Source organism: Perca fluviatilis, chromosome 24, assembly GCF_010015445.1.
Source record: "Perca fluviatilis chromosome 24, GENO_Pfluv_1.0, whole genome shotgun sequence".
Classification (NCBI taxonomy): Eukaryota; Metazoa; Chordata; class Actinopteri; order Perciformes; family Percidae; genus Perca; species Perca fluviatilis.
The window spans coordinates 1783479-1845978 of NC_053135.1; the positions used below are offsets into that span (position 1 = coordinate 1783479).

Consider the following 62500-nt stretch of genomic DNA (forward strand, 5'->3'; position numbering starts at 1 on the left):
TGTGTGTGTGTGTGTGTGTGTGTAGTGTGTAGTGAGTGTGTGTGTATGTGTGTGTGTGTGTGTGTGTGTGTTTGTGTGTTTGTGTGTGTGTGTGTGTGTATGTGTGTGAGTGTGTAAGTTTGTGTGTGTGTGTGTGTGTGTGTGTGTTTGTGTGTGTGTGTGTGTGTGTGTGTGTGTGTGTGTGTGTGTGTGTGTGTGTGTGTTATCTGATATAGTAGCATCATTATTAAATTGACAGTTTCATAACCGGTTAAAAACTTCGCTTTAAATAGTAGCCCACTTCCGTGTTTTCGTACGGTTGGTTTTCACACCTGATGCGACCTGATGGGAGTGAGCATGAACTGTAGCCTAGTCCAGATGGTACCACATGTTCACACTTCTCAAACAAACTGGACTTTGAGCCCACATCGTCACCCAGGTCCCTGATATGAAAGCATTACAGTTTCTTACGATCACTTTGCTGATATCATTCATATCTTTAAATAAATCTTGCACTTGCACAATCATTGATTCAAAAGACAAATTGATTGTGAAATACCATTGAAACATTACTTTAGATCACCCACACACAAGCTACCCATAGTTTCACTGGGTCATCGTTCGTACAATCATTAAATATTGTAGTACAAAATAGGTGATACTGTACCTGTTTCATTATGGTACTAGATGTAAATACATCCCTGTGAAAGTACTGCAGTAGTAGAGAGAAAACTACAGACAGTGAATTCCATTGACCATAACCTGAAATATATTGATGAAAAACAATACAGTATCACAACATAGGTTTACTTAAATCAAAGCAAAATAATTAGCTACAAAATAGAAAAGACAGTACTGTAAAACATCAAATGCAGTGTTCCTCAACTTGCTTGTACTGTAAAAAGCAAAACAAAGAAGTGATTACTGCACTTCTACATCTTCATCAACTCTGTCTTGTGGATTTGGCTACAGGTTCTCATCTACATCGCAATTAGCCAAACATCTTGGAAAAAACCTTCGGGCATGGCGAACAATGTGTGTACAAGTATATATGTATATGTATATATACTAGGGGTGGGGAAAAAATCCATACAGTATAGTATCGCACTATTTTTCGTGGGCAATACTGTATGGAGTTATATTCCTATCTTTAATCAAGAGCGCATTCTTTCAATTTGAGAGCATTTCTCACTGATATTACGTTCAGATTTTGTAATAATTTCCCTCAAAACCTTGCTCTCACACTCAAATAGTCACTGCTCGCTTGGATTTTCTCTGCTTGTGCTCAAGGTTTGTGCTCGCGCTTGGATTTTCTCTGCTTGTGCTCAAAGTTTGTGCTCGTTCGCTGGGATTTGCTCTGCTTGCACTCAAACTTTCTGCTTGGACTCAGATATGTTGTTGTTTGGACAGATTTCCTGCTCTCAGCTTTGAACCTTCTCCTCGCACTCAGGCTGATTCTGCTCAGTTGCAAAGTTTCTGCTCTCGGATTCTCCTGCACGCTTGGATTTTTTGTGTGTTATAACCCTATCAAAAGTCAACAACCAATAGAATGCCAGCTGTACTGTTGACCAATGAAATGATCCCAACCCCGTTGAGGGTGCGTTCACTTTACTTTAGAACGTCTGTTGAGGGCGGCTGCTCTGTAACCTGACTGTTTATATATCCCGCGCCCGTTTATAGCTTTATTATAAGTATATGTCAACAATGTGCACAGAATGGTCGACGCACTTTCACCTGCACCCGTCAGGAAACGGAGAAAGCTTTGAAGTGGGACGATGAAGTTATGTCCACAACTACGAGGGTGAGTAACATAACTTAAGCACCTAGCTAGCTAGCTAGCATATGGGCTAGCATATAGCCTAGCTTGATGTCCAGAAACAAATATATGTTCTTTATTGTATAGCTAGCTAGATTGAACGACATATGACGGACAGTGTGTGTATATGTGATGACCCTACTTTGTATTTTTTCCTCGTTTGGTTAACCATGTTCCTGGGATTTGGCTAATTTCATGTTAGAGCCAGTAGTAAAACATAAACTGTAATATAACTGAAAGAACACAAGAAACTGGATTGTTTGTGTCAGTTTTGGCATCACTGTTGTTTGTTGTTCATCAGAATTTAGTCTTCATTCCTTCATATAACATTAGTTTGAAAATAGATTCATAGCAATCTGTATAAAACGTAATGTTAAGTTCAATTTTATCACTATAATAAAAACGGATCTAGAAATGATATGGTTTCTTATTTGCTCCTTAAATAGTAGTTATTTGTTTAATTGATACAAAGCAAACTGAACTGAAAAAACAAGTATTTTGTTTTACTTTCTTTTCATCCAGGTGGGGCTGAGGGGTTTGACCCCTGGTGATCTGTGTGTGTCATATCACCAACCCATGATAGCTAGAATTCACCCTGCTACTCCAGATCTACCTGCTGTAATGCGGCTGGCTACAGACTACAACCATCTGCTCCAGATCTACCTGCTGTATGTCTGGCTACAGACTACAACCATCTGCTCCAGATCTACCTGCTGTATGTCTGGCTACAGACTACAACCATCTGCTCCAGATCTACCTGCTGTATGTCTGGCTACAGACTACAACCATCTGCTCCAGATCTACCTACTGTATGACTGGCTACAGACTACAACCATCTGCTCCTGATCTACCTACTGTATGACTGGCTACAGACTACAACCATCTGCTCCAGATCTACCTACTGTATGGCTGGCTACAGACTACAACCATCTGCTCCAGATCTACCTACTGTATGACTGGCTACAGACTACAACCATCTGCTCCAGATCTACCTACTGTATGGCTGGCTACAGACTACAACCATCTGCTCCAGATCTACCTGCTGTATGTCTGGCTACAGACTACAACCATCTGCTCCAGATCTACCTACTGTATGGCTGGCTACAGACTACAACCATCTGCTCCAGATCTACCTGCTGTATGGCTGGCTACAGACTACAACCATCTGCTCCAGATCTACCTGCTGTATGGCTGGCTACAGACTACAACCATCTGCTCCAGATCTACCTGCTGTACGGCTTGCTACAGACTACAACCATCTGCTCCAGATCTACCTACTGTATGGCTGGCTACAGACTACAACCATCTACTCCAGATCTACCTGCTGTACGGCTTGCTACAGACTACAACCATCTGCTCCAGATCTACCTGCTGTATGGCTGGCTACAGACTACAACCATCTGCTCCAGATCTACCTGCTGCGGGCTTGCTACAGACTACAACCATCTGCTCCTGATCTACCTGCTGTATGGCTGGCTACAGACTACAACCATCTGCTCCAGATCTACCTGCGTGCGCTGGCTACAGACTACAACCATCTGCTCCAGATCTACCTACTGTATGACTGGCTACAGACTACAACCATCTGCAAGTTTTGTTTGTAGTGAACATCATCAACAGCTGCACTTAAAGTCTCTTGGGTTCATATGGGACTTGGTTGTTTGCCGCTACTGCATCAAACACTGTATTATTTTTTGTGTTATATTAGTACAGACAAGTAAGTATCATTACTTAATCACAGTATATATTATTCTGGTGTACACTGTTGACTTGACTCCATGCTATTGACTATACTTTGCGCCACCTCAAAACTTTACCTTAATTGCTCTTGTATAGTTAATTTATCTTCTACTAGTTGTACATACCTCCTATTTAATTGAATTATTCTTAATTTGTGTTGCCATACCTGAATCATCCCTCTTGTGAACACTAGGCCTATCTTATCTTTATTCATAACCCTGCTCACAAACTCACCTGAACCTGGGTCATCTGTTTGCCAATATCAATGTTCCTGCTACAGTAAATCCTATAGGCACATTGTACTGCTTCACCATAGTATGAACCATACACTTTTAAGGTTTTGTGTCAAATATTGTGCAATTTGTTATGAATTACTCATTGTTTTGACAAGGTAAATTAAAGCTATTTACCAAGTGTCAGCTCTGGTAAATTTAATTGTACTGTTTTTTTTTTTATAAATGTTATGGAACATGAAAAACAATTTGCCTTGATCAGGGTTTTAATTTGTTGCAAATGCGAACATGGTTTTAATAATCTGTATCTTATTGCTCTGAAAAATACAATGATTTAAGAAATAGCAGTGATACTTATCAACATTTATTGAATTGATTGAATATATGGACAGACATTACAGGCACCTATTCATGTCAACAGAGAAAACAATAATTTGTTCTCTCTTTTTATCACTTTGGTATACGCTGATGGTGCAGAAAAGGGTGAAGTCCTTGTAGATCTCTGGCACTTTGAGGACAGACCGATCCAGGAACTCTCCACTGTTGTCTTTGTATAGTATGCTCCTATTAAAGACAGATTCATAGACATTAACACGTTATTATATTAGGTGTACATAGCTTGCTTTAACATCATTACTATCTTACCTTACCTTCTCTGATTTGGTTTTGTGGACATCAGTAATTTTCTCTCCCAGGCCTGGTTGTGCACCCTGTGAATTTAAGCAAGAAACATAAGTGTATGTAACATGATTTTACTATTATATTATTATTATTTTTACAATTGCATTATTATCAGACTTGCCAACCTTCTTGGTTTGTGCTACTGCTGCCTGTCCTCTGCACACAGGTGAGTGATGTGCTGACTGGCACAGGTCCATGCACATACTCGTGCAGCTGTGATGCAGCTCAACGGGTACTTAAGTCACACCTGGAAGAAGAGAAACAAACCAACAAAATACTTGTTCTTTCTGCTCAGTTTGCTTTGTATTAATTAAAAAATTACATTTAAGTTGCAAATAAAGCATATCATCTCTAGATCTGTTTTATTAGTGGTGAAATTGTACTTAACAGACTGGGTCCGTGTACTTTTTGTTCATTTGATTTTCATTTCATAAACAGGTATTAAAAACAAATGGTTATTTGATTTTCGTTTTTAAATCATGGGGATCAGACCTCCGGTGCTGGGTCTAATATTCTAATATTAGCTGCTGCAGCTAGCTAGCAGCAGCTACCAGCCCTGTGAGCTTGGTCCCCGCGGTTCGCTCCCCGGTGCTGACTGACTCTGGTCCGTCTGCAGAGCTGCGTTACCCGCTCTAGCTGACCTGGGAATCTACCGGCGGTGATTTATTCATATTTTATTTACTTTGCAGTGATATGCTATGCACTGATGTCAGGCAGGCTTGCTGCTGCTTTTAGTCTGAGCCTGTGAGATAACTAAACTTCCTTTGAATATAACGTGCATATAAATAGACGGAATAAATAAAGGTCCCCGGAAATAAATATAAGTAAAACATATGTATTTAGGCTATTGAACTATAATGACTAATGCCTATATAGGTATTGCCTCATTTATGTATTTCATGTTCCATTTCATAGCCATATTTATTATGTAAAGGGGCAAAAATGGACGATCAGTCGCTCAGGAAGTTATAGACTACAGTTTCCCTCAACAGCAGCCGGGACATTCTAACGGCTTAACATGAAAAAGCTTAACGTGGTAACTTAATGTACCTAAACAATGATCAATCAGATATCAATCAGTTATCAGTCACATAACGTCCATAATAATTGGACTTTGGGTTAAATTTTTTGACAGTTTTCAGTGGTTATGAGGAGCAATATGAGAGAGAAATTTGGTAATCATTGATCATTGTTTAAGTACATTAAACCACCTCTATTTGTTTCTGGACATCAAGCTAGAGCCATATGCTAGCTAGCTAGCTAGCTAGGTGCTTAAGTTATGTTACTCACCCTCGTAGTTGTGGACATAACTTCATACGTCCCACTTCAAAGCTTTCTCCGTTTCCTGACCGGTTGCAGGTGAATGCGTCGACCATTCTGTGCACATTGTTGACATATACTTATAATAAAGCTATAACGGTAGCGGGGATATATAAACAGTCAGGTTACAGTGCAGCCGCCCTCAACAGACGTTCTAAAGTAAAGTGAACGCACCCTCAACGGGGTTGGGATCATTTCATTGGTCAACACTACAGCTGGCATTCTATTGGTTGTTGACTTTTGATAGGGTTATAACACACAAAAATCCAAGCCGCAGGAGAAATCCGAGAGCAGAAACTTTGCAAGTGAGCAGAATCAGCCTGAGCGAGGAGAAGGTTCAAAGCTGAGAGCAGGAAATCTGTCCAAACAACAACATATCTGAGTCCAAGCAGAAAGTTTGAGTGCAAGCAGAGCAAACCAAGCACGAGCACAAACTTTGAGCACAAGCAGAGAAAAATCCAAGCGCGAGCAGTGACTATTTGAGTGTGAGAGCAAGGTTTTGAGGGAAATTATTACAAAATCTGAACGTAATATCAGTGAGAAATGCTCTCAAATTGAAAGAATGCGCTCTTGATTAAAGATAGGAATATAACTCCATAATACTGTATCGATACACAGACGCGTAGTATCGATCTTTAATGATATATGTGTCTGTCTGCTTAACAATCCCATTTTGCAGCAATATAATTGAAGTGAGATGAACAAACGAGAAGAGAGAATGTATCTTTTTCGATAAAACAGATGTTGATAACATTTTCCTTTGGGGTCATCATTTGAAATTGGGAAAAAATTGAAGTTGGAAAAAGGTAATACATTGCAATATATCGCAGAGATATTGCAATATGTTTAAAATCGCAATAATATCGTTATCGTGACATAAGTATCGTGATGATATCGTATTGTGAGGCCTCTGGTGATTCCCACCCCAAATATATATATATTTATATATATATATATATATATACCATAGAAACAGTGTCTGATAAAACAGTAATACATTACAGTAAAGAATGATGATGAAATATTACATCCATAGATACTGTATTCTGATTGGTTCATGCTCCACACTAATTGGTGACAATGAATCTGGTTATCTTGAAACTTTCATGATCTAAACATAGAATATTGTTTGTCTGTTTCCATACAATTATGCATTAAGAGTAATGCAACAGTTACTTATCATTTTGAGTAGTTGTATGGATTGATAGATGATTGTAATGGAATGAATAGACAACCATCTGAAATGTAATGTGTGAAATGCTTTTTGAAGTAGTAGTACTTTGATGTTAAGTTGTGTCATATTGAACAGCTGATCTTTGTTAAATGAACAAATGATCTTAGGTTTATGTGTATTGTATCCAAGCAATTGAAAAAGTGTTAGTTTGGAAAAAAGTGCATTTTGATCATTGGTTTGGAGTTCTGTGTCTAGAGTTTTGAAAAATTACATCAAGGTTCTGAAATTAGTAGCAAAGTGATTGTAAAAACTGTATATTCCATTATATTTTAATATTTTGAATTGCCAACTGCCTCCTGAATTAATGTTTATCTTCGCATAAATAAAGATGTTTTCCACCATAAATGGGTGCAGACAAACGTATCAGAATGCAGGAAATTAAATATTTGGCTAGCTCAAAATCTCCTTAATAATTAATAATAATAAGTGTATGTATTGTGTGTGTTTGTTGTTGTGTGTCTGGGTTTGTGTGTGTGTGTATGTGTGTTTGTGTTGTTGTATGTGTGTCTGTGTGTTGTATGTGTGTGTGTGTGTATTTGTGTGTATGGTGTGTTTGTATGTACGTGTGTCTGTCTGTGTGTCTGTGTGTTGTGTGTTGTGTGTGTATGTGTGTGTCTGTGTGTGTTGTGTGTGTCGTGTGTCTGTGTGTTGTATGTGTATGTGTGTGTTGTGTGTGTATGTGTGTGTAATATGATGTGTATAGTGATATTATTGTGTATTGTGTGTTGTTGTTGTTGTGTGTGTGCGTGTATGTGTGTGTTGTGTGTTTGTATGTGTGTGTGTTAGTGTTTATTATTGTATTATGTGTGGTATTGTAGTGTGTGTGTTTTGTGATATGTGTGTGTGTGTGTGTTATTATTATTGTGTTGTGTGGTATTGTATGTGTGTGTGTTATTATTATTATTGTGTGTGTATGTCTGTATCTGTATTTGTGTGAGATGTGTGTGTGTTTTGTGTGTGTTGTGGTGTATTGTGTGTTTTTTTGTTATTTGTGTTGTGTGTGTGTTTGTGTGTTTTTTGTGGGGTTAAGTGTGTTGTTTTGTGTGTTGTATTGTGTTGTGTGGTTGTGCTGTGAGTGTGTGTGTCTGTGTCTGTATTCGTGTGTTTGTTTTGTTTGTGTGTGTGTGTGTGTGTTTGTGTGTGTTTGTTGTGTGTGTTGATTGTGTGTGTGTGTGTGTTGTGTGTGTTGTGTGTGTGTGTGTGCTGTATCTGTATTTGTGTGTGAGTGTGTGTGTGTCTGTATCTGTATTTGTGTGTGTTGTGTCTGTGAGTGTGTGTGTGTGTGTGCTGTATTTGTTGTGTGTGTGTCTGTATTTGTGTGTTTGTGTGTGTGTGTGTGTGTGTGTGTGTGTGTAAGGTGTGTTTGTGTGTGTGTGGGCTGTATCTGTATTTGTGTGTGTGTGTGTCTGTATCTGTATTTGTGTGTGTGTGGTTGTGCTGTGAGTGTGTGTGTGTGTGTGTGTCTGTATTTGTGTGTGTGTGTGTGTCTGTATTTGTGTGTGTGTGTGTGTGTGTAAGTGTGTTTGTGTGTGTTTATGTGTGTGTGTGGTGTGTGTATGTGTGTGTGTGTATGTGTGTGTGTGTGTGTGTCTGTATCTGTATTTGTGTGTGAGTGTGTGTGTGTCTGTATTGTATTTGTGTGTTTGTGTGTGTGTCTGTATTTGTGTGTGTGTGTGTTTGTGTGTGTGTCTGTATTTGTGTGTGTGTGTGTGTGTGTGTGTGTGTAGGTGTTTATGTGTGTGCATAAGTTAAAAAGTTAAAACTTGACTGAAGTTAAGTCTGAACACACTCAGGATGTTCCATCTCAGCCTGGTTGGACCTGATGGTACCAAATGTCCTGTTGTTTTAACCTTTTCTGCCCTTTGCTGTCAGGGCCTTCTCTTGTCTTGGAGGTAATAGGTTCCTCTATCAAATTTCATAGTCCAAGAAATGTTTTTTCGATTTAGAATAATTTCCTTCATACAGTGCAGCCTTCAAAAAATGGATACTTTTACTTCCAATATCACTTATTGTCTGTTCTGCTTATAAATCACAATCTAAATCTACACCTTTAGCCTAACATTAGAAAGCTGTTTAACTCAATACAGATGGTAATGTGTATCTTATGTACAGTGCCTTGCGAAAGTATTCGGCCCCTTGAACGTTTCGACCTTTTGCCACATTTGGTCCCAATTATGAAGTGAGGACGGAATTCATTGGCTATTTCAAACTTTTTAACAAATAAAAAACTGAAAAAGTGGGCGTTCAAAATTATTCAGCCCCCTTACTTTCAATGCAGCAAACTCTCTCCAGAGTTAGTGCAGTGGGATCTCTGAATGATCCAATGTTGACCTAAATGACTAATGATGATAAATAGAATCCAGCTGTGTGTAATCAAGTCTCCGTTATAAATGCACCTGCTCTGTGATAGTCTCAGAGGTCCGTTTAAAGCGCAGAGAGCATCATGAAGAACAAGGAACACACCAGGCAGGTCCGGAGATACTGTTGTGGGAAGTTTAAAGCCGGATTTGGATACAAAAGATTTCCCAAGCTTTAAACATCCCAAGGAGCACTGTGCAAGCGATAATATTGAAATGGAAGGAGTATCAGACCACTACAAATCTCGAAGACCCGGCCGTCCCTCTAAACTTTCAGCTCATACAATGAGAAGACTGATCAGAGATGCAGCCAAGAGGCCTATGATCACTCTGGATGAACTGCAGAGATCTACAGCTGAGGTGGGAGACTCTGTCCATAGGACAACAATCAGTCGTATACTGCACAAATCTGGCCTTTATGGAAGAGTGGCAAGAAGAAAGCCATTTCTTAAAGATATCCATAAAAGTGTTGTTTAAAGTTTGCCAAAAGCCACCTGGGAGACACACCAAACATGTGGAAAGAAGGTGCTGTGGTCAGATGAAACCAAAATCGAACTTTTTGGCAACAATGCAAAACGTTATGTTTTGCGTAAAAACAACACAGCTCATCACCTGAACACACCATCCCCACTGTCAAACATGGTGGTGGCAGCATCACGGTTTGGGCCTGCTTTTCTTCAGCAGGGACAGGGAAGATGGTTCAAATTGATGGGAAGATGGATGGAGCCAAATACAGGACCATTCTGGAAGAAAACCTGATGGAGTCTGCAAAAGACCTGAGACTGGGACGGAGATTTGTCTTCCAACAAGACAATGATCCAAAACATAAAGCAAAATCTACAATGGAATGGTTCACAAATAAACATATCCAGGTGTTAGAATGGCCAAGTCAAAGTCCAGACCTGAATCCAATCAAGAATCTGTGGAAAGAACTGAAAACTGCTGTTCACAAACGCTCTCCATCCAACCTCACTGAGCTCGAGCTGTTTTGCAAGGAGGAATGGGCAAAAATGTCAGTCACTCGATGTGCAAAACTGATAGAGACATACCCCAAGCGACTTACAGCTGTAATCGCAGCAAAAGGTGGCGCTACAAAGTATTAACTTAAGGGGGCTGAATAATTTTGCCGCCCAATATTTCAGTTTTTTATTTGTTTAAAAGGTTTGAAATATCCAATAAATTTCCCACTTGTTGATTCTTCACAAAAAATTACAGTTTTATATCTTTATGTTTGAGGCCTGAAATGTGGCAAAAGGTCGAAAAGTTCAAGGGGGCCGAATACTTTCGCAAGGCACTGTAAATAACGCTCTGTTGTAGGCAGGCTTGGATTATCCATGAGGGCACTTGGGCCAGTGCCCAGGAGCACCAATCATTCACAACCAGTGGTGGGCAACTGGTCAACATTAAACAAAGATAGGCCCTCTTGGTCTGATTATTCATAAAGGAGTTTGGGCCATGCTGCAAATTGCTTGAGTTTTCCGGGAGAAATAACAAACCGGGAGAGGTCTGGGAGATAGGGCTAAAAAATGGGAGTGTTGGCAGCTATGACCTAGGTGTTCATTGATTTCTTATTATAATAATGGCTTTTCAAAGTGGAGTTAAGTGAACACAATTCAGGACAGCACTTCCCAGCTTTAAGCACAAAACAAGTGCAGAAGGAATGACCTTTTGTCATTTCAATACAGTTGCATGTCACATTGAGTGTGTCAGAAAAGTTTCACATTATGCTTACCTCTATACTCAAATTGCCATTCCACTCAGCAATGTTTCCTCTATCGTTTGACCGAGCTGAACTGTATTTTAAGATTTGTGAATCATAAGCAGAATGTATTACTTATTCAGTATGTCTGGTGTACCGTATCTTTACTGTGTCAACAGCTTCTGCTACAGCTAAATTAGGTTTGCGGACATACTATTGTTTATAAAATACCTATGATTTGATTATGTTTCATTTAAAAAACCTGCACGCTTGGTCGGTTGATGTTACACAGTGACAGTGTTGTCTCATTGCTTGTTCTCCTCTCCTCTCACAGTTTCATGCTTAACATTTGTGTTGTCTTCCCGTCACTGTGTTAGTTTTTGCTTTTTCCAACGTTTTAAATTGTTAAATTTTTCTTCTACACATTTTCAGCGCTTACATATTTTTCTGATATAAAACTAAAATGGGTCAATTTGACCCGAATTCAACATAAGGGTTAAACCACAGCTGCCAATACTCACGTTTTTTACCGGTTCCTCCCGTGTTTTTAGCCCTCTCTCACGGACCTCTCCCGGTTTGTTATTTCTCCCGGAAAACTCCCGTAATTTGCAGCATGGCCCAAACTCCTTTATAAATAACAGGGGCGGATCTAGAAAAATATTTATGGGGTGGCGAGAGGGGGGCAGGAATTTTTGAGGGGTGGCAACATATGGCAGATATATATATACTGAATTTAATCACAGTTATCACAGTGTGATGAGAAATTGTATGTACACACTACAAAAGGACACAGGCTGCCATTTACACACTCACACAGACACACTTCATCTCATGCAATCAATGTCCTGCATTTGAGGCGATCATTCAATGTGATCTCACTTAACAGGAGATAGAAGTATGATAGAAGTATATTAGGAATAAGTGACCATACAATGTGATCTCACTTAACAGGAGATAGAAGTATGATAGAAGTATATTAGGAATAAGTGACCATACAATGTGATCTCACTTAACAGGAGATAGAAGTATGATAGAAGTATATTAGGAATAAGTGACCATACAATGTGATCTCACTTAACAGGAGATAGAAGTATGATGTAAGGGTCTTCATCACAGGACAGGCATTAAGGTAAGACCCAGGTGATGAGTGGCACATGTGTAAGAGGGGAAGCAAACAGTTTTTGACTGACTGCAGTCGGACATCGGAGATTCACGCTTGTAAATTGTCAATCTGGCTGTAACTTTTAATTCGTTGCTGCGAACTGGGGTGGCAGCAGGGGTGGCAAGGCTTTCTTTTAGGGTGGCATTTGCCCCGGTAGATCCGCCCCTGATAAATAATCAGACCAATATTTTTGTCTAATGTTGACCAGTTGCCAGATCTTGTATGGAACGCATCCTATTCACACAATACACACACATATACACTTTTCAATCCGTTTGTCACCTCAACCTGGCAACCTATAACTCTCAATCTGGCAACCTCTAACCCTCAACCTGGCAACTTATAAACCTCAACCTGGAAACCTCTAACCCTCAACCTGGCAACCTCTAACCCTCAACCTGGCAACCTCTAACCCTCAACCTGGCAACCTCTAACCCTCAACCTGGCAACCTCTAACCCAGTTGCCCAGTTGATCTCTGCGCAAGCTTTGCGGAAAGTTCAGACCCGAAAGCGAGTCGATAAAGATGTCAGGTGAAGGCGGTGTAACCGCAAATAAATGTAAATATAGCTGTACATTTCAACAGTGTTGGGCGCAACAATTTACACGCATCTTACCTATAGTCATCAAAACTATGAATGAACACATATGGAATTATGTACTTAACAAAAAAGTGTGAAATAACTGAAAACATGTCTTATATTTTAGATTCCTAGAAGTAGCCACCCTTTGCTTTTTTTGATAACTCTGCAAACCCTTGGTGTTCTCTCAATGAGCTTCATGAGGTAGTCACCTGAAATGGTTTTACCTTCACAGGTGTGCTTTGTCAGGGTTCATTAGTGGAAGTTTTTCCCTTATTAATAAAAAAGCAAAGGGTGGCTACTTTGAAGAATCTAAAATATAAGACATGTTTTCAGTTATTTCACACTTTTTTGTTAAGTACATAATTCCATATGTGTTCATTCATAGTTTTGATGCCTTCAGTGAGAATCTACAATGTAAATAGTCATGAAAATAAAAAGGAAACGCATTGAATGAGAAGGTGTGTCCAAACTTTTGTATGGTTTTATATGTATAAGAATTTAAAGAACTGAGAGATAAAATATGCAAATAAAGAGCAGTTAAAACAGTTAAACAGATAGATAAACAGAGAACATAGAGTTCGGCGACTCAGAGCCGTTGTTCCCCGTAGTTACAGAAGCTTATTTTTAGTATACTGTTTTTTATTTTAGTATAATCATGTTAATTAAAAAGCCATCAGTATAGCTAACAGGTGCGCACACCTCCCATACCTAACGCTGGCTCTCTTAAGGTTACACAAACAGAGAAGCATTTCTGTTGAACTAATTATTAACTTACATCATGATGACAAAGCAATGGCATCTCAGCTTTTTCTACTTCTTTTTAGTTTCTCACCCATATATAGACATTTACATTAGGTAACAAGTAATGTTTAACTAGTCCCAACACTCAAAATGTTAGAATATTAGAAAACACTTTAAAGTGCAACACCTGCTAGAAATTATATCATACTGGAAAAAAAAGCTTTGCAAAGAAGCATCCATAATATTCACAATATTCTATTAAACCGACATAATTTGTTTATACAAAGATTACTGAATTATTGTTGATTAGAATGAACTGCTCTCTGATTAGTGAGCTATATTCATAATAACATGTTCAAAATATAAACCATAGTAGTGGATTTGTGCATAGTACAACTGGAGGGAAATTGATTGTAGTTCTTATTTAGAATATGGTTGACAATATAGTTATACACAAAAATATTAAAGTGCCCATATTATGAAAAAAAAAACACTTTTTCTGGGATTTGGGGTGTTATTTTGTGTCTCTGGTGCTTCCACACACATACAAATTTAGAAAAAGTACATCCATGGTGTTCTGAGTGAGATATGGTTTCTGAATGTGTCCTGCCTTCAGTCTCCTGGTGAGCTGGTCAAAATCGGCACGACTTGTGACGTCACAAGCCAAAACGAGCTGGCTAACCGCAACCGTTAGCATGCTTATGCATGTTCTTATGTTTAGAAGAAGTCTCCCAGCTAATCCTGCCTTGTAACTGACTGAAGTTGGAGAAACAGCCTTTCTTTTACTGTCTATGGAGCTAGCTGACATCTGATCTACGATCTGAGCTACTGAGCATGTGCGAGTGCAATCAAAGATAGTACAGAAGAAAAGATGTCTCACTCTGTAGCTAAAACAGAGACCTGAACACAGGGTGAAAAGAGGAGCTGCAGCAATATGCAGTTCAACTAAAATATGGTGTTTTTTGAAAATTAAACCATGTAAACCTATTCTGGTACAACCTTAAAATACAATTATGAACCTGAAATTGAGCATAATATGGGCGCTTTAAAACACAAGTTTTAAAGCCACATTCATAATGTGCTTATCACATCACTGGTATGGAGATGAAAACAATACTTCGTTGTGGAATCTCATGTTTCCTACATAATTGTCAAATGTGCAGAGATGATCAAAATCAGAAAACACTTTGTCAGAAAACGATGGATTAGTTTAATACAGGAGTCTTCAACATTTTTTAAGCCAGGGACCCCTTAACCGAAAGAGAGACGGAGCAGGGACCCCTTTTTGCATATGGATATTAAGATATTAAAATAATAATTGTTGGCATGATTTTACAAATCATGTTTTTAATGTTAAACATACATGTGAACCCTTAAGGACTAACTATATCTGTGGATAGCTATAGTGGCTATACCTTAGGCCAGTAAGCCTATCATCAGTGGGGTTCTATATTTGCTGTTGGATTCATGTTAAGACTTTTTAATTTTTGATGAAAACTTTCAAAAGTTAACAATAATTTGGAGGCCACACCCTGCAGTGACTCTGAGGACCCCCTAGGGGTCCGGGACCCCCTGTTGCAGATCTCTGGTTTAATATTTGAGTCTGTATCGGAACCGAATGTCTCTGTCAGGTTGCATCGTTCCAAAGCCAAATCGACTGACGTCCATCTCTGGTATCTTCTCGTCAGGATTCTTCAGCTCAAACTCAAAATAAATCAACATGAGGGAAAACAAACTGCTTCAGCTCATTGGTGGCAAAGAAACGCCCAGGGCACATGGGAGACCCCAGCCCCCCAGGGCATGTTGTAAAACTTCACCTTCTTCCCTTGTTTGTAAAAACGTGTTTTCCTGCTCCTGTCTGGGTTGAGAAAGCGATCATATTTGAATGAATGTGGGTCAGGGTGGATGTTTGGGTCAACTTGAACTGCACTGTAAGGAAAGACTGCCATTCTGTCACCCTTGCGGATGAAGTATTCGCGCCCATCAGCCATCTTGAGGGTCATATCCTGAATCACTGCTCTGATGAGGACGGGTGCAGTAGTGAGTCGGAGGACCTCTTCCACAACACTGTCCAGGACTGGTGTTTTCATCAGCATTTCACGGGTCAGGTTGATTAAAGGGCCACCATGTTGGACTTCTTGCCCAAATTCCTTCAAAACCTTATTTACCTCTTCCTTTACTGCTGCCATGGCTTTGTGGGTTTTTCATAAGGGAAGAGGAGCAGCCAGAATGAAGAAGGCCCCGTGTTGCTCAGAGAGACCCAAAGAAGCGCAAACATGTACCGGTCTATCAATGATTCCCTTTACACCTATCTCCGCTTGGGCTCGCTGGATGTCCCCACACGCGCACTGATGTTGTCCTTGGTCTTCATCTTCTGAATTGACAGAGCGGTCCAGAAGAGTCCCGGAGCTCTGGCTTCCGACCTTTTGGTGGCAGGACCCCATAAGCAAACCTGGAATAGTCAGTATCATTTACGAAACTCGTGAAATAAGGCTTCTGATTCAGCTCTGTCTTTCTCCTCACTTCCTTCTGACTTGTGTGGCTCGTTGCCATATAGAGATAAGTAGCCGGCCCTGAAAACAATATTGTAGCAGTACATAAACAGTCCATCCTCCGTCCAGGTTCTTTGGTCTGCCGGTGAGCCAATGTTGTGCAACATCAGCTTCTGCAAATTACTCATCATGGATTGTGTCATTGGCTCCAGGCCATCCCGCCTTTCTTTTCTGTACATATCGAGAATGGTGAGTTCGTTTCTCTATAGCAGTGTAACCAAACACTCTGCGCACCAGCGCACAGCAAACTTCCGGAAGTCCATTTTCTCTCGATTCTCCTTAACAAATGATCCAAGCGATAGAGGGTCCTGAAGGAATGTAAAGTAATACCCTCCCAGCTGTACTGTGAACACATCACCGTGTTTTGCTTCATCCTCTCTAGGAACTTAAATGTGTTGCTGCGAAACTTTAAGACATGACCCAGCCAGGGAATGAGCCCCTTATCCAAAGGGGGTTCTCCTGGTCGCGCTGTCGAAACAGCCCGAGAAGCCACGGCCTCCAATCAGAGCGGCAAGAAAGCCAAGAAGAATCGGCAGCAGCAGTCCCATGGCTGGTTTCTCGTCAGCACCACAGGGTTTTAGAGTTCCAGTTCACATCGTGCTTAATATACAGACTTTCGCTCCTCCCTTTGCTTGGGGGATCAGTTTCAGCATTCCTCAAGCTGCTAAGTTTTGAGTTTAACCCGTACCTGCCAACATTTGGTTTTGTGCGGGTACGTGGCATGACCGGAGTGTTACTGTTCAGTGTAGCCTACTGTAAGTCTGTGCTACCAACATTGCCATCTTGAGTTCAGCTTGCTTCACGTTTTCTGCCTCTGTCTGTTCTTTCATGATGAAGGATGAAATCCCCGCCGGGTGCCCTTTGCGCCCGTACAGGCCAAAAGTTTGGACACACCTTCTCATTCAATGCGCGCTCTTTTATTTTCATGACTATTTACATTGTAGATTCTTACGAGGGCATCAAAACTATGAATGAATACATATGTAATTATGTACTTACAGTGTTGAATATAACGAAAACATGTCTTATATTTTAGATTCTTCCAAAGTAGCCACCCTTTGCTTTTTATTAATAAGGGAAAAAACTTCCACTAATGAACCCTGACAAAGCACACCTGTGAAGGTAAAACCATTTCAGGTGACTACCTCATGAAGCTCATTGAGAGAACACCAAGGGTTTGCAGAGTTATCAAAAAAGCAAAGGGTGGCTACTTTGAAGAATCTAAAATATAAGACATGTTTCAGTTATTTCACACTTTTTGTTAAGTACATAATTCCATATGTGTTCATTCATAGTTTTGATGACTATAGGTAAGATGCGGTAAATTGTTGCGCCCCAACACTGTTGAAATGTACAGCTATATTTACATTTATTTTGCGGTTACACCGCCTTCACCTGACATCTTTATCGACTCGCTTTGGTCTGAACTTTCCGCAATGCGGCAGAGATCAACTGGGCAACTGGGTTAGAGGTTGCCAGGTTGAGGGTTAGAGGTTGCCAGGTTGAGGGTTAGAGGTTGCCAGGTTGAGGGTTAGAGGTTTCCAGGTTGAGGGTTATAAGTTGCCAGGTTGAGGTGACAAACGGATTGAAAAGTGTATATGTGTGTGTATTGTGTAAATAGGATGCGTTTCATACAAGATCTGGCAACTGGTCAACATTAGACAAAAATATTGGTCTGATTATTTATCAGGGGCGGATCTACCGGGGCAAATGCCACCCTAAAAGAAGCCTTACCCCCCTGCTGCCACCCCAGTTCGCGCAACGAATTAAAAGTTACAGCCAGATTGACAATTTACAAGCGTGAATCTCCGATGTCCGACTGCAGTCAGTCAAAAACTGTTTGCTTCCCCTCTCACACATGTGCCACTCATCACCTGGGTCTTACCTTAATGCCTGTCCTGTGATGAAGACCCTTACATCATACTTCTATCTCCTGTTAAGTGAGATCACATTGTATGGTCACTTATTCCTAATATACTTCTATCATACTTCTATCTCCTGTTAAGTGAGATCACATTGTATGGTCACTGATTCCTAATATACTTCTATCAGACTTCTATCTCCTGTTAAGTGAGATCACATTGAATGATCGCCTCAAATGCAGGACATTGATTGCATGAGATGAAGTGTGTCTGTATGAGTGTGTAAATGGCAGCCTGTGTCCTTTTGTAGTGTGTACATACAATTTCTCATCACACTGTGATAACTGTGATTAAATTCAGTATATATATATCTGCCATATGTTGCCACCCCTCAAAAATTCCTGCCCCCCTCTCGCCACCCCATAAATATTTTTCTAGATCCGCCCCTGTTATTTATAAAGGAGTTTGGGCCATGCTGCAAATTACGGGAGTTTTCCGGGAGAAATAACAAACCGGGAGAGGTCCGTGAGAGAGGGCTAAAAACACGGGAGGAACCGGTAAAAAACGGGAGTATTGGCAGCTGTGGTTTAACCCTTATGTTGAATTCGGGTCAAATTGACCCATTTTAGTTTTATATCAGAAAAATATGTAAGCGCTGAAAATGTGTAGAAGAAAAATTTAACAATTTAAAACGTTGGAAAAAGCAAAAACTAACACAGTGACGGGAAGACAACACAAATGTTAAGCATGAAACTGTGAGAGGAGAGGAGAACAAGCAATGAGACAATACTGTCACTGTGTAACATCAACCGACCCAAGCGTGCAGATTTTTTAAATGAAACATAATCAAATCATAGGTATTTTATAAACAATAGTATGTCCGAAAACCTATTTTTTGTAGCAGAAGCTGTTGACACAGTAAAGATACGGTACACCAGACATACTGAATAAGTAATACATTCTGCTTATGATTCACAAATCTTAAAATACAGTTCAGCTCGGTCAAACGATAGAGGAAACATTGCTGAGTGGAATGGCAATTTGAGTATAGAGGTAAGCATAATGTGAAACTTTTCTGACACACTCAATGTGACATGCAACTGTATTGAAATGACAAAAGGTCATTCCTTCTGCACTTGTTTTGTGCTTAAAGCTGGGAAGTGCTGTCCTGAATTGTGTTCATTTAACTCCACTCTGAAAAGCCATTATTATAATAAGAAATCAATGAACACCTAGGTCATAGCTGCCAACACTCCCATTTTTTAGCCCTATCTCCCAGACCTCTCCCGGTTTGTTATTTCTCCGGGAAAACTCGCAAGCAATTTGCAGCATGGCCCAAACTCCTTTATGAATAATCAGACCAAGAGGGCCTATCTTTGTTTAATGTTGACCAGTTGCCCACCACTGGTTGTGAATGATTGGTGCTCCTGGGCCGGCCGCCCAAGTGCCCTCATGGATAATCAAGCCTGCCTGCCACCAACAGAGCGTTATTTACAGTGCCTTGCGAAAGTATTCGGCCCCTTGAACTTTTCGACCTTGCGCCTTACATTTCAGGCCTCAAACATAAAGATATAAAACTGTAATTTTTTGTGAAGAATCAACAACAAGTGGGACACAATCATGAAGTGGAACAAAATTTATTGGATATTTCAAACCTTTTAAACAAATAAAAAACTGAAATATTGGGCGTGCAAAATTATTCAGCCCCTTAAGTTAATACTTTGTGGCGCCACCTTTTCTGCGATTACAGCTGTAAGTCGGCTGGGGTATGTCTCTATCAGTTTTGCACATCGGAGTGACTGACATTTTTGCCCATTCCTCCTTGCAAAACAGCTCGAGCTCAGTGAGGTTGGATGGAGAGCGTTTGTGAACAGCAGTTTTCAGTTCTTTCCACAGATTCCTGATTGGATTCAGGTCTGGACTTTGACTTGGCCATTCTAACACCTGGATAGTTTTATTTGTGAACCATTCCATTGTAGATTTTGCTTTATGTTTTGGATCATTGTCTTGTTGGAAGACAAATCTCCGTCCCAGTCTCAGGTCTTTTGCGCAGACTCCATCAGGTTTTCTTCCAGAATGGTCCTGTATTTGGCTCCATCCATCTTCCCATCAATTTTAACCATCTTCCCTGTCCCTGCTGAAGAAAAGCAGGCCCAAACCATGATGCTGCCACCACCATGTTTGACAGTGGGGATGGTGTGTTCAGGGTGATGAGCTGTGTTGCTTTTACGCCAAACATAACGTTTTTGCATTGTGGCCAAAAGTTCGATTTTGGTTTCATCTGACCAGAGCACCTTCTTCCACATGTTTGGTGTGTCTCCCAGGTGGCTTTTGGCAAACTTTAAACGATACTTTAATGGATATCTTTAAGAAATGGCTTTCTTCTTGCCACTCTTCCATAAAGGCCAGATTTGTGCAGTATACGACTGATTGTTGTCCTATGGACAGAGTCTTCCGCCTCAGCTGTAGATCTCTGCAGTTCATCCAGAGTGATCATGGGCCTCTTGGCTGCATCTCTGATCACTCTTCTCATTGTATGAGCGCGAAAGTTTAGAGGGACGGCCGGGTCTTCGTAAGTTGCAGTGGTCTGATACTCCTTCCATTTCAATATTATCGCTGCAACGTGCTCCTTGGGATGTTTAAAACTTGGGAAATCTTTTGTATCCAAATCCGGCTTTAAACTTCTCCACAACAGTATCTCGGACCTGCCTGGTGTGTTCCTTGTTCTTCATGATGCTCTGCGCTTTACACGGACCTCTGAGACTATCACAGGGCAGGTGCATTTATGCGGAGACTTGATTACACACAGCTGGATTCTATTTATCATCATTAGTCATTTAGGTCAACATTGGATCATTCAGAGATCCTCACTGAACTTCTGGAGAGAGTTTGCTGCACTGAAAGTAAAGGGGCTGAATAATTTTGCGCCCACTTTTTCAGTTTTTTATTTGTTAAAAAGTTTGAAATAGCCAATGAATTTCGTTCCACTTCATAATTGGGACCCACTTGTTGTTGATTCTTCACAAAAATTACAGTTTTATATCTTTATGTTTGAGGCCTGAAATGTGGCAAAAGGTCAAAACGTTCAAGGGGGCCGAATTCTTCGCAAGGCACTGTATATATATATATATATATATAAATATATATATATATATATATATATACCTGCATGCATATAGTGCAGTATTGTCAATACTGTAAATAGTCTAAAAGATTGTACATGGGACCATAGAAACAGTGTCTGATAAACAGTAATACATTACAGTAAAGAATGATGATGAAATATTACATCCATAGATACTGTATTCTGATTGGTTCATGCTCCACACTATTGGTGACAATGAATCTCGTTATCTTGAAACTTTCATGATCTAAACATGGAATATTGTTTGTCTGTTTCCATACAATTATGCATTAAGAGTAATGCAACAGTTACTTATCATTTTGAGTAGTTGTATGGATTGATAGATAGATGATTGTAATGGAATGAATAGACAACCATCTGAAATGTAATGTGTGAAATGCTTTTTGAAGTAGTAGTACTTTGATGTTAAGTTGTGTCATATTGAACAGCTGATCTTTGTTAAATGAACAAATGATCTTAGGTTTATGTGTATGTATCCAAGCAATTGAAAAAGGCCATTTGATCATTGGTTTGGAGTTTTCTGTCTAGAGTTTTGAAAAATTACATCAAGGTTCTGAAATTAAAGTGATTGTAAAAACTGTATATTCCATTATATTTTAATATTTTGAATTGCCAACTGCCTCCTGAATTAATGTTTATCTTCATAAATAAAGATGTTTTCCACCATAAATGGGTGCAGACAAACGTATCAGAATGCAGGAAATTAAAAGTTTGACCTCAAAATCCTTTAATAATTAATAATAATAAGTGTGTGTGTGATGTGTGTGTGTGTGTGTGTGTGTGTTTGTGTGTATGTGCTGTGTCTGGGTTTGTGTGTGTGTGTATGTATGTGTGTGTGTGTTGGTGTGTATGTGTGTGTCTGTGTGTTGTATGTGTGTGTGTGTATTTGTGTGTCGTGTGTGTCTGTCTGTGTGTCTGTGTGTTGTGTATGTGTGTGTCTGTGTGTGTTGTGTGGTATGCGTGTGTTGTATGTGTGTGTGTGTATGTGTGTGTGTCTGTGTGTGTGTGTGTGTGTTGTGTGTGTTGTGTGTATTTGTGTGTTGTATGTGTGTGTTGTGTGTGTATGTGTGTGTCTGTGTGTGTTGTGTGTGTGTGTGTGTCTGTCTGTGTGTGTTGTGTGTGTATTTGTGTCACGTTGTGTTTATTGCGTATGTGTGTGTGTGTGTGTGTGTTTTTGTGTTGTGTGTATGTGTGTGTGTGTGTGTGTGTGTGTGTGTGTGTGTGTGTGTGTGTGTGTGTGTGTGTGTGAGTGTGTGTGTGTGTGTGTCTGTATCTGTATTGTGTGTGGTGTGTGTGTGTGGTCTGTATCTGTATTTGTGTGTGTGTGTGTCTGTGAGTGTGTGTGTGTGTGTGTCTATATTGTGTGTGTTGTGTGTGTCTGTGTGTGTGTTTGTTTTGTGTGTGTGTGTGTGTGTGTGTGTGTGTGTAAGTTGTTTGTGTGTGTGTAATGTGTGTATGTGTCTGTGTAAGTGTGTGTATGTGTGTGTGTGTATTGTGTGTGTGTGTGTGTCTGTATCTGTATTTGTGTGTGAGTGTGTGTGTCTGTGAGTGTGTGTGTGTGTGTGTGTGTCTGTATTTGTGTGTGTGTGTGTGTCTGTGTCTGTATTTGTGTGTTAATGTGTGTGTCTGTATTTGTGTGTGTGTGTGTGTGTGTAAGTGTGTTTATGTGTGTGCATAAGTTAAAAAAGTTAAAACTTGACTGAAGTTAAGTCTGAACACACACTCAGGATGTTCCATCTCAGCCTGGTTGGACCTGATGGTACCAAATGTCCTGTTTTTTTTTAACTTATTCTGCCCTTTGCTGTCAGGGCCTTCTCTTGTCTTGGAGGTAATAGGTTCCTCTATCAAATTTCATAGTCCAAGAAATGTTTTTTTTCGGATTTAGAATAATTTCCTTCATACAGTGCAGCCTTCAACAATGGATACTTTTACTTCCAATATCACTTATTGTCTGTTCTGCTTATAAATCACAATCTAAATCTACACCTTTAGCCTAACATTAGAAAGCTGTTTAACTCAATACAGATGGTAATGTGTATCTTATATAAATAACGCTCTGTTGTAGGCAGGCTTGGATTATCCATGAGGGCACTTGGGCCAGTGCCCAGGAGCACCAATCATTCACAACCAGTGGTGGGCAACTGGTCAACATTAAACAAAGATAGGTCCTCTTGGTCTGATTATTCATAAAAGGGTTTGGGCCATGCTGCAAATTACGTGGAGTTTTCCGGGAGAAATAACAAACCGGGGGAGGTCTGGGAGATAGGGCTAAAAAATGGGGTGTTGGCAGCTATGACCTAGGTGTTCATTGATTTCTTATTATAATAATGGCTTTTCAAGGTGGAGTTAAGTGAACACAATTCAGGACAGCACTTCCCAGCTTTAAGCACAAAACAAGTGCAGAAGGAATGACCTTTTGTCATTTCAATACAGTTGCATGTCACATTGAGTGTGTCAGAAAAGTTTCACATTATGCTTACCTCTATACTCAAACTGTATTTTAAGATTTGTGAATCATAAGCAGAATGTATTACTTATCAGTATGTCTGGTGTACGCGTATCTTTACTGTGTCAACAGCTTCTGCTACAGCTAAATTAGGTTTTGGACATACTATTGTTTATAAAATACCTATGATTTGATTATGTTTCATTTAAAAAACCTGCACGCTTGGTGGGTTGATGTTACACAGTGACAGTATTGTCTCATTGCTTGTTCTCCTCTCCTCTCACAGTTTCATGCTTAACATTTGTGTTGTCTTCCCGTCACTGTGTTAGTTTTTGCTTTTTCCAACGTTTTTAAATTGTTAAATTTTTCTTCTACACATTTTCAGCTTACATATTTTCTGATATAAAACTAAAATGGGTCAATTTGACCCAAAGTCAACATAAGGGTTAAACCATAGCTGCCAATACTCACGTTTTTGGCGCCATTTACAAACTCATACAGACACACTTCATCTCATGCAATCAGTGTCCTGCATTTGAGGCGATCATTCAATGTGATCTCACTTAACAGGAGATAGAAGTATGATGTAAGGGTCTTCATCACAGGACAGGCATTAAGGTAAGACCCAGGTGATGAGTGGCAGATGTGTGAGAGGGGAAGCAGACAGTTTTTGACTGACTGCAGTCGGACATCGGAGATTCACGCTTGTAAATGGTCAATCTGGCTGTAACTTTTAATTCGTTGCTGCCAACTGGGGTGGCAGCAGGGGTGGCAAGGCTTTCTTTTAGGGTGGCATTTGCCCCGGTAGATCCGCCCCTGATAAATAATCAGACCTCTAATGTCTAATGTTGACCAGTTGCCAGATCTTGTATGAAACGCATCCTATTCACACAATACACACACATATACACTTTTCAATCCGTTTGTCACCTCAACCTGGCAACCTATAACCCTCAACCTGGCAACCTATAACCCTCAACCTGGCAACCTCTAACCCTCAACCTGGCAACCTCTAACCCTCAACCTGGCAACCTCTAACCCAGTTGCCCAGTTGATCTCTGCGCAAGCTTTGCGGAAAGTTCAGACCCGAAAGCGAGCCGATAAAGATGTCAGGTGAAGGTGGTGTTCCCGCAAATAAATGTAAATATAGCTGTACATTTCAACAGTGTTGGGCGCAACAATTTACACGCATCTTACCTATAGTCATATCGATAAACCTCCACGTTTTTTGTAAGGTGTGTCGCATTGATTTTAATGTAGCGCACAGCGAGGAAAATGACATTACCCAGCACATTAAAACACAGCGGCACCATCACACAGAAGAGGCACATACAATGAGTTTCCTTTTTATTTTCATGACTATTTACATTGTAGATTCTCACTGAAGGCATCAAAACTATGAATGAACACATATGGAATTATGTACTTAACAAAAAAGTGTGAAATAACTGAAAACATGTCTTATATTTTAGATTCTTCAAAGTAGCCACCCTTTGCTTTTTTATTAATAAGGGAAAAACTTCCACTAATGAACCCTGACAAAGCACACCTGTGAAGGTAAAACCATTTCAGTTGACTACCTCATGAAGCTCATTGAGAGAACACCAAGGGTTTGCAGAGTTATCAAAAAGCAAAGGGTGGCTACTTTGAAGAATCTAAAATATAAGACATGTTTTCAGTTATTATCTAACTTTTTTTAAGTACATAATTCCATATGTGTTCATTCATAGTTTTGATGCCTTCAGTGAGAATCTATGTAAATAGTCATGAAAATAAAAAAAACAATTGAATCGATGAAGGTGTGTCAAACTTTTGGCCTGTACTGTAAAAGGGCACCGCGAGAGTTTCATCCTTCATCATGAAAGAACAGACAGAGGCAGAAACGTGAAGCAAGCTGAACTCAAGATGGCAATGTTGGTAGCACAGACTTACAGTAGGCTACACTGAACAGTAAACAACACCCGGTCATGCCACATGCCCTGCACAAATCTCCCAGATTTTGAAAAACCAAATGTTGACAGGTGCGGGTTAAACTCAAAACTGATCCCCAAGCAAAGGGGAGGAGCGAAAGTCTGTATATTAAGCCGGATGTGAACTGGAACTCTAAAACCCTGTGTGGCTGACAGAGAAACCAGCCATGGGACTGCTGCTGCCGATTCTTCTGGGCTTTCTTGCCGCTCTGATTGGAGGGCTGTACCTTCTCGGGGTGTTTCGACAGCGGCGACCAGGAGAACCCCCTTTGGATAAGGGGCTCATTCCCTGGCTGGGTCATGTCTTAGAGTTTCGCAGCAACACATTTAAGTTCCTAGAGAGGATGAAGCAAAAACACGGTGATGTGTTCACAGTACAGCTGGGAGGGTATTACTTTACATTCCTTCAGGACCCTCTATCGCTTGGATCATTTGTTAAGGAGAATCGAGAAAATGGACTTCCGGGAAGTTTGCTGTGCAGCTGGTGCGCAGAGTGTTTGGTTACACTGCTATAGAGAACGAACACACCATTCTCGATATGTACAGCAAGAAGCATCTGCAGGGGGATGGCCTGGAGCCAATGACACAATCCATGATGAGTAATTTGCAGAAGCTGATGTTGCACAACATTGGCTCACCGGCAGACCAAAGAACCTGGACGGAGGATGGACTGTTTATGTACTGCTACAATATTGTTTTCAGGGCCGGCTACTTATCTCTATATGGCAACGAGCCACACAAGTCAGAAGGAAGTGAGGAGAAAGACAGAGCTGAATCAGAAGCCTTATTTCACGAGTTTCGTAAATATGACCAACTCTTTCCCAGGTTTGCTTATGGGGTCCTGCCACCAAGGGAAGGTCGAAGCTTACAGAGGCTCCTGGGACTCTTCTGGAACGCTCTGTCAATTCAGAAGATGAAGACCAAGGACAACATCAGTCGCTGGGTGTGGGACATCCAGCGAGGCAAAGCGGAGATAGGTGTAAAGGAATCAATGATAGACCGGTACATGTTTGTGCTTCTTTGGGCCTCTATGAGCAACACGGGGCCTTCTTCATTCTGGCTGCTCCTCTTCCTTATGAAAAACTCAGAAGCCATGGCAGCAGTAAAGGAAGAGGTAAATAAGGTTTTGAAGGAATTTGGGCAAGAAGTCCGAGGTGGTGGCCCTTTAATCAACCTGACCCGTGAAATGCTGATGAAAACACCAGTCCTGGACAGTGTTGTGGAAGAGGTCCTCCGACTCACTACTGCACCCGTCCTCATCAGAGCAGTGATTCAGGATATGACCCTCAAGATGGCTGATGGGCGCGAATACTTCATCCGCAAGGGTGACAGAATGGCAGTCTTTCCTTACAGTGCAGTTCAAGTTGACCCAAACATCCACCCTGACCCACATTCATTCAAATATGATCGCTTTCTCAACCTAGACAGGAGCAGGAAAACACGTTTTTACAAACAAGGGAAGAAGGTGAAGTTTTACAACATGCCCTGGGGGGCTGGGGTCTCCATGTGCCCTGGGCGTTTCTTTGCCACCAATGAGCTGAAGCAGTTTGTTTTCCTCATGTTGATTTATTTTGAGTTTGAGCTGAAGAATCCTGACGAGAAGATACCAGAGATGGACGTCAGTCGATTTGGCTTTGGAACGATGCAACCTGACAGAGACATTCGGTTCCGATACAGACTCAAATATTAAACCAGAGATCTTCAACAGGGGTCCCGGACCCTAGGGGGTCCTCAGAGTCACTGCAGGGTAGGGCCTCCAAATTATTGTTAATTTTTAAAGTTTTCATCAAAAATTAAAAGTCTTAACATGAATCAACAGCAAATATAGAACCCCACTGATGATAGGCTTACTGGCCTATAGGTAAGGTATAGCCACTATAGCTATCCACAGATATAGTTAGTCCTTAAGGGTTCACATGTATGTTTAACATTAAAAACATGATTTGTAAAATCATGCCAGATAATTTTTAATATCTTAATATTCATATGCAAAAAGGGGTCCCTGCTCCGTCTCTCTTTCGGTTAAGGGGTCCCTGGCTTAAAAAATGTTGAAGACTCCTGTATTAAACTAATCCATCGTTTTCTGACAAAGTGTTTTCTGATTTTGATCATCTCTGCACATTTGACAATTATGTAGGAAACATGAGATTCCACAACGAAGTATTGTTTTCATCTCCATACCAGTGATGTGATAAGCACATTATGAATGTGGCTTCAAAACTTGTGTTTTAAAGCGCCCATATTCTGCTCAATTTCAGGTTCATAATTGTATTTTAAGGTTGTACCAGAATAGGTTTACATGGTTTAATTTTCAAAAAACACCATATTTTAGTTGAACTGCATATTGCTGCAGCTCCTCTTTTCACCCTGTGTTCAGGTCTCTGTTTTAGCTACAGAGTGAGACATCTCTTCTTCTTCTTCTTCTGTACTATCTTTGATTGCACTTGCACATGCTCAGTAGCTCAGATCGTAGATCAGATGTCAGCTAGCTCCATAGACAGTAAAAGAAAGGCTGTTTCTCCAACTTCAGTCAGTTACAGGGCAGGATTAGCTGGGAGACTTCTTCTAAACATAAGAACATGCATAAGAATGCTAACGTTTTGGCTTGTGACGTCACAAGTCGTGCCGATTTTGACCAGCTCACCAGGAGACTGAAGGCAGGACACATTCAGAAACCATATCTCACTCAGAACACCATGGATGTAATTTTTCAAAGTTTGTATGTGTGTGGAAGCACCAGAGACACAAAATAACATAATATGGGTAGTTTAATATTTTTGTGTATAACTATATTGTCAACCATATTCTAAATAAGAACTACAATCAATTTCCCTCCAGTTGTACTATGCACAAATCCACTACTATGGTTTATATTTTGAACATGTTATTATGAATATAGCTCACTAATCAGAGAGCAGTTCATTCTAATCAACCATAATTCAGTAATCTTTGTATAAACAAATTATGTCGGTTTAATAGAATATTGTGAATATTATGGATGCTTCTTTGCAAAGCTTTTTTTTCCAGTATGATATAATTTCTAGCAGGTGTTGCACTTTAAAGTGTTTTCTAATATTCTAACATTTTGAGTGTTGGGACTAGTTAAACATTACTTGTTACCTAATGTAAATGTCTATATATGGATGAGAAACTAAAAAGAAGTAGAAAAAGCTGAGATGCCATTGCTTTGTCATCATGATGTAAGTTAATAATTAGTTCAACAGAAATGCTTCTCTGTTTGTGTAACCTTAAGAGAGCCAGCGTTAGGTATGGGAGGTGTGCGCACCTGTTAGCTATACTGATGGCTTGTTAATTAACATGATTATACTAAAATAAAAAAACAGTATACTAAAAATAAGCTTCTGTAACTATGGGGAACATTATTTCTTTATTACGGGCATGACAATAGATTACAGAAGAGACAGGTGAGGACTGTCAACAAAGTTAGTGTAATAACCAAAGGGTCTGAAGACCAAAACAATTACAATTGAACAGAAATAGCCCGAGAAACTATTAAATTAAGAATAAATAATTAGAGAGCGGTCTGAAGACCGTTCAGTTGACATTTGTTGCCGACATTAACTTGAGCCTTGCGGTGAAGACTGCATTGAAAATTGAAAATTAAAAACAGTATATTAAAAATAAGCTTCTGTAACTACGGGGAACAACGGCTCTGAGTTGCCGAACTCTATGTTCTCTGTTTATCTATCTGTTTAACTGTTTTAACTGCTCTTTATTCGCATATTTTATCCCTCTTGCTCTTATTCTTATACATATAAATTCTTATATATATACATCTTATATATTTGCACTGTCAATTTTATTCTTTTCTTTTAATGTTTTGTAATTGTTTGTAATCGTTTCCTAACTGCTCATTCATGTTTTATGTAAAGCACTTTGATTGCCCTATTGCTGAAATGTGCTCTAGAAATAAAGCTGCCTTGCCTAGCCTTGCCTAAAATGCTTGTGAGTTTTTGGTATTTTTTCAACCTGTATATAAATAATAAAGCCTTCATTTGACGAAATAACAAAAGGATTATATTTTACTGTGGTCCACAAGCTTTATTGTTTTAAAATATAATTACTCAATAACACATGACTGCACTGTGTTTTAGCTATCACCACATTTAAACAACATACCTAGTCGTTGCTGATATCTCACTATCATTCCACTGCTGACTATGCAGTTTTGCATAAGTGTTTTTTTTGTAAGGCGTACCATACATATAGCAGCATTTGGCCAATTGCTGACGTAACTTACGTAATTTTGTGATATGTTTTGAGCGCATTACATTTAACAGTTTTACAATGGAGTATGTTGACACAAAATAACACATTGGTGATTTAGTTTGAGTAAGAAAAACAGTTCACATATTTCAAAGATGTCATTGAATGCATCTTGTGTCAGATCAGTGAAAAGTGATCCACAGTTTAGTCCACGTTGACTTCTATTAGGCTGACTGTGAAGAGTGTTGTTTTAGATTTTGGGATATGTTTACGTCACAGGTCAGTAGCTCTACTGTGGTTTATTGGGATGCTAAAGGTCATGGCTTGACCTCTGTGATTGTAAAAGCAGTTATCAGCTTGGAGAACAAAGTGACATGAAGCAGGGCTCAGTTTACAATGTTCTAAAGCAGAGGTTAATCAAACTCAATTTCCCAGAAGGCCACACTGGAAACTTAAGAATCACACCAAGGGGCAGACATGTTTAGTTTATTCCCATGCTTTTATTTCATCGAAAAAGTCAAGGATATTTTACTGGATTATTGCAGTGTCTCATATAGTCTTCTCACTTACAGTTTGGTCCACACGAAGCACCCCAAAAATAACTTAGCCATCAAAGGAAATAAGGGACAGGATTTTTAGAGAAAAAGTAACAAAAACATTGGGAAAAACTGCCAAGAAAAGGCCCCAAAATTTTCGTAGGAAGAAGTGGCAAAAGCGTCGGGAAAAAGGCACCTAAAGCTTCTGCAAAGTGATGAGGAGGAGAGTAAACATTTTCTAACAATCGCTCCATTCACTTCCATGACATACAGTTACAGGCCAAAAGTTTGGACCACCTTCTCATTCAATGCGTTTTTCCTTTTTATTTTCATGACTATTTACATTGTAGATTCTCACTGAAGGCATCAAAACCGTCAGATAAACACATATGGAATTATGTATAACAAAAAAGTGTGAAATAACTGAAAACATGTCTTATATTTTAGATTCTTCAAAGTAGCCACCCTTTGCTTTTTGATAACTCTGCAAACCCTTGGTTGTTCTCTCAATTAGTTCATGAGGGGTAGTCACCTGAAATGGTTTTACCTTCACAGGTGTGCTTTGTCAGGGGTTAATTGGTGGAAGTTTTTCCCTTATTAATAAAAAGCAAAGGGTCTTCTAAGATCTAAAATAAGACATGTTTCAGTCCACTGTTAGTATAATTAAAATGTTTTCATCTGATTTGAAAGTATCTTTAAGAGAGGTGGGTAAGTTTATAGATAAAGAAAAAGGGCATCAGAATAAAGGAGGATTGGTTCAAGGTATGAGTTCACACAGATAAACCATTAGCAGGGCCACACATCCAATATATTTAAACCTAAAACATGGCCAACTAGCTACCAGATGAATGCATTGGCCATGAAACATTTCGATAAAAAAGCACGTGTGAGACTTCTTACCTTTTTCTATGTTTAGAAGCAGAAGTTGCCATTTTGATGATTTCTTCATCCAACCTGGAACTACAGCGTCTTTGTACAATGAATCAAAGCGAGGATCCTTAAATCATGCTCTCCGTCCGATAGCAGCGTCACTTCAAGTTAGCATCGTTTGTGAGTGATTTGCATGAAGCTAACACGAGGTGGAGTGCGATTGTAGTCCTTCCAGCTTCCAGTTTTGTAGTCCAGCCTGAAAATCCACAACTGAGCGGTTATGTATTTATCTTTTTCAGATTAAAAGGTCTTACAGTGCATCCCTGATGGAAATGTTTGCCGTTAAGCGCGCCATCTTGGCCGTACCAGAATGCAGTGGGTGAGTGTGTTAATAATCACTTCCTGGCGTCCGCTGCTACATATACTAAGCGTGGGAACAGCTTACTGGGCGATTTATGCTGGAAAAGGTTCGGATTCTCCGAAACTCCTTTTGGTCAATGGGTTAACCCGTAATGTTGTCTTCAGGGTCAAAATTAACACTTTTAGGGGATTGTTTTTAATTTTTGACACATTTTCTCCACATTTTTTTCCTTTTTTGTCACTTTTTCAATATTTTGTCCACAGCATATACACACGAGACACACACATAGCGCAGATACACACACACACACACACACACACATAAACATACACACACACACACACACACACACACACACACACACACACACACTGTTAACCCTGTGTTTGTCTTCTGGATCAAAATTAACACTTTTTGGACATTGTTTTTATTTTTGACACATATACACACACACACCACACACACACTCACACATCCACACACATGCACACTCCACACAGGACACACACACACACATACACACAACACACACACACACACCCACACACACACACACACACACACACACACATATTCCTTTTAAAATTAACCCTTTTCTCCTTTTTATTTTGACACATTTTCTACATTTTGTCCCTTTTGACGCCACCCCACACACACACACCACCACACCCCACACACACCCCCCCCGACACACACACACACACACACACACACAGAGACACACACGACAGGGCACCACATTCTCCACACCTCCCACACACACCCACACACACACATACCCACACACACCACACACAATATATACACACAGACACACACACACACACACACAACACACACACACACACAACACACCACATAACACACACACACACACACACACACCACACACAACAGACACACACATTCTCACATACACACACACACACACACACACACACACACAACAGACACACATTTCCACACACACACACACACACACACACACACACCACACACACACACACACTGTTAACCCTGTGTTGTCTTCTGGGTCAAAATTAACACTTTTTTGACCTTTTTTATTTTGACACATACATATACTCACACACAGCACACACACACACACACACACACACACACACACACAACACACATCACTACACACACACACACACACAGACACTGTAATGCAAAATTACCGCGTAAAGCATGATTCCTTATATTCTTATGTTTAATTTGTGCGTTGGTTTCTCTTACAGTGCTGAAGAGTTCATCTCATCCCACATGGAGATGCTGACTCGGATTTAAGGTGAGAATCACAAAGTCTGGAACATAATGTCTGTCTAACAGATAAAAGGTACAAGGTCACCCTCAAAACTAGCTCTAGGGGGGTGAAAAGTCTTACAGGGAGGGGAGGTGTGTGAGATGTATACGTGTGTATTTCCTGGTTATCTTCATGTGTATCAGATTGCCTGTATAAATTGTAGCTTCATAATAAGCCAAGTGTGTGTGTGCTATCACTCTGAAGTTGCATATATGTTCCTGTTCACTCATTTTAATAAACCCGTTCCACCGGCTGTTGTGTCTTTTGTGAAATGTTATGTTCTTACTATATTTGCAAAATATATTTTTTAATAAAATATATAACAAAAACCCTAACTTGGTTTAGTCTTCCTATCTTATTTGTTTCCACTTTAAATACATTTTCAAAACTTCACTCCTGCTGCAAAGAACTTCCACAACAACACACACAGCCCTTTCTCACACACTCTCACATACACACACACACACACACACACACACACACACACACACACACACACACACACACACACACACACACACACACACACACACCCCCCCCCCACCCCCCCCCCCCCGAGAAAGAGCACAGCTTTAGTGAATGATATTACAGAATATAAAGAGATTGCAACAAGCTTTGAGTAGAATATTACAGAATATGAGGGTTTATAACAAGCTTTCGTGAATGATATTACAGAATGTAGAGTTTATAACAAGCTTTAGTGAAGATGATTAAAGTATAGAGTTTATAACAAGCTTTAGTGAATGATATTACAGAATATAAGAGCTTATCAACAAGCTTTTGTGAGTAGATATTACAAATATAAGAGCTTTATTTAGCGGTGAATGATATTACAGATATTAGAGCTTATAACAAGCTTTAAGTGAATGATATTACACGAATATAAGGCTTATAACAAGCTTTAGTGAGCGATATTACAGATACGAGGCTTATAACAAGCTTTAGAGAGTAGCATATTGAATATGAGAGCTTATAACAAGCTTTGAGTGAGATATTAAACTTTTGTTGTTTTGCTCTGCTTTGTGTGGCTTTTTGCTCGCTTTGTGTGTTTAGAATATAAGAGCTTATAACAAGCTATAGTGAATGATATTACAGATATAAGAGTTTATAACAGCTTTAGTGAAGACGATATTAAAAAGAATATAAAAGCTTATAACAAGCTATAAGTGAATGATATTACAGAATATAAGTTTATAACAAGCTTTAGTGAGCATATTACAATCTGAGCATAACAAGCTTTAGTGAATATTACAGATATAAGGCTTTAACAAGCTTTAGTGACGATATTAAGAGAATGGGAGCTTATAACAAGCTTTAGTGAATGATATTACAGAATATAAAGAGCTTATAACAAGCTTTAGTGAATGATATTACAGATATAAGAGCTTATAACAAGCTATAGTGAATGATATTACAGAATATAAGAGTTTATAACAGAGCTATAGTGAGCGTAATTAAAGATATAGAGGTTTATAACAAGCTTTAGTGAATGATATTACAGAATATAAGGAGCTTATAACAAAGCTATAGTGAATGATATTACAGAATATAAGAGTTTATAACAAGCTTTAGTGAAGCTTGATATTAAAAGAATATAAAGAGTTTATAAAGCTATAGTGAGACATATTAAAAGAATATAAGAGCTTATAACAAGCTTTAGTGAGCGATGTGCAGAATATAGAGTTTATAACAAGCTTTAGTGAACATATTAAAGAATATAAAAGAGTTTATAACAAGCTTTGAGTGAATATTACAGAATATAAGAGCTTATAACAAGCTTTTAGTGAGCATATTAAAAAGAGAATATAAAGAGTTTATAGCAAGCTTTAGTGAATATTACAGATATAAGGGCTTATAACAAAGCTTTAGTGAGCGATATTAAAGAATATAAGGTTTTGCTTTTTGTTTGTATAGAGTTTATAACAAGCTTTAGTGAATATTACAGAATATAAGAGTTTATAACAAGCTTTGAGTGGGTTTTGCTTTGAATGTGGTAGAATATAAGAGTTTATAACAAGCTTTAGGTGAATTTACAGAATATAAGGTTATAACAAGCTTTAGTGAAGATGATATTAAGGAATATAAGGTTTTAACAAACTTTAGTGAAGTATTACAGAATATAAAAGAGTTTATAATGAAGCTTTAGTGAATGATACAAGAATATAAGAGCTTACTAACAAGACTATAGTGATGATATTACAAGAATATAGGGTTTTAACAAGCTTTAATGTGAGCATATTAAAGAATATAAGGCATATAACAAGCTATAGTGAGTGATATTACGTTAGGGTTTGTAACAGCTTTTGGTGAGGGATAATACAGATATAAAGAGTTTCATAAACAGCTTGGTGAGTGATAGACATATAATTAATAACAGCTATAGTGAATGAATTACAGTGTAGTTGATAACAAGCACTTATGAGAAATTAAAAGATATAAAACTTAATTGTTGATTAAGTTTGTAATGTGTAGTATTCTGAGGAAAACTTTAAGTGATATTACGGATATAGAGCTTAAACAAACTTAGTGAGATATTAAGAATATGGAGCTTAAATAAGCTTTGTGAATATTACAGAATATAAGAGTGAACAGCTTTAGTGAATATATAACAGAATATAAAGAGCTTATAACAAGCTTTAGTGAATGATATTACAAATATAAGGAGTTTATAACAAGCTTTTAGAGACAGGCAGAGGAGGGAGAGACAGGGAGGGGACAGGCCAGGAGAGAAGGAGGGCAAGGCAAGAGAGAGAGAAGGAGACAGAGGCAAGAGAGGAGGAGGGAGAGACAGGGGAGTGAGAAGCCAGGTAGGCTAGAGCTTCACAGAAAATATGTACAAAACACTACAATATATACATTTCAGTACTTATATGCACGAGGTATCCATAAATGAATAAATCAAAAGAACTGGGAAGAATATTCCAAAACTTCAGCCTGAAAACCTGGAAAATACTTATAATAAAAACATATACTAACCAAACTCTTAGAGCACTCTGAAGCAGGCCTATGAAAACTGGGAATGAATTGACCCAAGGTTATTATTTGCAGAAAGATTAAGGTTAATTATATTCTGTATAATGACTTTAAAGTACATTTGCTGTCCCCCACTTCACTACTACTATAAATTTTTTAAATGGGAACTTTTTACTTATGAGTGGAGCATGAGAAATGTGTGGTATTAAGCACAAATTTTCAGTTAATTATAAGATACTTTTCCACAACTAGTATTAACACAGGCAAAAAAATTACTTTTAGCCATGAGTGTTTAGATAAAGGCCCTTCTGATAAAGAGAACACTGTAAATGCACTGCGGGTATAATCAGGAACAAGCCACTTCTTAGTGACCTTTCCAGCTTGCTTCAAATGTGCAGACTGCAAGGACACTAACATAAGGGCAGTAGTCAAAATACGTCAGGTTTGAACTGTCAGGACTAGATGAATGATAGTGAGGCACTTTGAATAACCTCAGCTGTAAAAACAAATAAGAAATAAATGAACAATATGCGTGTCTGCAGTAAAAGAGGAACTATAATTCATCCTGTCCACACAGCTTCCTCTCTGTAATAACTAGCTGACAGCTCTCAACGAGTTTCTACAAGACACTAAACAGACGCTTTCTAAAGTGCCCGCCTTCTGCCTGTCTCTGATTGGGTAGAACTCCTCTATGGCGGTTCCTATTGGCCGCTCGTGTTGTCACTCACCACACTGATAGCTAGCCAGTGAAAACAGCGATAGATAAAGCTTTCGCTCCCTTGGGGCGAATTCAGAGACCTTAAAACGTAACGTAGACAACATCAAGCTAGCTTAAACAACGCAGAAAAGGTCACGTAACTCACCTGCTAACGTGTTTTTAAGCAGATCGTTAAGAAATCAGACACACACTCAACTTTTACAAGTTGACCGGGAGACACTCTGCCCCACCTTATACACACGGACTCCAACCAAAGATCGTGTATTCGCGAGACGAGGAGTCACTCTGGAGCTGAAAAATGGAGCGAGGAACAGCTAGCATAGCCGTTACCAAGGCGACGGATTAGGTGATCGCGTGAAATATAGCCACAAATGACACTTACAAAATAACTATACGAACGAATACTGTTTATGTTATACGATATATATTTAAACTTACATCAAATGTAGGTATATGTTGTACAAATGCGGCTTTTTCATTACAGCTCACGGACTGATGAACCCGGGAAACAGACAAGAGTGATACCTCCTATTTTTCTCCTATCTCGGCGAACATTAACAGGATGTGATGTCACGAAATTCCTTATATTCCATAAAATGTATTTATTTATTTATTGAGCTTAACATACCACCAATATTTAATGTTATGTATTAAAAATATTTTAACAATAATCATATAATTGATTATGTAACTTATTTAAAATTTAAAATAAAATAAAGTACCGTTTTATTTAATAATATACAATTAAAAAAATATATATTTTTGTTTTTATTTTTTATAAAATATAATAAAAAACGGCATTTATAAAAGGTTGTCACAAATAAAATATATATTTTATAAATTATATATTATGATATAACATATATTATATTATAGTGATTTAAAGATTTTTTATTTTAAAAAGTTGAACAAAAAACGGAGATTGTGTAGATTTGTGTAATGTGTGCAGTGTTTTCTTCATATTTATACATAGAGTATGTGCAGAATATCAACAAATATATAGCACACAGTCACACAGTAAGAAAAAGCATCAAAGCGCAGAAAAAAGCATCATAAAAGAGGTAAAAATAAGCATAAAAATCTATTATTATATTATGATATTATAAATGCATCACGTCAAGTTTTGTGTGTCACCTTATTTCTGGCTATTGTTGTTTTTGCAATAATAATAATAAAATAATAATCCTGTGGATTCTTCTGTTAAATTCTTTCTTAAAACACATTTTGCTTTCATGTGATGTTGTCTTTCTCTTTGTCTTTTCACCCTATCACCTGTTCTTTTCATTTTTTTCATTGAAATGTCACTTTTTCTGTCCTTTAAAGCTGCCCCATCTTCAGTTTTGACTATTACAATGATGTAACACACACACACACACACACACACACACACACACACACACACACACACACACACACAGATACAGTATATATACACACAGACACACACACAGACACATACACACACACACAGACACATACACACACACACAGACACATACACACACAGATACAGTATATATACACACACACAACCAGGGTTCAAAATTAGCACCGTTTATCAGCCAAATGCTAGTGAAATATGCAAGTGGCTGGTAGATTTGCTTCACTCACCAGCCAAAAAACCCAATGGTAATCTATTGAGTGGCTGGTAATATTTAAACATTCTTTAGCCATTTGGCTGGTAGACGAAAAAATTAATTTTGAAGCCTGCACACAACCAAAGAGACACACACACACACACACACACACACAACCAAAGAGACACACACACACACACACACACACACATACAGACACTTAAAAAAGAAACAGGCTTTAAGAAAGACAACGGTCAGATTTTATGGATCTCTGTTTTGTCATTTGTATTCTTGTGATTGTTATATCTGTGAAAGGCTATTTAAATAAACTTGACTTACTTCATGTTTGCTGGTAGTACTGGTAGTACTGGTAGTATTGGTAGTATTGGTAGTACTGGTAGCTGGTATTCCTATAAACTCCTTCATCCCAAAACCAAAAGCTGAGAACAGACAAAGCAGATAAATCACATTATAAAAGATGTTTCAAAACACAGTGTGGGAGTAGGGGGGGTATTTCATTGTGTATGTGTGTGTATATGTGTGTATGTGTGTGTCTCTGTGTGTGTGTGTGTGTGTGTGTGTATATATATATGTATGTGTGTGTATATATATATATATGTATGTGTGTGTGTGTGTGTATGTATGTATGTATGAATAGTGAATATCTTGATCCTCCACCCTGCCCTGATGACATTAAAATCATAGAGACTTACTACGATAAAAAATGCCTAAATCAAAGGCGTAACGAATATCTCCCACCCCCACCCTGGTACCTGAACGTGCCGCCACCTAATCCAACGTTTTTCCCTGTAGCAACCCACTTTACATATGAAGAGGTACAGACTGTTTTAAATGGCCTTCCCAACAACAAAGCCAGTGGCAAGGATGGCGTGACATATGAGACCCTTAAATCCACACAGTCATGTCAGATTTTAACAACAATCTTTAATGTCTGTCTTGAAAATAAGAGAGTACCAGATTCCTGGAAAGGAGCTTTAGTACACCGTATTCCAAAAAAAGACAACATTCCTGAAGATCCATCAACATGGAGGGATATATCCCTCCTCCCAACCATCTACAAGGTATTTATGAAATGCATACTGGCCAGAGTCCTCCCTTGGCTGGTGGAGGCTGACATCTTATCCACCAAGCAAAAGGCATATATCAACAGGCAAGGTATGAACGAACATGTGTTTTGCCTAAAAACAGGAATTGATGACTTTAAGCATGAGTCCTGCAGACTGCACTTAGTCTTTTTAGACTTTAGAGATGCATTTGGGACTCTACCGCACAATGTCATGATCAGATCACTAGAGGAAATACAACTACCTCAACTGTTCATCGACATAGTGAAAGATGTGTACAGAGACTCCTTTATTGAAGTAATCTGTGGAAAACAGCTTACTCACCCAACACCACTTCAAATAGGCATTAAGACTGGCTGTCCATGGAGCGCAGTTCATTTTATAATTGCCATTAACCAATGGATAAAGTGGATGTGTCAATGTGCCCCACCTCATGCCATCTCCCCCAACCCAGTACAGGGCTATGCTGATGATGTCCAGATAGCCTCCAGAGATGAGAGCATAATTACAAACATGCTCACCAGGACAGATTCCTTTCTGGACTGGTCAGGTCTGGAGATTAGGGAGACAAAATGTGCTGTTCTGTACGAGAGGAGGAGTGGAGGGAATCGATGGTGTCATTCAAAACCTGATAAATGCCCTGAGTTCACAATAGCATCAAAACCCATATGTGTATATTCTCTTCATGAGACATACAGCTACCTTGGACATAAAATCAATATTGCAGGAGAATGGAAGGAGCAAGTGTGACGTGGGAGCAGGGAAATAGGGCCCAAACGCAGAGAAGAGGCAGGTAGGCAGAAGGCGGTCAAAACTGAGGTATTTAATAATAACAAAAAACGGCAGCACAAGGGCTGGAAAACACACAAAAGCAAACACAGACGGCAGGAGCAAACAGAACACATGAACCGGCAAACATCAGACATGGGGAAGGACACAAGACGATCTGACAAAAGACAAAGGGAACACAGAGGCTAAATACATGAGGTAATTAACAAACGAGGGACAGGTGATACAACAGGTGAAACACATCAGGGCAGGGCAGGACAATCAACAAAGGCGGGAAAACACCAAAAGAGAAGCTAGACATGACAAGACAGAAAGCAGACTATCAAAATAAAACAGGAAACAGAACACAAACGGGGAAACATGAACTTGACCAAAAACAACATTAAACACAAGGGAGAAGAACAACAAAAACAGGAAACATACAGAAAACAACGAAGAAGCAACAGAAATGGCACAAAACACAAGGCAAAATGCAGAACAAAAAACTGAAACCACAACAGCAAGTAAACACCATCTTGGCCGAGTTCTCCAACACTCACATCCAGCAGAAAGTTCTGAATGAAATGAATAATAAAATAGTGAGCTTAGTGCGAAAATGGTTTGGACTCAACACACACAGCACCCGTGACATTATCTTCCACCCCCAGTGGGGAGGGGGGCTGGGAGGACCAAACATAGACTGGATCTACACCAGCATGCGGATTTCCCATCTTCTGAACATGCTGACCAGTGACGATAAAGATGTTCGGGAGCTGGCTCGATCTCGATCCTCCCTGTTCCTGGACCTAAGAAGACGCAAGGTCCCGTTAGCCAGGGAGTCGGATCCCCACTTCCTAGGATTCAAAAGAAAAAACAGTGGAAAGCTTGATACCCACTCTGCTGGTTTTGGGGTCTGGTCTGACTGGCCAGATCTGAATGACCTCTGTATCAGAACAGGAGTGTCACTGGAGTGGGTGCGGTCTGACTCTGGGACTGTGATGGTCTCAGAGGACATTATAACTGACCCTCACACTGCCGTCAAGGCAACAGCCACATATGGTGGTCACAGCCACCTGCTAACATCTGCAGGTGCCCCGCGAACTCTGATGGATTTACACCAACATCAACAACATCAACACTGGACCGGACTGAGACTTCAGGGGAAACTTGCATGTCTTCCCTCTGCTGATCACTCTGCTGATCACTCTGCTGATCACTCATTCCTCAAGAACTCTGCACTCAATGAGGACATCCTCACATTCACAGTAAAAGCCAGATTACAAGTTCTCCCTACCAGACTCAACCTCTCTATCTGGTTTCCCACAACTCAGGCCCCTCGTTGCTTGCATCACACCTCAGAACATATCACCGAAACTCTGTCTCACATCCTAAATGGTTGCCATGCCTACAAAGGAATGTACATAGCACGTCATGACAGAATAGTAGACCTCCTATCACTGCAGAAAGAGATGTGTTAAAAATGACACAACATGTGTAGTCCCTGAACACACTCACCACATGTGTTAAAATTCTACACACGTTGTGTCATTTTTAACACAAGAGTTGTGTCATCTCTTTTTGCAGTGTATTCTCAAAGACTTCGGTAAGGAGACAATAAAAAAAATTAGATGTAAATACTTAAAATTTCCTGTCTCGCCAAAGGTGAAAGAAATGCAATTTAAAATTATGAATAGGATTTATCCCACTAATGATTTCTTAAAACAGAGATTTAAAATGGATGTAGGAAACTGTACCCAAAGGCCAGTGTTTTGTTTCCAGATTTGTGTGCATGGTGACTTATGATGGGGGGGTCTGGGGGTCCATCCCCTGAAAATTTTGAGCATTAAATACTTAATTTCCTGAATTCTGGTGAATTTTTATGCCCTTTTTTTAAATTTTTTTTTTTTTTTTTTACCTTTTTCTGAATCAATTTATGCTGGAAATATCTTTATCTAAAGGGAAACAGAGATTACAATCCAAATATAAAAAACATAATGGAATATTTTGCAGTAAGGCTCTCAGGCATTCTGTATTGCTTTCATCTATTTATTCTCCTTTGGATCGATGTTTCTAATTATATCTGAGTCAGCACACATGTAGCCTAGGCATCATTTACTCTTCCCACTTTTGCTTCTTTTGTTGAGGAAGTAACCACCTTAAATGTGCATATTAAAATTATTCACCTGAATGATACATGAATTAATTTTAATGAATTAATAAACCCTGGACTGTACACTGCAAAAAGAGATGTGTTAAAAATGACACAACGTGTGTAGAATTTTAACACATGTGGTGAGTGTGTTCAGGGACTACACATGTTGTGTCATTTTTAACACATCTCTTCACTATAGTGAAAGACATATCACACCATTTCCCTCTCTCAGTAAGAATGTATAAACATTCTCAGGTAAAACCATCCATGTTCTGCAGAAGTAATCCTAGCACTCTCTTACACCTGGTGGCCAATACACCAGATGTAGTTATTATCAATGAGGAGTCCAGGGAGGTGCATATTTTGGAGGTAGGCTGCAGCTTTGATTCCAGCATGGAGGAGTCTTTCTACACCAAAGTAGTTAAATACCAACCACTCCTAAACACCATCTCAGAGCTGGGCTATAGGTGCACATTACTAGTTTTCATATTTGAAAATTTGTGTATTTGCTTCTCTCCTGCAGCTGCAGCACCTACATGTAGTTCCAGTATTTGGAACAAAGATGGCGCCGTTTCATTACTTTGTCTCCTGCTGATCAAACAGAGAGACTTGAACTGGATGTTATGAAGAAAAGCATCCACATGTATCCCCTCTGAGTTTCTTCTTAAATGACCTCTACGTTGATTTGAAGTTAATGAAACTTTTCTTTTGTCTTTAAGCATCATTTTACACATATGCCTCAAATTAAATCAGAATCAGAAGAATCAAACTAATAAAACCAGCTGTTGACGTTTGGTTGGCCCTTATTCTGTCGTTTTTGTCGTTTCTTTGACATTTTTGTTGCTATATTTTAAATGTTTTGACCCTTATTTTAACGTTTTTGATACTTCACACACACACACACACACACAGACAAGACACACACACAAGACACAGGACACAGACACACACACACAAACGACACACACAGACAAGACACAGACACAGGACACAGACACACACACACAGACAAGATACACACACACACACACACACACACACACACACACACACACACAGACAGAACACAGACACAGGACACACACACACACACACAACAGACAAGATAAACACACACACACACACACACACACACAGACACACACACACACACACACACACACACACACAGACACACACACTCTCAGAGACACACACACACACACACACACACAGACAAGACACAGACAAGACACAGACGCACACAGACACAGACACTCACACAGACACACACTCTCACACACAGACACACGCACATACACAGACACACACTCTCCACACACACACACAGAAACATACACACAAACACACACTTTTTAAAGTTTTGAGCCCCAATTTTTAACTTTTATTTCACTTTTTTTTAAACGTTTTTGTCATTTTTTCTACATTTTTCTAGGTTCTTTCACATATTTGGCTGTCATATGAGCGGAAAAAATAGACGTGACTTGTTTTCATGTTGTTTTTGCCTCATGATAGTCACCACCAGCTGAAAGGTCAAAGGTCACCCCGGCTCTGTCTGCTGCTGCTGCTGCTGGATGTCTCATGTTGGGACGAGCTGATTTGGTTTCAGAGTTTTTACTAACAAATGTTGTTGTCTGCAGTCACGTCCTGCCATGTCGACTCAAACTGGAGACACTCGTTACACAGAGCTGTTGCAGATTAGAAAAGATCAGTTTACATATCTGAACGTCTTTCTAAAAGGTTAATAAGACACACACACACACACACACACACACACACACACACACACACACATACAAAGACACACCACACACACACACACAGACACACACACATACACAGATACACACACAGACACACATACACAGATACACACACACACATACACACACACACACACATACACAGATACACACACACACACACACACACACATACACAGATACACACACACACACACACACACACATACACATACACACACCCACAGACACACACAGACACATACATACACAGACACACACACACACACACACACACACACAGACACACACAGACACACATACACACACATACACATACAGACACACACACAGACACACACAGACAGACAGACAGACACATACATACACAGACACACACACACACACACACACATACACACACACAGACACACACACACATATACACACACACAGATACACACACAGACATAGATACAGACACACACACACACACACACACAGACACACAGACACACACACAGACACGCACACATACAGACACACACACACAAACACACAGCCTAAAAAGGAAGGAAGGAAAGAAGGAGGGAAGGAAAGAAAAGAAAGAAGGAAAAAGTAAATAAGGAAATAAGGAAGGAAAGAAAGAAGGCAGGAAAGATGGACAAATTGAAGGAAAGGAAGAAGGAAAAAAGGAAAGAATGAAAAAGGGAAGAAGGGAAAATGAAGGAAAGAAAGGAAGGAAAAAGGGAAGGAAGGAGGGAAGGAAGGAAAGAATGAAAAAGGGAAGAAGGGAAAATGAAGGAAAGAAAGGAAGGAAAAAGGGAAGGAAGGAAGGAAAGAAAAGAAAGAAGGAAATAAGGAAGGAAAGTAAGAAGGCAGGAAAGATGGACAAATTGAAGGAAAGAAAGAATGAAAAAGGGAAGAAGGTAGGAAGGAGGTTTTAAGGTAAAACTACAAATATTAGAAGAGAAAACAGCTGTTGAGAGAAATGAAGTGAAATCAGAGGAAATGTAACTTTCTGGTGAAAAAAGCCGATTTCGGTCACTTTGGGAGTATTAGAGATCATATGTATCCCTTCAGGAATAATTCATTGATTTCTCCCCCGGGAGGACCCTAACCCCGCCCCCCTCTCCCCTCTGGCCCCGCCCCGCTGGTTCTGACTCCCTGTATTTATCAAGTTGTCGGTGTGTGGCTGATGCAGAGTCTCAGACGCCAGAATGGAAACGCTCCTCGGTGCGCTCACTGGCACACCTCCCTCCTCTCTTCCTCTTCTTTTGAATTGCGCAGCGGCACTAAGGCAGCAGCAGCACGCCGGGACTCGTTTGAAACATATTTAGAGAAATAAAAAAGCGAAGAAGAGGATGATTATGATGATGAGCTGATCATGTGTCTGTGGACCAAACAAATGATGGATTGAACTTTAAAAAATGTCCAAGTGGGATTCGGATTCTTCTCGGTTTGTGGAATATGTTAACGAGAGATTTTAAACACATTTTCTTCTCCAAACTGCAACAAAGAGTCCCAAAAAAGCGGAGTAAAGAGGACTCTGCTTCACGTTTCAAAGCAGGCTGTTGTTGAGAATGACCAAAGACATCCACATAACGATGTAGTAAAGAGATCTCCTGCACAGCATCTTCGACTGGATGGAAGTAACCTGCACCGAGAGGCATCCAAGCAGTGCGTAAAACTGAGCCGTTACGCATGGAGAAAGCTCGGGACTGAGCTTTTCTTTTTATCCTTATTTTGTTTGTTTTTTTGTGGTTTTAACTCTGACAAAATAGAGACAAAGTTATTCTACTCCTCCTCAAACAGAAAATGAGTAGCTGTCTTTTCCGACTGGCACTCTTCGTGGCTTGCGCGCTCTCCATCCGCTGCACCACTGCACCCGGGACCGAGGCGGAGGCGCACACAGCGTCCCGGGATACCTGCGCGTCCTGCGGCGTGGCTCAGCCGGAGGACCCGGAGTCCGGCCGGCTGAACGTGGACTTCCTGGAGGCGGTGAAGAGGCACATCCTGAGCAGGCTGCAGATGCGGGAGAGACCCAACATCACGCACCCGGTGTCGAAAGCGGCCATGGTGACGGCACTGCGGAAGCTCCACGCGGGGAGGCTGCGCGAGGACGGGAGGGTGGAGATCCCCAACCTGGACGGACACCCGATGAGCAACGACGTGCTGGAGGAGAGCTCGGAGATCATCAGCTTTGCGGAGAAAGGTGCGTGATGGAGACGTGCTGCACGTTTTCAGGCTTAAATTGAACTTTTTCTAAAGAGAAACTGACATAAATCTGACACTTCTAACGAGAAAGTTCAACCTGATTTCAATTACGTTTAACATTTTTCACACATTTTCTTAGAAACAAACCACAGAAAGTAAGATCAGCCACTGTAAGTGTCAACTTATTTCAACAAAATTAAGAAAACATTTCGATTTTTATTGAGAAATTGGAAATCCTCGTAGATTTTTTGCTGCGGTTTTTTACAGAAAATTAAAGCAGGACTCAGTTTACCGTGATATCATTTGTCTTTGCAACAATCCAACACATCCTGCCGGGAGAAGAGCTGACAGCATCTTGCACTAAGTTCGTTTTTGAAGGATGAGAAATGCAGCAGAGGCAGAGATGATCATGATGCAGCTAATCCTAAACATTCAATTAGGCTACCCCCTAAAAAAAATATCCTCTTATCTTTAAAAACACACAGCATCCAAACCGGAAAAGTGCATCAATTTATCAATGAAAAACTTAAATTGAACTTATGTGTGGCTTTTTGACGCTGCAGGTTCAGTGAAATGAAGCAGGACACTTTGTTGAACTTTGAAACTCAATATCTGAAATGTTATCTGATGCATAGCTGGTGAACCTGGCACTCTGCTTTCTGTATGTGTGTGTATGTGTATGTGTGTGTGTGTGTGTGTGTGTGTGTGTGTGTCTATATATATACTGACTGAATGAGAAACAACCCAAGGAAAATGCTGATGTTGAACAGATGTTGATACAGGGGCTTGAAAACCCGCCAAAAATAAAAGCACAGGCTGTGCAAACAGCTGCCATACCTGCATGGTTGAATATCGCAATTCCCAAAGCTGTATTAATACTTGTTTTTACACTCTGCGCTTGCACACTGACTATAAAAACAAGTCCTGGGGTGTCATCATGTGTCGGTTTGTACCCTTGAAGTCACACAAAGCTGTTCAGAGAGTTAAGAAACATTAAAGTGTGGGATTGTGCAGGCAGCTGTGCATATTTTACGTCAAAAAACTTGGAAACAGGATGTTATCGTATAGATTTATCGATCACAGAATCGCAAAACATTTGAATGTAGTTTGGTGAATGGAAAGCTGATAATAATTTAGATTTTTTAGCATGGGTTTTGCTGCATTTGGTATCCTTTAATCCTGCTGTTTACAGAGTTTAGAGACAGCTTTACATTCGTTAAGTCTGTCAACAAACTTGGAAAGAGGATGTTTCCAAGTTTTTCCAACAACAAAGTTGTCCAAAGTCCAAGAAATGCAGAAGTCATGAATGTAGTTTGGTGGATGGAGAGCTGAAAGAGCTGTTTTTTTAAGCATGCTGCATTCGTGTGCTGGAGAGAACGTTGGACATCTGGGACTCCTGGCTTCCACCCCAGTGCTGTGTTCACTTTCCTAGAAACCCTGGGCACACACAGACATAAACTTGGGCAGCTTTGCTCGGTGTCGGCGGAGGTTTCGCTCCCCGCTGAGAGCCTTTTAGTTTCAGATGTTTCTCTCTGTGGCCGCTGTGTTGCAGACCTTCCACCTCGGCGCAGTGCGCCTGCCAGTTGGCTGCGTTACGGGCCCTGAGCAGAGCGGCTGTCAGCGGGGACATGGCACGGCGACAAGGCTCAGAGGAACAATTTACTCAGGGACGGCTGAAAAGAGGCTGAAAATGATCAACGACACCACCTGCTTCGCCCACGTGTGTCCGTCCACTCCAAGTGTCTGCGTTGGCGTATACATGCATCTACATCCAGGATATTGTGTGTTCATGTGTGTGTGTGTATGTGTGTGTGTGTGTGTGTGTGTGTGACATGGCAGTGTTGAATCAGTCCCCTCAGTATAAGGTCAGAGCTTTTGTGTCGGCCGTCGCGCGGCCTGAATGCAGATTGATGGGCTGAACCCTGCAGCCTGGCACCCCATTAGAATTCACAGAGTGTGTGTGTGTGTGTGTGTGTGTGCTAGTTTTAGATTAGTTTCAGTTTTTAAGAAAGGTTGAGTTTCAGTTTTTATATATTTAGTTTTAGTGTGTTTTTGTCAGCGCGGCCCGGTATAATCCCCCCTAGCTCATTCACTGTTTTTGAATAAAGAGAAGGAAGTCCAGTCCTAATAGCCACCACATTTAACCATTTGAACGTCGAGGATATCATGCACGTGACTTCTCCATTTCTCTGTTTGCTCGAGCACTGCGTTGTGGCAAAGCTGGCTTAAAAAACAGAAGAGAGTCATCATTTTTGTAGCCACAGATTTCCAGTAAAGATCACACAGAAATGCAGAAATGCCGACAAAAATTCAGTTTGAAGTCTGGTTTTAAAGCTTAATTTAAGCCTAAATTTAGCTTTTTACTACGACATTATAAACAGTTTTTTGGGAAGCAGGGGTAACTCGCATGTTACACAATCTATGCTGCAACACAGTGCGGCTTCTGTATCTGTCTGTTATTCTGCACTAAACACTTTTCACCAGAAACAAATTTAAGACCTAAATATTTGCCCAATGTCCCAGCAAGCCAGTTAGAGCAGCTGCTGTCTTTCTTTTTTCAATGATCACTTGATTCAAAAACACTTTCTGACCACTTAATATCAAATACTAATTCACATTTGCGGTCCTTGTCCTCCACCTCTCTCTGTCTTTGAGTGTTATCTTGTCCTGGAGTTCATGTAAAAATCTCATTACCATCTCAGACAACGCAGCTGGTGATCTGTGACCAATTAATTCTCTCTCAAACCGTCATTTAACTATCCTCCTCGAACTCATTGTGAGACGACCACTCCCCAACAGCCTCCAGCGCCATTCAGCGGACTTGATCAGACTCCTCCGTTGGTTTATATCTACATTACAGGCATCTGAGATGTTGCCTTGAGCCCGACAGTTCGCAATAAGTGAGCTATGTCACGTTTGATTGAGTACTTGTTGACAGACCTGCAAAAATCTGCACCTGCAGCTCATCTTAACCTCTTGTTTTCATTTTGTAGGCACTTAACTTCTTGATTTTTATCTCGCCTGGGCGATAACGGCGCTCTAATCTGAAGCAGCCTGATCCAACATCTAAACTGCTGCTGAGTAATGACTCAGAGATTACCTCGTCTTGTGATGGATGAGGTAATGCCTGTCGAGGCTCGCTTTGATGATCACCAACAAAGTCTGCTCCCTTCGAAAACTTTGAATAGCATTTGTGCACATTTCTGTAGTATGAATGCAACACGCGTGGAAGCTTTTGCGATGCCTGGTTGGTCTTTTCCTCAGATACACAGATAGGACGTGTTCTGTATTTCAGCTACACAATCTCAAGTTCATGTGCCGAACTCTGTGTCTTCTCTCGCTCCGATTTCCCAGAAACTGTCAATCTCATTTCCTCTGGGTCTGCTCTCAGAGTTCAGGAGGTTCAGACATGACGAATGACTCATCTTCTTCACCTGACAGCTGTCAATCAGCTCGTGTTCGCCTTGCATCTCTCTAGCTCTGGTGCTTCGTTGGTGCAAAAGCAGAAAGTGATGTGAGACTGTTGGTCTCAAAGCTAGAGCTCCCGGGTGGTTTACATGCACGTAATAATCCAGTTTTTGCTCCTTATTCTGAAAAAGACATTATTCCTCCAAGTTGTTTACACAGATAATAAAAGTTAATATTCGACTAATATTCACGTTTACATTCAGCCGTGCAAAACAGGATTTTTTTTCTTCCAGTTTTTGAGTGATGGTGGACTTGTTCAGCCGCGTGAACACAGCCTCCCTCTTTCTTTCCTTCAACCACCTTCTTGAAAAGGTTGGCGTTGCGTTGTTTGCTCATATTCAAGACCACGTCTTTCATAATGTTTAAAAGTAGCTGTGTTTCTCCTTCCGACCAGAAATGTGGGCTTTTCTTTTGGGCCTTAAACCGTTAACAGGCAAGATGCCGAAAACTGTCACAAACTGCGGTAAAAACCCTGATTGATGTGCTGTATACATGTCCAAAGAATGCTTCTAAAACCTGAATAATACCAACATATCACACACGTCTTAATCAAAAAAGAAAGCTTTGTAAGCAGCTCAAGATAAAGTACCTACAATGTAAAACACAGTCAATTAAGGAGCTTCTAGTCCTGTTTCATCAAACCATCAATTACCCAGGAGAACTCTCAGGATATTTACATGTCTCGGCTCAACATCAAAACTTTATCCTTCCTTAATGGGACCACTGGCTTGCTAAAAGACACACAATGAAAGCCCAATAAGTGAAGAGATGAATCAAATGCATCTTTCATGTTTGGTTTAGTTCAAGCACTTGTGGTATTCGTTAGTTGTGGGAAAGTTGCAGGGGAAACAGAAAGGATTAATCTGTAGAAACTTATCTCTAAGAAAGATGTTGAATGAATTTCAGATTGTGGCTCTGAATCCCTCGGTTGCCTTGCTTCCAAAACCTTTTAAATCGTTCCACAAACGAGCTGATGGTCCCCGAAATAAAAAGCCTCTGACCATTTGCAGTCTGCTGGTTGCAGCGGCCACGGCTTCTGAGAATCAGCTAATGTCATGTAAATGGTTTCTCTTGCGTCTTCATTCTTCCAGTTTTGTTGCTGCATCTCCCGCACTGCCTGGCCCTGCGACACGCTCTCAGGCCTCATTGTGAGGACAGTTAGGCTCCATAAGATCTCATTTTCAAGCAGCATTCAATGCAATGCCTTTGAAGCTTTGTGTGCTGCTCTCTTAAGCCCCCCCCCTTCTCATATTTAGGCCAATTCGGAGGCCAAGTGGCCCTGCGCCCAACGCCTTCCTGTCACAGTCCGCAGGATCTGTGCTGCCACCCTGAACTGAGTGAAGCCAATTTTTTTTTTACACTCTGGAGTTTTACTGACAAATCTGCTACATTTGAATCCATCCTATAATAATCTGGGCTGCTCTAATTGCAAAGCAAGGATCCCCAACAACGCCGAGGAAATGTGGGGAACTTTTAGCTTGCTCAATTATATTAGATCCCTTTAGAAACCTAAAATATTCAGGGCTTTTTAGAAAACACCCCCCTTTCATCCACCCCTACAAGCAACAAGCAACTCTCAAATATGTTTTAAAATATATATTATATATAATATATAAATACTTTTTTTTACTTATACATCCATGGTAAAAAGACATGTATTAAAGGGCCGCTATGCAGTTTGGGCCATTTCTTTGCTGTTTTTCTGGCTTTTTGCTGGCAGGTTTCTCTATAGAGCTCCTCCTACAGGTTTCTCTATAGAGCCCCCCCTACAGGTTTCTCTATAGAGCCCCCCCTACAGGTTACTCTATAGAGCTCCCCCTACAGGTTTCTCTATAGAGCCCCCCCTACAGGTTTCTCTATAGAGCTCCTCCTACAGGTTACTCTATAGAGCTCCTCCTACAGGTTTCTCTATAGAGCTCCCCCTACAGGTTTCTCTATAGAGCCCCCCCTACAGGTTACTCTATAGAGCCCCCCTACAGGTTTCTCTATAGAGCCCCCCTACAGGTTACTCTATAGAGCCCCCCACAGGTTATCTATAGAGCCCCCCTACAGGTTTCTCTATAGAGCTCCCCCTACACCTATAGAGCCCCCCACAGGTTACTCTATAGAGCCCCCACAGGTTTCTCTATAGAGCCCCCTTACAGGTTCTCTCTATAGAGCCTCCCCTACAGGTTTTCTCTATAGAGCCCCCTACAGGTTTTCTATAGAGCTCCCCCAGCACGTCTATAGCGCCCCACAGGTTCTCTATATAGCCCCCCACAGGCTTACTCTATAGAGCCCCCTACAGGTTTCTCTATAGAGCTCCCCCGTTACAGTCACTCTATAGAGCCCCCACAGGTTCTCTATAGAGCCCCCTCACAGGTTTTCTCTATAGAGCTCCCCCACAGGTTTCTCTATAGAGCCCCTACAGGTTACTCCTATAGAGCCCCTCTACAGGTTTCCCTATAGAGCCCCCTCTATAGAGCCCTCCTACAGGTTCCTCTATAGAGCCCCCACAGTTTCTCTATAGAGCCCCCTCTACAGGTTTCCTATAGAGCCCCTCACAGGTTCTCTATAGAGCCCCTCACACGAGCCCCCACAGGTTACTCCTATAGAGCCCCCCTACAGGTTTCTCTATAGACCCCTCTACAGGTTTCTCTATAGAGCCCCCTCTACAGGTTACTCTATAGAGCCCCCTACAGGTTTCTCTATAGAGCCCCCCACAGGTTTCTCTATAGAGCCCCTCTACAGGTTACTCTATAGAGCCCCCCCTACAGGTTACTCTATAGAGCCCCTCTACAGGTTACTCTATAGAGCCCCTCTACAGGTTACTCTATAGAGCCCCTCTACAGGTTTCTCTATAGAGCCCCTCTACAGGTTACTCTATAGAGCCCCTCTACAGGTTTCTCTATAGAGCCCCCCACACGATTCTATAGAGCCCCCCACAGGTTTCTCTATAGAGCCCCCCTACAGGTTACTCTATAGAGCCCCTACGGGGTTCTCTATAGAGCCCCCCTACAGGTTACTCTATAGAGCCCCCCACAGGTTTCTCTATAGAGCTCCCCCTACAGATTACTCTATAGAGCTCCCCCTACAGGTTACTCTATAGAGCCCCCTACAGGTTACTCTATAGAGCCCCCCTAGTGTTACTCTATAGAGCCCCTCCTACAGGTTACTCCTATAGAGCCCCCTACAGGTTACTCTATAGAGCTCCCCCTACAGGTTACTCTATAGAGCCCCTCTAGGTTACTCTATAGAGCCCCCCACAGGTTTCTCTATAGAGCCCCCACAGGTTTCTCTATAGAGCCCCTACAGGTTTCTCTATAGAGCCCCTTACAGGTTACTCTATAGAGCCCTCTACAGGTTACTCTATAGAGCCCCCTACAGGTTACTCTATAGAGCCCCACAGGTTACTCCTATAGAGCCCCCTACAGGTTTCTCTATAGAGCCCTCTACAGGTTCCTATATAGAGCCCCCCAGGTTTCTCTATAGAGCCCCCTACAGGTTACTCCTATAGAGCCCCCCTACAGGTTACCCCTATAGAGCCCCTCTACAGGTTACTCTATAGAGCCCCCCACAGGTTTCTCTATAGAGCCCCCTACAGGTTACTCTATAGAGCCCCCTACAGGTTTCTCTATAGAGCCCCTCTACAGGTTTCTATATAGAGCCCCCCCTACAGGTTACTCTATAGAGCCCCCCCTACAGGTTTCTCTATAGAGCTCCCCCTACAGGTTACTCTATAGAGCCCCCTACAGGTTACTCTATAGAGCCCCCCTACAGGTTTCTCTATAGAGCCCCCTACAGGTTACTCTATAGAGCCCCCACAGGTTTCTCTATAGAGCCCTCTACAGGTTTCTATATAGAGCCCCTACAGGTTACTCTATAGAGCCCTACAGGTTACTCTATAGAGCCCCCTACAGGTTTCTCTATAGAGCCCCCCACAGGTTACTCTATAGAGCCCCCTACAGGTTTCTCTATAGAGCCCCTCTACAGGTTTCTATATAGAGCCTCCTCTACAGGTTTCTATATAGAGCCTCCTCTACAGGTTCTCTATAGAGCTCCCCTACAGGTTTCTCTATAGAGCTCCCCTACAGGTTACTCTATAGAGCCCCCTACAGGTTTCTCTATAGAGCCCCTCTACAGGTTTCTCTATAGAGCCCCCTCTACAGGTTTCTATATAGAGCCCCCCCTACAGGTTTCTCTATAGAGCCCCCCCTACAGGTTACTCTATAGAGCTCCTCCTACAGCTTAACCATTCCAATGACTCCGAAGCTGTTCAGTTAAGGTAAATTAAGCTAAAAAAACTGCATAGTTCCCCTTTAAAAGCTCAAAAAAACCCAACTTCAGATCACTAAACAAAGACTTTAACTGGAGAATCGATCATTTTAACCCAGCCCTAGTTCTTACAGATGCTCAGTTTTTGGTGGTTGTTCAGAGTCTCTCATGTGTTGCTTTATTAATAACCAATCCGTCTATGTGTCACTGTGTTTTTCCTCCTTTAGATGACATGGTGACCTCCAAGTCCAGCCTGTTCTTCCTGATCTCCAGCGAGGGGAACCAGAACCTGCACGTGACGCAGGCCACGCTCTGGCTCTACTTCAAGCTGCTGCCGCTGCCGCCCCCTTCGGAGGCGCGCTCCCGGCGAAAGGTGGCGGTGAAGGTGTACTACCAGGAGCCGGGCCTCGGCAGCAAGTGGGACCTGGTGGAGAAGCGCGTGGAGCTGAAGCGCAGCGGCTGGCACACCTTCGCGCTAACGGACGCCGTGCGGTTGGTGTTCGAGAAGGGCGATCGTCGCCAGAACCTGGACGTGCGCTGCGACGGCTGCGAGGCCGAAGGCGTCGTGCCGATCCTGCTCAACCACAACGACGAGTCGCACCGGCCGTTCCTGGTGGTGCAGGCGCGACAAGTCGACAGCAAACACCGCATCCGCAAGAGGGGGCTGGAGTGCGACGGCAGCAGCAGCCTGTGCTGTCGCCAGCAGTTCTACATAGACTTCCGGCTCATCGGCTGGAACGACTGGATCATCGCGCCCTCGGGCTACTACGGGAACTATTGCGAAGGGAACTGCCCGGCCTACATGGCGGGCGTGCCCGGGTCGGCCTCGTCCTTCCACACAGCGGTGGTGAACCAATACCGCATGCGTGGGATGAGCCCGGGCTCCATGAACTCGTGCTGCATCCCCACCAAGCTCAGCACCATGTCCATGCTCTACTTCGACGACGAGTACAACATCGTCAAACGGGACGTTCCCAACATGATCGTCGAAGAGTGTGGCTGCGCTTGAGTATGTTTTACTGCCGTTTATTTAAGGAAGTGGAAGTGAAGAACTTAAAACTGCGAACAGATTCACGATGATACAACAACAACAAAATGAATATAGAAACAGAATATTTATGGGAGATAAGAGAAAACATGAGCACACACAATCTCATCCACACATATCTACACACCCTCATGTATGCCTGCACAAAAACTTGTATATATATTTATGTCTGTTGATATATTTCGTTATAAAACTGTTTCTGTGTAGAAACGATTCAGTCTCCTTCAAAGGGACGTGAAGAGTTCTCTTCCAAATCTTTAAAAATCCACTTTGGAAAAACAATCAATCTCTGAAGTTCCTCGTTAAACACATCTCTAAGATAGAGAGGATCTGGTTTGCTAAGACTTATGTAACCTACTAGCCTTTACAAAGCAGCATCAGTTGATGTAATTCCCTGCTATCAGTCACGTTGTTAGAGTAGGCACCACTTGTGTAGAAGTTTTGGAATTAAACTCTTCATGTGTAGAACGTAAACCCAACCTTGAGCGTGAAAATAACGTCTCCAGAGGAGCCTTACATGAGTCACAAAGAAGATCGGGGTGATTCAACTATGCCTCTTTTTGCAAGAGAATCGTGTGCAAACACACGGGACAAGCACTGAAAATGTTATCGGTCAAACTTCACCAACATACAGCACTTCTGGCCATTCACACTACGTCTTAGAGAAACTTTGTTCCACGATAAAACGAGTGGATGCGAACTTTTGGCGTATTCCAAAAAACGGATGGACACTGAAAAACACAATCTGTAGAGACTTTTCAACAAGGCTGACGCAGTCAATAAACAGTGAAATAATCCTTTTAACTAAAAGGTAGAGTGGGAATGTGAAGTGTCACACCCGAAATTCCCTGGAGGTTGTTTCCGATCTCTTCACAGCTCTGGATTCTTGTCTTTTCATGATGTTAATTGTTGAGGACGCACTGTTGCATGTTTCTAAAAGTTGGAAGAGTATTTTAACTTTTTATAGGGTGACCCTGACTTGTGATGGGATTTCTTCAGATCTTATCTGTTTTTTTCTCAACTCCTGTCTGCAAATTATGAATCCATTTCTCAAATAAGTAATTTCTGCACTCGATTTTTCCTTAAATCTAAGAACTTGCAACCTCAATTTACTTGATTCCCTTGGAACAATGTCTCGCCTCAAAATACAAAATCGAGCACCAAATTATACCTCAAATTTATATCTTTAAGTACTTTGACACTCGCTATAAACCACTCAGATTTAATACAGTTTGATTTGGATGTTGAGATATGAACTTCAGGTTCAAAAGTTCACCACAAGATAAAGAGGAGGGGGCAAATAGTTTGAGATCATGATTTAGGCTACATCTACACTACTACGTGTTACGCCTCTCGTCCGCACTACTTCAGCGTTTCCGAGCGCCTAAAACAGAGACGTTTGGAAACACTGCTGTCCCCGTTTTGGTTTGGTTCAGTCAGTCTTATCGGTTAGGTAGCTTACAGACCTTTCAGTAACCAACACATGTCAGTCAGTCTAATCGGTTAGGTAGCTTACAGACCTTTCAGTAACCAACACATGTCAGTCAGTCTAATCGGTTAGGTAGCTTACAGACCTTTCAGTAACCAACACATGTCAGTCAGTCTTATCGGTTAGGTAGCTTACAGACCTTTCAGTAACCAACACATGTCAGTCAGTCTTATCGGTTAGGTAGCTTACAGACCTTTCAGTAACCAACACATGTCAGTCAGTCTTATCGGTTAGGTAGCTTACAGACCTTTCAGTAACCAACACATGTCAGTCAGTCTTATCGGTTAGGTAGCTTACAGACCTTTCAGTAACCAACACATGTCAGTCAGTCTAATCGGTTAGGTAGCTTACAGACCTTTCAGTAACCAACACATGTCAGTCAGTCTAATCGGTTAGGTAGCTTACAGACCTTTCAGTAACCAACACATGTCAGTCACTCTAATCGGTTAGGTAGCTTACAGACCTTTCAGTAACCAACACATGTCAGTCAGTCTTATCGGTTAGGTAGCTTACAGACCTTTCAGTAACCAACACATGTCAGTCAGTCTAATCGGTTAGGTAGCTTACAAACTTTCAGTAACCAACACATGTCAGTCAGTCTAATCGGTTAGGTAGCTTACAGACCTTTCAGTAACCAACATATGTCAGTCAGTCTAATCGGTTAGGTAGCTTACAGACCTTTCAGTAACCAACACATGTCAGTCAGTCTAATCGGTTAGTAGCTTACAGACCTTTCAGTAACCAACACATGTCGTCAGTCTAATCAGTTAGGTAGCTTACAGACCTTTCAGTAACCAACACATGTCAGTCAGTCTTATATCGGTTAGGTAGCTTACAGACCTTTCAGTAACCAACACATGTCAGTCAGTCTTATCGGTTAGGTAGCTTACAGACCTTTCAGTAACCAACACATGTCAGTCAGTCTTATCGGTTAGGTAGCTTACAGACCTTTCAGTAACCAACACATGTCAGTCAGTCTTATCGGTTAGGTAGCTTACAGACCTTTCAGTAACCAACACATGTCAGTCACTCTAATCAGTTAGGTAGCTTTCTCCAAAGTAGTTTCTGTATTTTCTACTTCTACATCCATGATTTTCAACCGCAGAGTAACGTCAGGCAATCTGCTTCCTGTTTACACCGGCGCGCACATGCCATACAATCCCAGACATGCCCAGTGTGTGTGTGTGTGTGTGTGTGTGTGTGTGTGTGTGTGTGTGAACGGTCATGTGATATGTGTTGTCAGACACGTTAATATGGACGCAGATTAGTTCCGCTACTGAAGCTAAAATTCTTGTGGACCGAAATCGTTTTTTTGTCTCAAAAAGCTGCTTAAAAATGAAAACGTAGTAGTGTAGATGTAGCCTCCACCCCCCCCCCCCCAACAACTGGAATATTAAGATTTCAATAAGTACACGTACAATACGTCACGTACAACCCCAAACAAATACTCTTTGCATACGTGGAAATGGTGAAATGAATATCAGGAACATTTATCCGTTTTGGATCGTGAATGAAAACCCTTCCTTCAGCTTCAGATTCGATCGCTTCCTGTTGTTCAAATCAAAATAAAAATCCGGTCAGTGAAAGTGAAAAGTTGCCATATTGCTCAGTTTAGTGACGTGCAACTTCGCACTTCCTCGACGCACACTTTGATAGCACTTGCAGATTAAAAAATGCCTTTAACGAGCCCTGGGTGGTCGCACCATTTGCCCACAGTCCTTCTAAAAGAAATAAGTGCCGCATGAGCTATGCAATGTATATTATTTACCAATTTCCATTTCAATACTTGAAATGTAAATGTAAGTGTGGCAAAAAAGGGGCAGTTTGGGCTTTGGATACGAGGCAGGAGGAGTTTCTGTTAGTGATTGAAAATGTGTTTCTGGTAGATTATGGTGATGTCTTAAACTGCGACAGAAAGAGTTGATCAGTCAAGTCAAAAGTCAAAGTTATAAAAGAAAAAACAGCAACTGTTGACAAATCTTCTCTCCGTTGGAAAGAAAAATCAACCCTGTCTCCTGAAAGTTACGCTTATAATCTACTAAATGGTTTTTGCCAGACACAGACACACACACACACACACACACACACACACACACACACACAGACATACACACACACACACACACACTATGACAAGGAGAATTTTCCATAAATGCCAACATGTCAGCTGTTTTATCATCTCTCAGATGATAAAGTTAAATATATATAGATCATGTTTTATTCCAGTCCATGAAAACGTTACTCAAAGTTACTTATATCTGTCGCATCACATTTCTGTCTAAATATATTTTTTGTTGCATTAGTATAAAGTGATTATTAGGACACAGGGTTGGAAAAAGATTGCTGCTAAATTTCCAACAAAGATGGCAGCTGGAAAGTGACACATCTCTCCGTCCGTCTTGTATAAGAAAACAAAATCTAAAGAGTAATGGTTCCCAACTATACAAAATAATGGTATTCTTTTCTTGAAATACATGGGATAATTGTACATCTTTAAAAAAACCCATCAAATAATCACAATAATCACATATTGGTTGAACTGTTGACAACTTGTTGACTTATACAACCTATGAAAAGTAATACAAAGTAGACATATCTTTGTTTTGGATGGGTCTCAAGCCTAAAAAAGGTTGGGAACCATTGTTGTAGAGTTTATAAAATAATACAACGATGTTTCTTTGTCACATTGTGAGGCCATGTCTGTTTGAAATAGAGCAGCATGTTCTGGGACATCTGCTTTATTGTGCAGAGAACAAAATAGATTAAATCAGTGTTATTGAATAACGAAATTAAAAGTCCGTCCTTAAAAGTTCCGTCCTTTATGTAATGATCAATTGAAACCACTGAAAGATAAAAGGAGGCTAACTGGGGCTAACTTTGACCCAGATGTGGAAGCATTTTGGAGTCTAAATGAATGGGTCCCAGTGGAGTTCCCAGTTCGGCACCGAAACACACTTTGAGACACAGTTTCAGTCACTTTGACATCACTTTGATATTTTCAGGTTATTTCACGAGTCCATTAAACTCGTCTCTCATTCCCAGGCTTCACCGCTACCAGTTACACATTTAAAAGGTCCAACCTGGACCCTATTTTCTAGGTTTTTATGTCTAAGTGACTGATGGAAACAACAATCTTTGAAACTGGTCCAGGAATAGGTATAACAAAAGAAGCTGTAATCTAACAGTAAAGGGCAAATGCGCACCTTTAATTTCCGTCCACTAAAAGTGCTGTTTTTGCCGCTGACAGTCTCAGATCATTATTCTAAGTGTCTGACAACATTATGGAAAGGATCCCTACAGAGATAGACCTTTTAGTTAAAGAGTAAGATCCTTTTTTAAACATAAAACTAAACCCACCAGACTCCATGTAAATAATCTGGACTTTTATCATCGTAAAACACACTTCATTCAAAGTGGACAGAAACTAAATAAAACTACCAAAAGCTGTCTTGGTTCATCTTTCCACTGTTCCAACAATCACCTCTCTGGTTTGGTTTAAATAAACCCTTAATTCACCCATTTACATGTGGAGATATGCTGGCTCTATACACGCTAAAAGTCCTGATTATTTACATGGAGTCTGGTGGAGATATGCTGGCTCTATACACGCTAAAAGTCCTGATTATTTACATGGAGTCTGGTGGAGATATGCTGGCTCTATACACGCTAAAAGTCCTGATTATTTACATGGAGTCTGGTGGAAATATGGTGGCTCTATACACGCTAAAAGTCCTGATTATTTACATGGAGTCTGGTGGAGATATGCTGGCTCTATACACGCTAAAAGTCCTGATTATTTACATGGAGTCTGGTGAAGATATGCTGGCTCTATACACGCTAAAAGTCCTGATTATTTACATGGAGTCTGGTGGAAATATGGTGGCTCTATACACGCTAAAAGTCCTGATTATTTACATGGAGTCTGGTGGAGATATGCTGGCTCTATACACGCTAAAAGTCCTGATTATTTACATGGAGTCTGGTGGAGATATGCTGGCTCTATACACGCTAAAAGTCCTGATTATTTACATGGAGTCTGGTGGAGATATGCTGGCTCTATACACGCTTAAAAGTCCTGATTATTTACATGGAGTCTGGTGGAGATATGCTGGCTCTATACACGGCTAAAAGTCCTGATTATTTACGTTGAGTCTGGTGGAGATATGCTGGCTCTATACACGCTAAAAGTCCTGATTATTTACATGGAGTCTGGTGGAAATATGCTGGCTCTATACACGCTAAAAGTCCTGATTATTTACATGGAGTCTGGTGGAGATATGCTGGCTCTATACACGCTAAAAGTCCTGATTATTTACATGGAGTCTGGTGGAGATATGCTGGCTCAATACACGCTAAAAGTCCTGATTATTTACATGGAGTCTGGTGGAGATATGCTGGCTCTATACACGCTAAAAGTCCTGATTATTTAAATGGAGTCAGATGGAGTTTGGTGATGGTGATTTCGGGGCTGTTTCATGTTAAACTAAAAGGATCTTACTCTTTAACTAAAAGCTCTATCTCTGTAGGGATCCTTTCATAATGTTGTCAGACACTTAGAATAATAATCTGAGTCTGTCAGCGGCAACAACACAACTTTTAGTGGACTTAAAAATGGTTTTGTTGGCTGCCTGCTGCAGCGTTTTCGCTTCATACTAAACCAATGTCAAAGATTGTTGTTCCCATCAGTCACTTACACACAGAAACATAGGAACATAAGGTCCAGGTTGAAAAAAAAACCAAGTTACTCTGAAGAGAAGTCTCCTGTCTGACTCTCGACCCCGACTTGGCCTGCCGCTGTAATCTTTCGCTCGTTCTTCAAAGCGAACGGTTGTTAGAATATTTGCACTGGGGAGCTGCGTGACTAGTAATACATAAAATAAAATAAATAGATATATAAACTGCCATTGAAAAAGTTATTTTTATAGAAGCAAAATTGCGTTCTGTTCAAATGTATTATACCTAATCATGGAACCAAAGAGGCCAAGAGGTTTAGCTATTGAAAGATGGCAACGCCGTCATGTTTGTGTTGTTGTAAATGACTTTGTGACAGTTAAAAGAGGCCTAAACACTGTATCAGGGTATAATATCAGTCCATAATCAGCTTAATCTCTTTTCTATTTTATACCTAGACATGGAATATTTCATATTTTTTCATCAAATTACTTTAATAGTTTTTCTTTCTTCTTCTTTGTTTTGTTAGCTCTCGTTACGGAGTCATTTAGAGTGAAGCACATGCCATCTGATCCCCTGTACAGTCTACTGTGTAACATATAATTATGCTTTTGAAATATTTTGTTCTTTGTAATTGTTGAAAAATAAATTTCTTATTACCAATTATATGGATTTGTTTTTGGGTCTTGAGAGCAGTTCCTTTGCTGTACGTACACACACCACTGCCGACTTGAGCTGCAAGAGTAGCTCTGGCCGCCAAAAAAAAGGACTTTTACATCAAGCAAGGAAGACTAGCATACATACTTAAATAATAAAAACATCACGCACTTCACCAACTCACCGGAGACTCCAGCTATCCCAGCTATTTTATCCCATGCCTTGTTTTTTTTAACTGGTCCCTTTACGCAAACAAAGTCATATTATAAATGATAGGGAACCCAGCAACAGCGATGCAGAGCTTTTCCTCACTTTTCTTGAAACTAATGTTTTTGTAGGAACGAAAGTTTACATCGTATGTTTCTCTGGGATCAGCCAGCGCAAAGGACGTCTACATTCCCATTGGTTGCTGGTCGTTTGCAGCTGAACCGCGTCATAGCTCATTACCATAAAGTTGACCAAACTTCAACTTTCTGCTTGACGCTCTGGTCGTTCAACACGCCCAAAACGCGGCACAGTGTGTACGTACAGTTAGTGTTGCAACTAACAATTATTTTCTGGATTAATGGATCAGAGTTAAGTTAAAATGTCAGATAATGGTGAAAAAATGTCTTCTTTTGATGCTTTTTTTTTATGCTGTAAAGACAACCTTCTGGGTCTGTCTGTAGAGAAATATATAAATAAATGTGGTTATTTTTTTATTAGGGCTGCTACTAACAATTACATTCACATTACAATCACATGTTTTCAGTTATTCAGTTAACTGTCACAGAGCAGAGAAGAAACTAGAAAATACCAGACTGATCTCATGAAGTGGCGTATGTATGACACGCCAATTCATACGCCATTATTGGCGTGTTAC

The 62500-nt window shown here is 40.5% G+C and overlaps 2 protein-coding genes, 2 long non-coding RNA genes and 1 pseudogene across 4 annotated transcripts; 2 read left to right on the forward strand and 3 right to left on the reverse strand.

Moving 5' to 3' along the window:
* Nucleotides 1–14519: 14519 nt before the first annotated feature.
* Nucleotides 14520–16644, reverse strand: LOC120554063 (annotated as a pseudogene).
* A 6038-nt stretch (nt 16645–22682) lies between these two features.
* On the reverse strand, nt 22683–42501 carry LOC120554030. Its single transcript, XR_005638281.1, has 3 exons — nt 42412–42501; nt 40681–40683; nt 22683–22703 (listed from the first exon to the last, which is right to left on the reverse strand). It is a non-coding gene; the product is annotated as an uncharacterized LOC120554030 (long non-coding RNA).
* LOC120554028 (7-alpha-hydroxycholest-4-en-3-one 12-alpha-hydroxylase-like) lies at nt 25667–27224 on the forward strand. Its single transcript, XM_039792600.1, is given in 2 exon segments — nt 25667–25960; nt 25963–27224. Coding segments are annotated over 2 exon segments (1521 nt in total). The 5' UTR covers nt 25667–25686; the 3' UTR covers nt 27210–27224.
* LOC120554029 lies at nt 35766–37048 on the reverse strand. The gene is made up of 3 exons (XR_005638280.1): nt 36949–37048; nt 36656–36824; nt 35766–35823 (listed from the first exon to the last, which is right to left on the reverse strand). It is a non-coding gene; the product is annotated as an uncharacterized LOC120554029 (long non-coding RNA).
* A 2546-nt stretch (nt 42502–45047) lies between the features above and the next one.
* On the forward strand, nt 45048–55763 carry LOC120554615 (inhibin beta B chain-like). Its single transcript, XM_039793630.1, has 2 exons — nt 45048–46049; nt 54001–55763. Exons 1-2 carry the CDS (start codon nt 45653–45655, stop codon nt 54780–54782), a joined length of 1179 nt encoding a protein of 392 aa, XP_039649564.1. The 5' UTR covers nt 45048–45652; the 3' UTR covers nt 54783–55763.
* Nucleotides 55764–62500: the final 6737 nt, after the last annotated feature.

What these genes read in the sequence shown, in the direction of transcription:
- LOC120554615 (XM_039793630.1), top strand. Translation starts at nt 45,653, where the DNA reads ATGAGTAGCTGTCTTTTCCGACTGGCACTCTTCGTGGCTTGCGCGCTC. An exon ending in CATCAGCTTTGCGGAGAAAG is followed by an intron (nt 46,050 to 54,000) that starts GTGCGTGATGGA and finishes TTCCTCCTTTAG; the next exon opens with ATGACATGGTGACCTCCAAG.